This window comes from Takifugu flavidus, chromosome 17 (genome assembly GCF_003711565.1).
Source record: "Takifugu flavidus isolate HTHZ2018 chromosome 17, ASM371156v2, whole genome shotgun sequence".
Classification (NCBI taxonomy): Eukaryota; Metazoa; Chordata; class Actinopteri; order Tetraodontiformes; family Tetraodontidae; genus Takifugu; species Takifugu flavidus.
In genome coordinates this window covers 5,166,021-5,226,968 of record NC_079536.1, presented here as the reverse complement: position 1 = coordinate 5,226,968, position 60,948 = coordinate 5,166,021, and the positions used below count along the sequence as shown (strand labels likewise).

The following is a 60,948-nucleotide window of genomic DNA, read 5'->3' as shown; positions in this document are numbered from 1 at the left end:
AGGAGATCACAGATGTTTTCCTGACGGGAGGTTCCACTCTGATTGAAAGTGAGAGCTGCTGATCAAGCCCCAGTTAAGGCCAAACCTTCAGGACTGAGGTGTCACTTCAGAGCTTAGCTGAAGGTGTAAACTCCACGTTCCTCCTCGAGCGAGATGAAAGAATGTTCCGCTTGATGCAAACCCTCCTAAACTCTCTGACGGATGCGATCGACCCCTCCCCCCAGTCCCCCGACAGACGTTAATGACAACAGACGATCTGCTCAGGTAAAGCAACATCTTACCTCTCAAAGTGCTTTACTTTGCAACTCATCACGCCAGGTTGATTTCAAAGTCGGCGCTAGTCTGCATCCCGACAGATTCCCTGCCCACATGCACGCGCGGCGACGTCACGGATGTCTCGGAGGCACGGGTGATAATGGGGCCTTAATCGCACCAACTGGTTCTGCTTGTCCCTCTCAATGTCACATATCCGGATAAGTGCGGCAAACATCAGCCCGTGGATGCAGCGATGCCACCTTATCTGCTTTTGTCAGACCAAGGTCTTGGTCAAATGAAGTGGGTGAAAGATGAAAGGTGTATATAACATTTTTAAAGCCAGTGTGATGCCTAATCACCAGGTTAATGCTATTTGGATGGTGCAAGTTAGGAACTCCTGGATTAAAAATAAAGCTGAAGGAAAGCTGGAATGCATATTTTTGCATGCACGACGCAAAAGGGAACTGCGATGGGGCTGGTTAGCATTTTTATGAGAGGCAGGTGATCGGAGCAGACAAGTAGCAGAGTGTCTGTCGGTCACTGAGTACTCACTGGTGAGGCGATGTCATTGCAATGCATTTAAAATTGTTTCATTCTGCCTCAGTTTTAGTGATATCATTAAGGTTCCCCAACGTAGTGGTTTCACAAGGAAGAATACACAAAAACTGACCTCTCGACCGTACCGGCTGTACCTCATTCAGCCGTGCATTAGCAGCATCCCTGCTGTTTAATACAGTCGCATCTCTCATGTATTAAATGCAAATTTCATTGCTCCGCCCTCACATATGCTATGAAAGATGGAGTCTGCTACGGTGATGCTCAGGCTGCTGTCCAATGCTCAGCTGAGTAAACGCGGGGGCCATTTGCAGGTTGGGAGACACAGAGATGTTTGTCTTTCAAGACAGTCCACCTCCCTCCCTTTTCTCCAGTTGACCTCGCCCCTCTCAGGTGCAAAAATTGGGTGTTCGCCACCGCTACGATACGCCACCATCTCCCTGAGCCGCGGCGCCTGTCTCAGGGCCAGCAGCGTTTAGTCAAATTCGTGAAGTTTAACATTGTCAGTGGTGAAAAGATGTAAAGTGCTCATGGAGCAGAATGAAAGCAGAGCAAAGAGATGGTTCTTGATGGAGGAATGTAACAAATCCAGTCAGCAAACTGAGACAGATTAAAGTAAAAAGTAAACATTGGTACTCAGGATAATTATCGAATTACACACAATGAATCTTGATATTTGAGTTAAGGCATGTTCTCAAATGCTATAGAAGCTACAGTTGAATTTATATTACTGTTAATCAGGTTTATCATATTAATTAGGTTGAAGTTTTTTCCAATGCAAATGTTTATTGGCGGCGGCTTGCAAAGAAGACCCCCTTTCAAAAGCGGGCTTAAAATATCGACAAAGGGCCCTACAGAAGAAAAGAAATTGCCAACTGCTAATTAGCTTAGCTCGAGACACTGTTCATTCAGAAGATCAAAAACAAGTCCACATATTAAATGTTCTTTAAAACATCAGGGCACAGCAGAAGTGTGGAAATGTTTCCAGCTAGATTGCAAACAAACTGTTTCATACATCATACAAAAGTATGTTTTTGGATCTTTTCAGATGCAGGTGACTCGTGGTGATTTCAGATTTTTATAAAATGTCTTTAATTTTATTAGCTATGGAACCTGTGAGCAGTAGCCGACCATTACAATCTTGACTTAATTTTTTTTCCTAATTGTTTCTTGCAGCCAGTCAGAAATTTAGCCTTGGAATGTCACAAAAGTTGCTGTTGTGGCTGCTAAACAATTCTTATAAGGCTTCAACATTCATTAGCACTATAAAATTTACTTTTATGAAGACAAGGGTTTGTAAGCTAGTGTGTAAACTCAGCTTTGCGATGTATTTCTCTATGAAAACAATACATTTCAAGCTGCTCGAGCAATAAAATGAAGGTAAATGGAACTCATTCCAGCCTCTCAGAAAAGATGGTGAAAAGAAAAGAACATGTCCTGGAACAAATGTTTCTCGAAAGACTCTCTTTCATTGTGTATTCATGACCTGGCTCTTGTTTGGGGATGGTCTTTCACCGTGACAAAGCCACACACAGTCAGGCTGTTTCTGTCACTTTAAACAAATAATAATGCAACAGGAGTGTTTCCAGTCAATGTAAAATGCACAGCTGAATCACCAGTGGGGACACATAATGGATCGCTATGCATCACAACAGCCAGAACGGGCTCAATATTAACATTTCCTTTTGACGTGTGGCTAAAGGTTTTCTTTAACCCGCGGAGGCTTAATGGGAATCAACAGATAATAAGAAATTAAAAAGGTGAAGAGGACACAAGGGGAAAGAGTGAGAGAAAGCCAAATCCCAGCCCCAGGGCTTAATGTTGGAACACAATGGCCGCCAGGGTAGTCAAGGAGTTGACATTTCTTATTCGCCCCCTCCCCTCGCGCCACCTGCATGACAATTAACCTCGCGGCAACCTTGAGGTCTCTGATTAGTGATGGCCTATTGTCTCGACCCCATTACTGCTTGGCCCCCACTCTGCCCTCAGCGCTCCCACATCAACAAATCAAACCCGGTTTCCGGCAGCAGTGAACCGGCCTCAGATGTAGGATGGTCGACGTGTGCGGGGCTGCACCAGGTAGGTGGAGAACTGGGGAACGCTTATCAAATTGTCCTGGAAATGGCGACTTTGCCTGACAATTATCCTAACAAATTCAAGTTACAACTGCGATGCGCAAACGGAAGAAAAGACCAGAACATTTCAAGCATCCCTGGAATTAAAAGCGCACCAGATGTTGGGAAACCCTCGAGGAATAAACTGACACATTAAACATAATATCACCTCAAGCGCCGGAGCGCAATCACTAGTTCACTCTGGGGAGCTGTTATATTATGTGTTGCTGCCACAGTTTAAATCTCAAGAATTAGAGGCAAACACAGCACAAGCGTTGTGGGCCCACAGCGCTCAACACAGGGGAGCCGTGTGCACACAGCACAGGCTCTTTCTATATGTGCTTTCAAACATTCTGAGAGAGATGAATGTCAAATCTTTCAGCTCGCAGCCCCCCACGCAGGCATCCAACTGCCTCTGAACTCCAAATCTCAGGTGTAACAAGGCTAAACTTTTAATAACAAACAGAGGTGTATCGTTTACATACGGGGGGGGAATGATTCCATTTCTAATCTTTAAAACTCTGCTTGGATTTGGATGCCTGCTAATCACAAGTGGCTTCAAAACAAGATAAATCGCATTATCAAAACAAACGATGGCGGTCTAATCCATATTTATCACGTTAATGAAGAGATCCACCAAAATCTGCCTCATAGTTTAAGTCGCTGAAAGGATTTTATTGGCGGAACAATTACAATTAAAAATGACACAGTTAGAATCGCTGCTAATTACTGCACTAATTAGTGTAACTAGTAGGTCGGATGATGAACCGTGTCGTGAATGCCTTTACTAATAAACTTAGCGTGTTTAAATGTTTAATAATTGTGATTTTGGTGCAGTTTCTGGGCACACTTACCAAAACAGAAAGAGTGAAGGTGGCACGAGTGGAGGCACGTGGCACGTGTCCTCTGGACATGTCGTCTGACCATCTGCATTAGCGTGACTTTGTGTTTCTCTGCTCTTTACTGTAAAACAATGTAGAATTCATGAGCAGAAACAGTTATACAATCTGTAAAACACAAGGAAAGGAAACTTGGGAAGTGCTCCTGTTGCCAGACAAGTGAAACTGTCGCTACCTGCGTAGCATCGTCCTTCAACATCTGGTGTAAAGATGAATTAGTGATGGCTGAATTTACGGTGGACCGACCACAGCCGCAATTACAGCATGTCAGCTAAATCCGATCCTGGTTTATTAAACAATGTAGTTCAGTCTAAGAGCTACAGATTAGTAATCAAACATATGCAGGATGTGACACCAGTGAGGACCTGATGAGAGAAAAGAAGTTCTGAAACTTCTACACGCACAAGAACCCACTTTTTTCGGTCTGTAATTAGTTGTATTCGTAAATTTGCATCGGATTGCGAGGATCTCTCCCTGCATTCACGTGTTTCATGATGGCACTAATGGCCATTTGAGCTCCGCAGCTCGACTCGGGGGCGGAAAAGGGGTCAATTTATTCCAGCTTACGAGGAGATCTTGGCGTCCCTGCGAATTCCGCTCACGTCTGTCATTATTAGCTCGCGTTCCACCGCGGCTCAGTCTACATGGAGCACCGATGGATAAATAATTCAACGTCGTCTACCTTCAGATGATCGTATATTCTCACGCCAATGAGTGTGATTAGACATCCTCCAGCAGAGTGATGGAAAGAGTGATCAAAACAGAAATTATAATCAGAATAATAAGCCTCAAGTTCAGAAAGGACTGATTGTCATTGAAGTACAACTTGTGGACTCGTGGTAATTTCCTGTTGTCCTGACTGTGGTTGAAAACAAGCAAGTACCCGGGGTTTGTTTTTCTCCTGTCGAATTAGACGGACTCATTAAGAATTGACTCTAGGAGGCCCAGGTGTGTTTCTCTGTCAGAAAAGCAGCACAACAGTTAAACCATTTACCGACTGTCCAGCACACAGGTGGTAGAGGGGCTTCTGGGGCACACCTGCCAGCTGATTCGCACATTAGGCTACGCGGCGTGGCGTCTGCAGCCTCCGTTCCCACAGGACAGCCGTCTCCGTGCAGGTGCAGTGGAACTGTGATGAATCGCTGCAGATTTAACAATGGCTTCCTCTAAAGCTCCAGGAGGAGGCAGCTGGATTCGCAGTTACGCTCACTAAAGAGGCTTCGACGGTGCCCAGCCATTATTTCAGAATTCTGACTACAAAGCAGTCAAAAAAGAGAGTGGATTTCACTTTCGCTTTTATTTACTTCTTTGGCTTCGCTAAATTAATCAGCGTGAGATACAAACTTGCAGAGTCTCCAGATTGTGGAGAAGTGTGACGAATGATATCATTTTTGGTGGTTAAAAAGTGAATCTTCCGGCAAAGTAACTGCTAATTTATCACAGCAGAAAACAACTGCAGACAAAATTTATACTGTAATAGATTCTATTAATATTCTGGCGGTATCGTCGAGATGATTAATCAATGCTAGGTATTGGTCAGACCCCCCCGGGTTGTGATACTTTATCTGTGCCATCTCACTAAACTGCATCATTAATGTAGTTTTTCTGAGTTTGTACACGCGACATCTTTGCATGCTTTAGTTACAGACGCATCATGATTAAAATGTGGTGTTTAAGGCATTTTTAATTGGGCAGAACTTCATCCAAGAACAATAATTCATAAACCAGATGTTGCTCGAGACTGACGAGAGTCAAACCAGAAGAAGAGAGGAGCTTAAATACCACAAAGAACCATTTACATCAGATTTAGCTCGCATGGAAATGATCATTTTAGCACTTTACACACATTACACGCTGCAGCTTGGCATTTGTTGCTGTTGCAGACTGATTTTTTGCTCATTGTCTCAGAGTGGCACGTAAACAGAGCGATCATTAACCGGCGGTGGGGAGGAAGCGTTCTGTCCTGGTAAAATATGATTCTAGGTGAGGCCGGGTGTCCTGACAGGTCACAATTTTCCAGCCACTAATTTGGTCTCCTCATGGTGACAGCGAGTCCCAGCACAGCGGCGGGACGATTGCATCCAGGTGCAAGGATTTGATTCAACAAATTCTGGGTGGATCTTTCCAGCTCGCTCCAGCGCCATCCCCCCCCCCCCCATCCCGCACGCACGTTCCCTCCTCGCCATGTTGTGTCTCTTCGGGGCCTGGAACAGATGCCCTTGAAAGATCTACAGGCCTCACATGTGACGATGACAACTAAGAAGAAGAGGGAAAAAAAAAACTGAAGCACTTCCAGAAACTTGAAAGTCATGAACCATGTGGTATATTATAATAATTGGAATGGCAGCAACTGGAAACATTCCCCTGAATATTCCAGAGGATAATGGGACATGCTAATGAGCGTGGAATGGAGCCAATCAACAAAAAACATGAGAGGAAAGACAGAGAAAAGGTCAGAGACAACCCCCCCCCTCCTCCCAAAACAACCAAAAAGAGTGTGGGTCTTCCCGAAGACACAGCTCTGAGGCATATGGAGCTAATCTCTACACTCAAGGGGTGTAGGTTGCTCAGGAACTCTGCACCTGGCAGAGGATTCGGACCTGCCACAGCAATACCCCAACAAAATGCGCACAACCGTCCAGAAATCCCCCCCCGCACCCCCCCGCCCCAACCACATACCTCAGACTTCAGAAAAGCAGCCTGACGGAACAAGGCCGCGGAACTTAGAGTGATGATTTATCGATGTACGTCACGTCTTAAAGCGTAATTCCTGCTTAATGATAATTACGCCTCCGTGAGGAGCTTATGGAGCGGCGCCTTATTAAAAATGCTGGACCGCGTCTCCCATGTTCAGGCGAACTCTGTCATCGCTGACAGACTACATCTCAATCCTGCGGACAGCTGATTGGATTTACTCAAAACTTGGGCTGTAGAAAGTCTCATGCTGGGAGTAAAATTGACTTAGGGTCTGTATTCAGAGGGAAAGATGAAGGGCATCCAGTCTTATCGTTCTCCATCCCGCGTTTCCCCACTGCACCATGTGTTGCTCCGGTTGGCGCCTGAACATCTTTTTCCCATGTGACACGAACGCCACACCAGGGCCCTGAGTCCAGTTGGGGAAAGGGGGGGTCACATCCGAAGTGTAACCACGGTTTTTATACATATATATATATATATACAGCTTTGGGAGCCGTGTCCCGACTGATCAGTGGATGAAAGATGGAGACAGACACCAGAGGGCACGAGAGGAGCGACGTAAATAGAGACCCCGCTTGGCGTCGGTGCATGATTGATATGATTATGGGACGTGAACGCATCCTTCGACCATGCTGTGATTGTTATTTTTCCTAAATGCATCATCAGAACCCTCACATATCAGAAAATGACCATATATCACATTTTAGATTTGTTTCTTTTTTATTGGACATTTAATAATATCTTCATAATCCAGTGGAGGAAGATGCAGACAGTGGGGGCAGGTTGGGGGTTGTGGGGGAGGGGTGTAATTTAATTCCCACTGCATCCTCACCGGGGTGCTGGTTCTCAGACTTCAGCAAAACACAAGTCTTCAAGTCTTTATTTGATTTAGAGAACCCCCCCCCCCCCCCCCCCCCCCCACACACACACACACCTCTCACATGCCCCCCTGCTCATGAAGTGTCCCAGTATGGAATGTCTGCATTATTACTCCGTTGACAGAGATTGATGCCCCCCAAAAACCATCTGCACGTGCTCCTCGCAGGAACGTCATTCAGGAGGAAGCAAAGGTGGTTTGAATGAGGGTTTTAGGGTTTCGGTTTAAAAGTGGGATTTCGAAGGCTCCACGTGGCTGCGAGCCTGAGCTGAGTCGCAGAAAAGAACAAAAAAAAAGGGGGGGGGGGGGGGGGGGCAGTGTTGCAACCTTAACATTGAGCAAATTTAGGCTGGAACGTCCAAAAGAGCCCCATTTTTGTCTTTTATTCGTGATGTGTGACATCAGTGATACTTTTGTTGGTGACACTGCAACGTGTAAATGACAAAATTCAGCTAAACCACTGAAGGAAAACTGCTTAAACCTGTTGTTTAACACTAATCCTGTCCAACTCACAATACACACACACATGCACACTCACACACACGAGAGAGAGAAAGAGCGAGAGAGAGAGAGGGAGAAGGTCTTTGGTTATAATTAACTTACAGTGCTCGATGCTAACACTATTATAAAAGTTCTAATCCTGATTCAGTCTAGTGCATAAATCTCTGAGGGAAGAACAAAGTGGGCTTCAAACTTCATACTAATGTCACAGGAAGGTCATGGCTTGACCGCATAAATAAAAAGTGAGAGGCTTTTATTTTGAAGTTTGTGTTCAGCTCAAAGCAAAAATAAAAAAAAAACAGAAAAAAAATGGATTTACATCAGCACACAGACGGGCTTGTTTGCTTTAGGCGAACCATTACTTGTACAGAGAATAAATGAACATTTATTTGATTATCACTGACAGTTTACTCTGCATTTAAATGCACTTTTCCTCACATTAAAACTGCGTCAAGATGCAAACCACAAAACGTCTTTCAACGGTCGCATTTTTTTGTGTGCAAAAAACAGAAGAAAAGGCAAAAAAAAGAATAAAATAAAAAGAAGAGACAAAACAGAAACAAATGTTGGCCAGCTTTGGAACATTCCTCTCACCACTATATGATATTAAATTATTTAGAGATCTGATGATGGCAGCTGCAGCAGCATGCGAAGTGTTGACAGATAGGTACTTGCATGAGTTTGGAAAACACCCTTTGGAGAGAAACTTCTTTTTTCTTTTTTTTTTTTTTTTTTACTTGTAAAAGACATATCAACAGTTGTCTATTAGACACAAACCACTGCTGTGCGTGGGTTTTTAACCAAAGAGCTGAGGTTGGCTGCAGTGCAGGGGGCAACACTTAAACCAGTGGGGCTTTTTCGCCTCCCTTAATGGACACATCATGGGATTAAAACCATAATTGTGTTACAAAAATAAGAAGATTCTGACACAGTTTTGACAGCATTTTGCACGTGTGGCTTTCATTTCCAACCCGTGAATTCCACAAATGCCAAATCCCCCCTGCTGCATTTATTCTGAAATGCAAACACGACAGTTGGATGAGACGTTGTGTTCAACTGCATCTCCAGAAATTTTCAGCTGCCTCTCGGTTTTTGTTCCAATCCCATTTTTCGGTTCGGCTCGGGTTGTTGTTCAGTTGGAGCCAACTGTGCGTGAGTGCTTTTATTAAATAAAGTGTCTTTTATTTCACAGAAAAGCTGATTTCTAGCCAAAAAAAAACCTGGCTGCCTTATTTCAAACAAGGGAAAAAATATCAAATACACAATCAGGTATGAGAAGGGTTTATTATTCAGAACATTCCACTCTGCTGTGGCTTAAACATACAGTTGCATTTCATTTAAATGTTTAAGGTTTCCTTATACATTCAAAGATTTGGGCATTTTTCTACTATTGCAATGCATTTGTCCTTAAACCAAGAGGTGTGAGTCCACTGGCAGCTGCTGGGGTGAGATTTTTGTTCAGGTTGGAAGGGGGGAGAGATTAATTAGAAGGAATGGAAAAATAATAAACCGCAAACACCTGCAGCAAGCAAATCTAAACTAATCACTATCAATCAAGCTGTGAGTAAGCTATGGGCTGTTGGATTAATGGTATACACGCGCCTTATGTGTGGCGAATTCATGACGTTTTATTTAAAAATTGATATAAGGGAAACAAATTGAATGATTACAGCTGCATCTGTCACTCAGAACAGATGATTTCTATTCTGTGAGAGCAGCAGGCAGCACAGCGTCAGGAAAAAAAATCTAGCTTGGAGCATGTCTCACCTTTTTTTTTTTTTTTTACAGAATATGTCTTAACTCAGACTCACACATTTATGTTGACTTATCATCTATTAGTATCCCGCATGTTGATGCATGACAGAGCTGTCACCGCCTGGCAACTCCGAGGTCTCCGAATCCATCACAAACCTGTGGTACACGTTTAATATTGTTAAAGGGGTGCGTTCACAGGGGAGCGCAGAGGTCACCGCAGCTTCTGGGAGGGCCGTAACCACGTTAAGGCCCTCATTTTCACCATCGTATCACTCACTTAGCGGTGATACCGGGGAGCGTCGGAGATCCGGGGGCATCAAATTGAACTTGCGAGATGCTCTGAGGAGCAGCTGCTGCACACACCCCGAGCTGTACGTTGGGGAATTGTAGAGGATGGTTTAGAAACATCTCACTTATCTTCTATCCAGTGAAATGTGACTTCCAATTCAGGCGCCGATGTGTAGCTGCCGGTTAAACGCAGCCGCCGCTTTCACTTACAGCGCGCTGGATGTCACATGTGTTCCGCAATGACCCACAGTGCCTCTAACAGCTAAATTTGCCTTCTGCTAACGTCAGGAAGTTGATATTGTGAGATTCCTTCGCTTGGCGCTCGGCCTCCCCCAAAGATACCCTCTAGCTTCCAGGTCCTTGCTGGCTCCCATCGCCGGCGTTGCTTCATTTCCACTTGTGCCCCTGCTGGTGCAGCTGCTGAAAGACGTTCCTGTGCCAGACGCACAGCCATGATGACACCTTGCATACCAGCTTTTGTTTGCCAGATTTGGCTCTTTGATGCCAGCGCAATTAGAAATGAATGCTGCAGTGCAGAGAGGTGGAAGGTGATTGAAGTGGCACAATTCTCTGCAGATACACGCCAGTCACAAGTTGTCATGATGGCTCGAACCTAATTTGGGCTTTAGAGGAAATGCGATAATAAGGTGGAACATTTCCTCCTGATACTCGCTCTGTCCTGAGCGGATCGTAGCAACACAGTGAGGTGGGGATGATGAATGCTAGCATGGCAAACCTTCAGCTAGAGCACAGGAATACCAGGATGGAGGAAAGGATGGACGTGTTTCCATTAGCAGACGGCAAACCAAACAGCAAGCCAGGAACAATTACGGCGCCGCAACTACAGTCTTTGCAAGAAAACAGGAGGCGTGGATAGAAAACCAGCGGTGAAATAAGCTGCTGTATGCATGACATTCCAATGAACCACTCTGCTCTGCTGGCATTACTTTCCCTTCCATTCAGAAATGATTTACTCCTGAGGAGGGAAAACCAGAGAAATCCATTTCTAGATAAATAACCGGACCCAAAAACCACCTATATTTACTGCCCTTCGTCTCAGAGAAATGTTTTGTTTTCGGGGCTGTAACCCAAAGGGAACCATAAATTCCAGGCAGAGTAGAGATAAAAGGTTATGCAAGAGAGCTGGGTCTCTGTCAGCTTCATGGGACCGTCGACGGCTAACCAGAGCTTATTACAATGTTATTACCACTTCAGAGCCGCCATATGTGACTCTGGCCAACCAAGAAATGTGTAAAATGAAAGGGGGAAAAAAACAGACTTTGTGGATTTATCTTAGGAAACGTGCAGGGACAAAATCTACTCTGCGATCTTTCTGTGCGCAGACAAAAGAAAAAGCGCTGTGATGTGGAAAAATCTGGCTGTGATTATCTTTGGCTGGTCATCTTCCTTTGCGAAATAACAAGTGATAATAAGACTCATCAGAGAAGCAGATGTCGGCAAGCTGCTCCGTGAGCTGTAAGACCTCTCTATCGAAACAGTACATTAGCGCGCCATATGTGGGGGGAACGTAAAATCTAAATGTAGGGGCTGATTTACATTCTGCTTGATGAATTTATTAAAAATGGTTTATGGGGATTGCATGGCTCTGTCGCCAAAGTCAGAGATCAGTCTATGCTGTCTATCATGGGTCATTTAATAATCTGAGCAATATTTGCTATTGATTATTTTTGAGTTTTGGAAGAAATCAATGAATGGGTGAATCCTTGGGTTAATCTGCCACAGACCCAGACAGCTGCCTAATGTGGTAAAAGCAAATTATGATTAGCATGCAGCTCTGGTATTAACGCTGATGCATCTCAGTTTTCACTCAAATATTTACTTAAAACGTGACACAACACTTATGTGCATGTTTGCACACTGCAAACATGTTTTGCATCAGATATTTTAGGTATGAAGAACTGAGATTTTCGATATTTGAGTCGTTAATCATTCATTTAGGCATCTTGCAATTATGGGTTTTGATTAACTAGCAAAGCTCGCGTCATTCGAGTGCTGCGTCAGTGGGCGTGTCCCGTCACTCCACGGACAGCTCGGGTTGCAACCGGAAGCTGGATTGAAAAGCGCAACCGAGCGGGAATATAGGACCACAATCAAAACAAAACAAACTAACAAACAACAACAGCACAAAAACAACCGATCACCTTTGGCGCAAACCAGGCGCCAATCACAGCGCCGCTGACACCACATTCCTTGAATAAATGTTTCACCCCCACCCCTCCGCAGAGGTGTGCAACAGTCTCGCCCTGTCGCTATAGGAGCTAATTGAAGTGGCCTCATTTAGGAGCGCGTCAGAGGAGGACGCGACAACACCGTGTCAGCGCCTCCACAAATCTCCTGCGCCGTCTGCGCTTAATAGCGTGTCAGGGCGCACAAGTGATGCGTCGGGGGTCACTGTGAGCCCCCTAATGCTTCACTATAACGAACCCCGTGTTGGCAAAGCAGAGATGAATGTCCCAATCAGTGATGTGGTTAAATCAGAATGGCTGTGGACTGTGGCGACGGTCGAGATGATCACAAGACAACAGAACCGCTAAAAATAAATACATTTGCGGTTGTTTTTGCGTTTTAGTGATAGACTCGTGCGTTAAATCCTAGAACCAAATGCAGCAACATTCCAGCTGTATTTTAGATATAAAAAAGATATATAGACTACGTTCAAATGTAGGTAATAGTGTTTAAATTCATTTTGTGCCTCGCATTGTTTCTTAGTCTTTGCGTAAAATCGATAAAATTTCATATTTTCTGCAAAACATAAATAAACAAATAATAAAATAAAATCAATGTGTGGTTTGGCGCTCTCTGCAAACTTGACTGTGGGATAAATTGCTCCATTAGCCCGAGACTCGCACTACAGCGTTTTATGGCTCCAAAAAGGCACCGCGGCAGACTTTTCCTTGCCGTCTGGAATCGCCTGTGAAACGTAAAGTGGCCTCGACTTGGATTTGACCTTTCTCGGGATTATTTCACCACATGCAACCTTACGGTTGGCGGCCTGTGCAGCTTTTCACCTCTAGAGTTGATAAAAATAGGTCAGCCTCTCACATATCCTCGAGCGCGTAGGGACATTTAGCTGTAAAACTAATTAATCCCAACTGCAAATGTTTAACTTGGTTTCGGTTTAGTGATTGACGGCGGCTGCGCGTTGAGATCAGAGCGCTGGCACACGCACGGGCACCTCATCCATCAGGGGAGACGGATTATATTTTTATTTAAACATTGCACCATCTTCATCATGATTGTGGATGCGGAACCTGAAGAGGGCGGCGGGGGTGTTGCTGGAAGTTACATTTACGTGCACAAGAATGCTGGAAAACATGGCCGCGTTTTCAATTTAACCAAGAAATATATTTAGATATTTTTTATGTATATGTTGTAGAGGAACCACAGCTGGAAATGCAGCCGCTGAACAATTGAAAATAAGTCCGTGTCCATTTTTTGAAGATTGACATGTAGTATGTCTAATTTTTTTCTGAAAAGACAGACAAATCCGACTTTTTAAGGCGTTAAAGGCGCACGGAGGTGAAAGGCTGAGCCACCATTCTGTGGCACACTCCATGCGCAACTAAGCTGCAGAGTGTCTACCTTGGTAACACAAACGTCAGGCTCGGTTTACTGGCCACAAGTGCTACTGATAAATATTCATGAGGCCGGCGCCTGCGCCTTCCTGGTACCAGAGTGTTTGTCAATTCCAGACTTGCGCGTAAATACATTTAAAGTAGGTGTTTGTTCCGCTTTTTCTGCACTCCAATTTGACACCGGGGTCTACCGTCAAGTCCCCTTTTGACGAGCATCTTATTTTCGGTGCGTCGGTTCCGGTGCGTAAAACCACAGGAAATGAAAGCTCAATAGAGGTGCGTGCCTCGGCTCGTATGGTTCAAAGAGTCGGTTTTAAGAGGTTAAAACGTTGTCTGATTGTAGTTAAATAGCGCAGAGGGAAATAAAAATCTGGCATTTTATTGTGGGATATTATGGAAAACGGTTTTCTCAAGTTCACACGGTGAATAAACAGTTGTTGTTGGATTCAACTCATCAGATTTGTGTTAAAATATGTCGAGACACGAAACACGCTCCTTTCTCTGTATTTCCACTCACAAGTGAACATTTCTTTTCTAATACAAGCCGCGGAATGACTTCTCCAAACGAATTTACACGGTGTGCAGCGTCTTTCCTTCCCCTATAGCACTGATGCACCAGCACTGGAACCTAGATAGATAGTGTTAAATAGAGTCGAAAAAGTCATTTTATTACCATCCTTCATTTATCTCCAAATTTAATAGTCCGTGAAAAGAAAATATGAATACATTTCAATACATTTCAACAAATCATCGGAAGATGAAGGCAGTCGTGGGAGAGTGTGTGTGTGCGTGTGTGTGTGTGTTTTAGTGAGAGCACACACACACACACACACACACACACACAAACACACTTTCTATGCTGCTGTTATAAGGATTCCTTTTCAGATTAAAACAATGTTTTTCGTGTGGAGGGGTGGGGGTGGGGTGGGGTGGGGGTGGAGGTTCTGTTCTGATGCGCAGCGGTTCTGACAAAGCTGCAGACTGACAGATCGCGGGCTCGGCGCGCACTGGCAGTGTTAACCATGATCACTGGCGGCTGCTGATGTGATCTCTGCCTAATGGGGCGGTCAAGCAAGCTGCAGCCAGGAACAATGAGGGTGGGGGCAGGGGGGGGGGTGCAGCCACATTGACTCTTTTGCCCCCTCTCCCTAAATCTGCACGAAAAACCGACGGGGAAAAGGGGAAACGCAGGAAAGAAATTAAATTAGATTTGAAAATTAGATTCCCTAACAATTAAGTGACGCGAACTCTTCCGGTGTTACGTTCAGGAACAACCGCCGTGATTAATCGATTTAATTTGCGCATTTACTGCGGGGCAAAGTGTTTGGATGTTAATTTTGGATAAACAGAAGATGCGGAGTGGGGGAGGGGGAAAGGAAAGTGTGTGTATGTGTGTGTGTGTGTGTGTGGGGGGGGGGGGGGGGGGGGGTCGCTTCTACTTATTATTGACTGTCACGGAAGTTGTGACAGCGCGTTCAAAACCTAACCTTTGGCACCGAAAGGCGCGCGCAAACACACACACACACACACACACACCACACACACACACACACACACTGACTGCAAAGCTAAATTTTTCTGCTAAATTATTTATGAATTTCACACTTCATCTTAGCTGAGATTACCCCCCAAATCACCAAATGAGACCAATGACCCCCCGACGCGTTGCATTATTGTAGTTTTTAATGCTTTAATATAGTACGAAATGTATCCAAACATTTTTTTTCCTGTAAACTAAATTTTACATACGAGCGCATTTCTCCATAAATACCGATCATTTCTAACATGTCACCGGTCCTTTACATGCGGATAAATATGGAAAATTGAGCTACTTACATGTAATAATACTTCCTTTTAGACAAAGCAATTGACAGAGATTTTTTTTTATATTTATCACGTACATAAACAGATTGACACGGAATTTCAGGCTTTCACTACACGATTTATCGACATGACATTAAATAACAACAATGATACTGGTGCTACTGAAACTGGACCTCGGACGAAAAGGTTGCACTGGATAGGCTACAAAAGCACATTAATACTAAGATTCGGTTAGGTCGACGTGTAGACTGGAGTAATACTGAATAATTCACATTTGGTTCACGACTATAACATTCTTTTCAGTGAAATCTATCCATCGCGATAATCTTAAAACCATCTCCGTTTTTCCATATATCTAGGGACCACATTTTCACAAATTCCCTTAGACTGTGATAGAAGTATTTACAAAATAAAATATTACACTTTTCCCCTCCCGCCCCGGAAATCGGTGAAATCCTCATATGTACAAAAAGAAATTCAGGCCCGGAGATAAGCATGCGTTTTTTTGGAGATATCTTTCGAGAAAGTCTCTGAGTAAAAAAGGGAAATATAGAAGGGGGAGAGAAGTTAAACTCAGTGTCCTCGCTCCTTTTTCTGTCCATGCATTCGCCTTTATAATCGATCTTACGGGCCTCCTGTCTTTTTCCCAGTCCATGTTTCATGACTGACTTTAAAAAGTCCAAACAGTTCTCGCTCTTTTTTAAAATTTCAGTCTTTTTTTGGGGAGGGTGGGGGGGCGGTTGCTCGTTTAAAAGCATTTACACGTACCATTCATTGAAATTCGACGACAGCGCGCTGTGGCTGCTGGTGTGGTGCACCGCTGTGGCTGCTGGTGATATGGAGCTGCTGCTCTGGTTCTCTGTGGACGGGGAGACGATGGTGGGGGGTGTGGAGGACTCGTACCCTGAACTGGCGGCCGGGGACGGCTGCGATCCCGGATTGGTGGATTCGTGGACCTTCAATAGAGTAAAAAAAAAACCCAAAACAACATAAGTAAATAAATAAAAACAAGCGACGATGAGATTAAAACCTTGCAATTTCCGGTTCTGCAGGTTGCAAAATTCCCCAACAAAGCAGACTGAAAACATTACAATTCTCATTAAGATCTTAATCGCGTTTGCCGCTTGAAAGAAAGGAAAGAAAGAAAGTGTCAAAGCAAATTAACTTATATCTTTCTGTTTTCGGTACAAAAGATTTGTCCCAAAATCGGATTCGATTTATCAAAACAATTCTTTTAATTCTTCAATCAAATATTAAATGACCCGCATTTTTTCTCAGGATTTGATTTTTATTGTGTAATAATAGAAAGAAACAGGGAAGAAAGAGAATCAGAGAGGCGTTTTTCTTTTACCTTCATGTGTTTCCGGAGGGAGCTGGGGTGTGTGTATGACTTGTCGCACATTTTGCACAGATAGGGCTTGTCCGACGTGTGGACGTGCATGTGTTTCTTGCGGTCACTGCTGTTTGCAAACCGTCTGTCGCAGCCCTCGAACTCGCACTTAAAGGGCTTCTCACCTTAAATACAAAAACACAAAAACATGAGCTTCATTCCACCGAAAATGTCGTCATCGTTTGTAATTCTCCGTTTGGGCCTCATGATGAAAGGAAATAATTATTTGCTTTCGATTTTTATTCGGTAAATTGATTTATTTAAAAAAAAAAAGAAGAAATTTATTAAATTAAAACATCAAGGCCCCTAATTTAATTAATTAGCAGTAAAGTGGGGCGCAATAATAAAACATTTATTATAAAACAGGAACAAACTATATTCTTCTATTGGCAACTGAATCACAAGTCAGTAAATCCCTCGGCTATAAATAAACGCGCATTTCAGAGGAGGAATTATCTGCGTGGATTTGACAATAAAAGGTCTTACCGGTGTGTGTCCTTTTGTGGATTTTTAGATTTTCCGACCGCGCAAACACTTTGCCACAGCCGGGGAACGGACACGGGAAGGGCTTCTCCCCCGTGTGTACTCTGATATGATTCACAAGTTTGTATTTGGCTTTGAACGGCTTTCCTTCCCTGGAACACTCTTCCCAGAAGCAGATGTGGTTGGTCTGTTCCGGTCCCCCCACATGCTCCACGGTGAGATGGGTCACCAGCTCGTGCATGGTGCTAAAAGTTTTGTTGCACGACTTTTTGGGGTTTGACAGCTGCTCCGGCTCGACCCACTTGCAGATGAGCTCTTGTTTGATCGGCTGCCTCATGTATCGGAAGAAGGCCCCCGCACCGTGGTGCGCGGCCATATTCATGTTCATGGGGCCGTAGCCGTGTAGCTGGGTCGATGCGTAATGGTCGGACCGTGGGCTCGTAACGTGGCCGTACTGGTCTGCTCTTCCGTACATGTCCCCAGAGAAGCCCAGGCGCATTTGGCTGTTAACCACATTGGAAGACGCGTGGCTCGCCGCTTGCTCATGGAGCCCCGGGAACAGCAGGTGCCCCGCTGCATCTGAGTGTCCATGTGGCCCTGCGAAACTTCCGGACGCGAACAAACTGTGCTGCGCACCGGCGGCGTCCCCAAATCCCCGATTTCTGAAGAGAAAGTCCCTGGTGGAGTTGAAAGCCGCCGTCGAGTAAGAACCAACGTGGGTCGGGTGATGATGGTGTCCCAGGGCTGCTGCCGCTGCGTAGCCGGGCGCCTGAGAGGAAAACGCCGTCTGTCCGGAGCCAATATCGTGGGAGCTGTGGTTTATTTTGAAGGCGCCCATCCCATCTGCGAACGGATTTATCCCCAACGCCACTTCTCTCTCTGTGACTTCGCCTGTTGAGTGATGCCGTGAAGAGCCGAAAGTAGTGACTCCTATGGTGGGATACTGCGGTCCTGCGTCCAAGAGCATCTTCAGTCTAGACTCGCCGAGACGACTGAGAGCAGAAATCACAAAATCGTGCACAGATATTCTTCCTCCCCCCTCTCCCTATCTCTTAGACCTGACTCGACTGAGCAAACTCTCGAATCCAACGATTTTCTGTTTACTTTTCAACACGCGAGGAATTCCCCTATACCGCTCATCCGACGCACACGCATGTATACAAGCGATATTGCCTTTTGCGGTTTGTCTTCCTGTGGCGCAACTTTCACCTCCTCAGTCAGGCGGTGAGCTCTAGACTGATAGTCGCAATCATTCCTGCAGATAAATGAATTGAAAAGACAACACAGTCCACCCCTGATGAATGGAAGAGGAGGGGGCGGTCACGTGGCCCCGAAAGCTGCGCGCACATTGGCGGCTCCCCTCTCTGCCCAATAACATCCACTCACCAAATAACAATCCGCGGCGCAGGGCCCGCACTTTCATTGGCCTCTTTGCATCATCAATCCGATATATTGTGAGATTGCTGACTGGGAATTTGTTTAAAAGGCTGAATAAGAGCAAAACAAAAGTAAAAAAGAAACGGTAGCTTAGCGCGCTGCTGCACAACCAGAGCTCGGATCTATCTGTCCATCCGTCTATGGTCTATTTATCTATCTGTCTATCTATCTATGTGTCTATCTGTCTTTCGGTCTATCTGTCTATAGGTCTACCTCTTTATCCATCTAGTAAATCAGTTTGGTTGCAATTTAACATGGGTCACAATTACGCACTTGTATACACGTATGTGCACAGAAACAGAAACGCACGCTCTCTCAATCACGCACGCACACGAGCGCGCGCACACACGCATCTTCAGAAACAGGTTATCATGACACCATGCTCTTTATTTTGGAGGGAATTGGTGTGATGTTCAGCTCTCCAAATTCAAAAACATGTGCTTTCACCCCATTTCCCCCTTCACATCACCCACACAAACAGCAACACTCACGTTAAACCTATGAACCAGTGGTTAACATAGGGGGTATGCTGCAGCTTGTGGCCATCAACGTTTAGTTCTGCTGGCACAAGGGCGATGCGTAACCAGCGCGTAAAAACCTTGTGGGTTGTCGAATTTATCAAGTGGGATTTGCGGCCCTCTCTGCAGGAACCTCCGGCTACTGGAGTTCAAAGCCACACGCACAGACGTGCCACGCAAACCCCTTAAAATATCTTGCTGGCCACTAGTGTGTTTTCTAGAAATGCGAGGGAAGAGGGAAAGCTTGGTTGTTCTCAACTTAACAAGTAGACTTACACCGCGACAGGACGGTAGGGGAGGGGGGTCCACAGGTCCAAAATGCATAATGTTAAGGGATGCTTCAACAGGTGGAAAACGGTAAGAGTTGCCTTTGAGTTTGGTCAATTCTATCCAAGTTTGTAGAAGTCCCTTAAACTGAAAGATCTTTTATATCTAAAAGGGACATCCTAATCAAACCGTCAATCAGCGTTTATTTTCACAAACCTGACGTGTTGGAGAGTTACAGTGAACGGCACCAAGCCAGCAGCCACAGCAGTGTTTTATGAAACCTCTCTTCAATGTTCTTAAAAAAAATGGGGGGATACAACTCGCGTGCTTGCTTGTCTTGAGGAGTGTGCACAAGTTGCACCAAAAATAGCACTTCAAAGTTTTGCATTACGCTTCTGTGATGCCTCTGAAAGCTACAGCTGTGAGCCTCGTGAACCCCAAAGGCCATTTAATAAACATATTTTGGATTCGTCAAATCTCACAGTATCGACACAATTTCTAACGTGTTGCTGACAGCAGCAATGTTGACAAGTCAATTTAAAGAAATCTGGGGCTTCCTCATATTTTGTCCCTCACACAAAAACACCCAACCGAGTTAATAACTTTAGTTTATCTGAAACATCTCACTGTCGATAATTTAAAAGAAAATATTTATGTACTCAATGTTCTCTCCAAATATTTTTGGATTGGGAAAAGTATGATTACGTCCAACGTGACAAGCGCCGGTTATATTATAAAAAGCTCTTTCAATCCCCAAAATATATTTTTTAGGAAAAGACACAGCAGGAGTGAAAAATGATAATGTGCGAAATTAAAGCCAGAGCCAGGCAACGTGATCTGAGTGCAACACAGTGAGCAGAACATCACACAAAGTAATAAACTGGACAGGATTATTAGCGATTATCAGGATACTGTAAGTAAATTACAAAACAATTAATGTTGTCTGGTTATGATATTCGGTGACATTCATCAAGATTAGCATAATGAGTGAAGACACATGCGTGCACGGCAACATTCGGCCAAACACTTGCGTCACGTCTAAAATTCTGCTGCTTAAAAACGTAGAGATAAAATAAAATACTCACTTATTGACTCTATATTTAAAACACACATTGCTCTGATTCAGATTACTTTTAAAGCTGGGAAATAGGATGGAAAAAATAAACAATCATTGTGTTGAACTATTATACTTTAACACCGAAGTAACTGATACTTACAACATCGTTGTTTAAGTTTAAAGTTAAGACTGTAACGGCAGCACCGCCTCTGACCCTCATCTGCTCCCGTCCTGGGTCTAAAACAAAATTAACCCTGGTCACTACAACAGGTTCGCTCCAATGCATTTTTTCCCTTTCTCCGGGACGTGGCCGCAGCTTTTCACACTTCCTCCACACGCAGATCCTCAACCAGGCACGGAGTTAACGGGCGGGTACCGAAAGGAAATCAACGCATTATGTAAATATGAGCATTTATATCAGCGCTCAGCGGCGTGATATCTGCACTCCGGACTGTTTTCTACACCCACGCCGACTTTCCTCTCGCTTAGGCTGAAGTTTTTCTGCACGCACGTCACCACTTCCCCGTTTAAACTTGCGCGTAATGTGTGCGTAAAGCTGCCTTTCAAACGTTCAAAATTAAGATATCAGCGCGTTATTTATGATCCATATAACCTTTATAGTGAGAATATACGTTCTCTGGCGAGGCAGTCTATTGTGCAATTGCACGTTCGAAGCGAAGAAATTGCCGTTTCATCGTCGCGCTGCCTTTGTTCGACGCCACAAAAGAAAAAACGAGTGAATTTTCTCTGGATAAACTTTTGTGGAATTTTATTGCACCATAACGTTTGCATAACAACTATTTTTCTTTAGCGTTGCCAGAGGCACTGCGCCTGCGCGCTGGCCGCTTGCTGTCACTAAGACATTTTTCTTCACGTTGGAAGCTGTCACTGGTGACGTCAATCACGGAGCTCTGACCAATTAGAAAGCGGGGTGATTGTTTAGCTCCACGGGCTGCAGCGCCTACCATGAATCTCTATTCAGTATCAAAGCGTCCTGCTGCTGCCTCTCAACCGAATGGGATTCCATGTAGTCTGCAGTTAGACTTAACTTTGTAAAGACTTTTTTTTTTCATTGCGATTAAAACATATTTGTCATCATCATTATTATTTTGCCTGCTGTCAAGTTATTCTAAAATTAGGAAGTAATGAGCCTGGATGCATTGGGAAGCCCCGTGATGGACCCTACGTTCTCCAAACGGAACACGGCGCTGAGATTAGTTGACTTGGCAGGGGCTCACCACCATCACCATCATCACCACCATACCCCTCAGAGCGTGACAGGCTTCCCGGGGTTCAGCAGCCATCCACACTCAATGGCTCACTCGCACCCTGGGGAGATTACTGCGGAACCCCGCCTGGGGCCGAGTCCATTCGGGCCAGAACACATGGGGCACTCCGCGGCCCTCAAAATCAGCCCAGCCCATCATTATCCCCACCACCATCACCACCACCACAATCATCATATGGCAGGCCACAGTGAAGTGGTCTCCAGTCAAACGGGAGCTTTTGGCCCGGTTCAGGCGACGTCGGTGCCCTATTCTATGTCTCACACAGCCCAGGCTCTATCCGCAGGTAGGGATTTCCTCATCCGGAGAGATCTGACAGCTCAAACCATGCCGGTACTGACTGACCAGACTGCTGGTCCAGCCTCTCACCACGGAATGTTTGTCTCAACAACAGGTAGCTATCCCGGACACTATGGTCACCACCCTGACGCCGGGAACCATACCCTCTTCTCCGGACTCCATCACGACCAGCCTCCAAACGGATCACCGGGTGGCCAAGCGTTGAATGGACAAATAAGGTTGGGACTACCTGGAGAAATGTACGTTAGGTCTGATCACTTGAGTCAAGTGGCAAGCTCCAGGGCTGATCCGTTCTCCTCCTCGCCTTTGCATGGCTACGGTAGCCTGAATCTGAACATGAATCTCAGCGCGCACCACCACCACCACCACCACGGAGCCGGTGCCTTTTTCCGCTACATGAGGCAGCCGATAAAGCAAGAGCTCATTTGCAAGTGGCTGGAACCGGAGCACTCCCCGAAGAAACTTTGCTCCAAAACTTACAGCACCATGCACGAACTTGTAACGCATGTGACGGTGGAGCACGTCGGCGGACCGGAGCAGGCGAATCACATTTGTTTTTGGGAGGAATGTCCCAGGGAAGGCAAACCGTTTAAAGCCAAGTACAAACTTGTGAATCACATCCGTGTTCACACGGGGGAAAAACCGTTTCCCTGTCCGTTCCCCGGCTGCGGGAAAGTGTTTGCCAGATCGGAGAATTTAAAGATTCACAAAAGAACGCACACAGGTGAGTAACTGTGAACCCGTAAGAGAAAACAAAACATGCGCGAAAGCTGTAAAATATCGTCAACAGGTTGCATGAAAAAAGGCGTAGACTATTGGATAAGAGCTGTTAATTTCCTATCTTATTTCTTCATCAGTTTTTGCTACACTTTATCAACCTTTGTTTAACGTTTTTAAACCCGTCAAAGAAACAAGCTAATTAAAGCCTTTTTGCTTTTATATCAGTCCGCAGCAGCTACTGAGCCACCTGTTTGTTACGAGCTGCACTGCAAGTTCTCCTTGAAAAGATAAAAAGACAAAGACTGAGCTCAGGGAATATGCTACAACTCACTCAGGCGTCAGAATGTTCAGCCTCTTGTTTACACCACAGCACAAAGGCTGGGGCCCACGTCAGACTCAATGCGTGTCAGACATCAGCAAAGGTGGAAATGTGCATCTTCATTTCCTCACAAAGACCTCTAATGAGTTATAATTTAATTTAATTTAATACAATATAATAGAATACAATGTAATGTTATATAATATAATATAATATAAGGCAAGGTTTAGTAATTTTTATTTTGCATTTTGCATCTTTTTACATAGTTATTTAAGAAACCTGAGCGTGTTTATGGGCTGTGATAGCCTGTAGCCAAAAGCAACAAGTAGACGAGTGCAGACGGCTAAAATAATTCGCCAACAGGTTGCCAGAGCTGACTGTGTTTGTAATGGCTGACTTGTGCAGCTCCTGGGTTAAACTAAGAAGTGGAAAAAAAGAGGAGTGAAACAGTCCAAAATGGCTGCTCGCCTGTTTGGCTCGGTGACCTTCTGTGGAGGAGTGAGGAGGAGAAAATAAGGCCTTAAAATCTACGACTTGTAAATGAATACGTTCCCCTTTTTCCCCCCTCGACCAGTGGTTGCATATATGTCAGCCACCCTCCCTGCTCTATTTCTGGAGCCTATGTTTTATTCATATAATTTGCTCATATTACCTAAGTACAAATCTGTTAAATTATTTCTGCGTGTTGACTCCCGAGGGGCCTGATCTTTGGTTTCATGTTTAAAACCTATCCGAAAGTGTGGTTATGACTGGGGCTGCCCCTGGGGCCTGTTCCTCGACGGCTTCTTGTAGTACACTAATATCCTTGATTGGCTCTCTCAACCCAACAGCTGAAGGTCAAAATTGATATTCAACCCGCAAGTGTAATTAGAGTGGAGGGCAATTAGGCAACATATTCTCCAAAGCTTTAGTCAGAGGGGTAAAAAAAAAAAAAATCAGCAGTGTTTGATTTTTGTGTAATTTATTCAGATTGCTTTTTCTGGTTTGTCATAATCAGGTATATCTGTAATCACGACAGCAGTGGTGATGCGTTTGTGGGACTTTAAGAAAGAGGGGCTGCTGTGAGGCCTCCTATGTGTTTTAGCTTGTCTGTTTTGACGTATGCATTCATGTATGCAGGGGCCAGGTATAGACAGGACAGTAGGGGGTGCAGATATCCTATTTAGACAAGCCTGTGAATCATGGCAGGTCTGTCTTCAGGGAAAAAAAACCTCTTTTCTGATTCAGTATGGTGAAAATTAAAACATTTTTGCAGCATAAATGTTTTGAATGTGGGAAATAAGCCTTCCCAAGCCACGTTAAAGGAAAATGTGTTTGTGCATGGCTGATTCTGAACAGGTGAGAAGCCCTTCAAATGTGAGTTTGACGGCTGCGACAGACGCTTCGCCAACAGCAGCGACAGGAAAAAGCACTCCCACGTCCACACCAGCGACAAGCCCTACAACTGCAAAGTGCGCGGCTGTGACAAGTCCTACACGCACCCCAGCTCCCTGAGGAAGCACATGAAGGTTCACTGTAAGTCCCCACCGCCAAGTTCGGGCTACGAATCGTCCACTCCCTCGCTGGTGTCTCCCTCCTCGGACCTGGGCCGGGAGCCGGGCGGCTCCTCGGTGCTGTCGGAGCCGATGGGGGCCTCCCAGCCTGCTAATTTAAGCGAGTGGTACGTGTGCCACAGCTCAGGTGCCAGTGGCGCGCACACACCTCCCAGCGGGTCCTCTACACCGGACCCATCAGATGAGCCACCTTACAGAAACCTGGAACCGAGGGAGGCGTTTTAACCTAGAAAAGCGAATAAAGGACACGTTTTTGGAAGAGCCAAACCATTAAAAATGGTTGACAGCCTGTCCAGATGAGCCACTAAACAGACACTCAGAGATTTCTTTTAAAGAATGTGGTCATCTTAAATGTGTTGAAGAGATTATATTTTCAAACCTCAGACGTTGGAATTGTTTGGCTCCTCGCCCTGACGGCAAACTGCTCCACTCGTGGAGAGGGTCGTGTAAATCCGTGACACTATGTGATGCATTAATACAGGCCGTAGCCATGTCGGTGTCAACTTATTTTATAAATTCGACTTTGAAATCCAACCGATGTCTTTGTCGTATGAATTGTTAATTTATTTTTCAATGCGTTCACGGCGTTTTTTTGTAACTAGGAACCAAAGTTGCATGTTTCAAGACAAAAAAAAATGTACATTTGTAAATTTTGTACATGTTTCGATGTGTTGATGTTGATAGTTTTGTAAGGCTCTCTGTAAGTAAGCCATTATTTGTAAAAACGTTATATGTTTACAGTTTTTTTTTTTTGTGAAGATGGGTTAACAATGAAATTGTTTAATAATCCCGATGTATTTGATACACGCCCGTGAAAAATATATGTTGGAATATTTTTGTGGTTTTGTATTGTCGTTTTTTGTTTGTTTTTTTTATACATATTTTAAATCAACCGGCACTCAAAACGCGAACCGAACTGCCTTGTAATTTGTGAGAATTTTGAATAAATCTTGTACGAATAAATGTGAGTTTAAAAATACGTTTTTAAACATAAATGTGTTGTGTTCAAAACGAGTGTTAAGATTTTTTTTGTTAATATCATCCAGTCCTTCAGGAAAGTATAACCATTTTTAAAATCTAAATCACTGTTTTTTCCCCCTTGTGACTTTAAATGAACTCCACTGTTTTTCAAGTCTTGGTTTGACGCGCTGGAGCACCAAAATATTCCGATCCAGACTTCAAAGTAGATTTCACACAAAGAGCCATTTTTTTCCACGACGGTGAATCCTCATGGTGAATTAAGATTTCTAAAGCAATAGTCAAGTCAAACTCAAATGATATGGGGCCAAGTCCGTGGACTCAAAAGCCCACTCTAAAGAATGTAATATTTGCTTCCCATGGGGTCGGAAACGGTAATCTATGTCCTTTATGCTGCAGACGAGGCTGGTATAAAAGGAGAAAAATATATTCTTTTGCTCCGGGCCTACTTTACGGCAATCAAAGGAGACACCGCCAAAACTCAGTTGTCCCACATAATAGAATTGCAAGCAAGAGGGCCGAAGTGGTCAATGGAGACTTATATTTACGCATAATCATATTTTTAGCTCCGTGCATGAAATGTGTAAAAACGCAAGAGCTTGATTATTTAATTGACGAGTTAATTAATTTTTTTTTTCTTTTTGGGACTGAAAAAGTTCTTGAAAACAGAATGAAGACACACGTTCTGTTGTGCTGGGAAAAGTTTTTTTTTTTTTACCCCCCCCCCCCCAAAAAAAAGTTCAGCGGCACAAGTGGAATCGCGCACGGCTGTCCCAATATAGAGTTTGGTTAAGTGCGCGACAGTTTGTTCTGCAGCACAGAACCGCCTGAATGGGGTGAATAAACACTAAAGCAAGCAAACAGAAGAAGATGATGCCTCTTTTGCCACCAGCCCTCGTGCGTAAAGGCAGAAAACAAAGTAGAGGGGGGCGAAGAAAACAAGATAGTTGGATCTCAATTGAAAGCGCGAGTCTTTGAAGTGAAAGTTGATATCAGAGGGATTCTTCTAGGTCGTCTGAACGACGTTGATGACACGGAAAGCCTTTTGTTACCGATTTGTTGGGCTCCTCTCTATTGGGCTCCCTTCTATTGGGCCGTCTAAAGCTTTTAGTTCCACTAGTCAAAATGGACAAGAACTAACTGGGTCGCGTAAAAAAAAGAGAAAAAAAAGATTTTACATTCAGTGCTGAAGGTGAAGGATAGGCAACGCTTAAAGGAGCCTTTTCCGCGGAAGGAGACAGGCGGGAGTTAAAACATCAGCGGCAAATCATTTTTTTAGGCCAAAATATTTCTGAATTGGTTCTTTGCTGCAGACAGATCAAAGAGAAATGATCCTGGATTTATTTAGTGGAATAAAACTAGCGTGCGTGTGCTCTGTGCACGAGGGCCGTGACCTTTAGGGAGTAATTTATGACTGTCCAAAGACGCGGAGTCGGGGAGGCAGGCTTGTTTAAAAGAACACTCCGACAAGCCTGAAACTCCGAGGACGAGATATAAGGTTTTTGGGTTACAGGAACCTGATTGCTTTAATTTGAACAGTGAAAATCCTGCCGCGAAGATTCTGGAACGGCTGAGTTTGAACAAGTGATCCTGTTGGGTGCAATCATCAGGGCTTCCCTAACTTCGGCTGAGTGACAAGCAACAATCTGATATCATCCCCGGGGTCAAGAATCAAGAACAGGTGTGTGCCTGTTTGTGTGTCTGTGTGTGTGTGTGTGTGTACTCGTGTGTGTGTGTGCGTAAAAATGTTTTTCCCCTACTAAAACATACACCACGCCTGATTATTTTACAGATTATATTATTCGAAAAAGACGCGTCTTTCAAATTAAAATTAGAATTAAAAGAGGGGTGGCAGAAGGAGGGGTGGGGGGTGGGTACCAAAACGCAACAAAAAAGAAAATGAAACCATTTTCATGTCTTCCAGGGCCCTCTCACCGCCTCTGCTCCAGACTATAAGGCTCGCTTGAGTGTGAAATATCATTTCTTTGTAAAATAAAGGAGGCGTTAATCCTACTTCCGGAAACTGTCCGGCATTATTGAACAAAACCCTTTTAATAGGGGGATTAGCAGTCTCGGAGTAAAAGCCTCACCCCCACCCCCTCTACTTCTTGGTCTTCTTCTTCACCCAACCTCCCCCCGCTCTCCTCCACGCCCACCCCACGCTCCACCACCACCACCATCAGCACCTCAAACACCAACCAGGTCATAATTATCAGGACTGAAGTGGCCGAAGAATTGGCACTGAAAATAAAGAGGAAGACGGAGGGACAGGTGCATTGGAGCCGCCAGGACCAAACCGGAAAGGCAGAGCTGTTAATGGTGAACTGCGAACGCTGGTTTATAATGATGCATTCAGGCTGCACTAAAGTGGAAATAGCCCTCATATTAACACCCAGAAGATTAAAAGTTACAACTATTTTTCTGTTTTATTAGCGTGCCTTGCGTATTAAAGAGAACTTAAATGAACATTACACTTTTTTTCTTCTATTTTTTCAAACGAATGGCAAACTGGAGATGATTAAAACATTTAGAATTTCATCTCAGAAACCTTCAAGGTTGGAACGAAAGACTAGAGGTGTCGCGATTTATGCCAATTTAAAACTATCACCCAGTTTGATACTTGATTTGTCCTTGTCGGCAGCAAGTAGCCCCCAGAATGCGTCAATGAGACCCCCCACTCTCCACCCCAACTTGGATTTTAGGATTACCGTCATCGGCGAGAGTTCAGGAAACGAAGTTATTTCACTTCCACAGACGAGCGGACACCCTCCAACGCGAATCAGCCCCCCCGGCAGCCTATAGACCCGAACACGGTTTTCTAACAACCTCTATATTATACGACAGAATGTGTCACATACTTCACACCTGCACTCTGAATAGCAGCTCCCTTTCAGCGTGTGATACGCCTGTTGGCCTTGGGCTCAATGCAGCTGCATGAATGAATCAGGGAGCCGCTTATTTCGTCTCTTTTGATCCCAGATCTCCCTCTCTCACTTGATTTTGCAGTCTCAGCTGAAGAGCCGCAGCCGCGACGACTTTTTTCAGCGGTGATCTAGACGGGAGGACTTGTTGCTGCAAACATATGGATGAAAATATTGTTGGAATCGGATTTTGAATAGGAGGGCTCTGGGGTCAATGTTTTACGCTTCACTATAGTACAAACAGTAATTTGATGGCACGCGACTGTTCCTCCTGCCCATAGGGCAACTAGACAAAAGTAAACTGGAAGTGATTAAAGATGGCAAAACCAGTATGGATGCTTATTGAGGTCATGCGTCGTTTAAAAAACGGATCGGTTTTATGTTGTATTACCCCACAAATCTGTCTCACAAATGTTCAACTTTTGCAGGCCTTACATTTAATTTTTCTTTAAAAAAGAAAAGTTGAGATAGCCACCCCGCAAAAAAAAGAACCAAAAAGAAAATAAATTAATGAAAGAAAGAAAGAAAAGGCGAATGTGGCTCACAAACAAGCAAATGAACCGTTTAGGACAAAAAAAAAAAAAAAGAAAAAGAAAAAAAAAACCCTCCCACTGATTTAGCCAGTGTCATAATGGCAAAAGTGCGTTTATGCGCTCAATAAAAGTGACAGTATATCATCATATATCAAAATAACACAGTATTACGGGATGCAAATGCTGGCAGTCTTATGAATCATTGGTTTATCTGCACTATTTCACACGTCAGATGGGGAAATATGTTCCAAACAGACAGGCAAATGCACAGTTTGAGAAGAACCATAATGCATGGGATCATTCCAGCAAGTATCGAAGACTTTGGGTCATTTCGCCACCTCCCGCAGGAAACACATTACGCCTCTCATATTTACATACTCTTTAATATTTGTCAAACATTCATAAATTATAAACTAATGAAATGTTCGACGGTCCTTGGAGATGAAACTAATGAAGACATCGACTTTTGCTTTTGACACATCTTTGTTAGGTTTAATACCATTCTGTCTATCACGCTCTATTAACTATTATTGTACTTGTGTCAGGCCACCGCTGACACGTTACGACATCGGGATCACCTGCTGGAGGTGGGCACGCCGTGGGGTATAAATGGCCTCCATCTATAATCCAGCAGCCTGTATAAAAGTGTTAAATGCTTCTGGGTTTTTTATTTTAACGAAGAGAAATGTACAGCAGCACAAAATTGCACAAAAATAGCCCAGAAACATGCGGTAATTATCGAAAAGGAAACATTTAAATAGGAACTCTACGAATTTTACGCACATGTGTGCAACGCGTAAATGTTTTAATCGATTATATAGATTTTTGTTAGCAAAAAACTTGAGTTGCATCCAAAGAAAATAGACAAGAAAGAGAATATGGATAGCTGGAAATATTAATGGCTCGAACATTGTGTTGTGATTTCATTTGGCCGAGGTCAGCTTTTTCCCCTAATCTGTTAGTGTTGTTTATTTTTCCTTTATTTAGCCCCAAATTCTGAAAAAGGCTGCTCCACACCCCCCTCATGAAAATACAAGAGTGGAAATAACCGCGATACAGCAACTTGGAATACTTTGAAATTCAATGAACGGGATCTATTGTCGCGGCAACAATATAGATCCTTGGAGACGTGTTTATTTGACAGAGCAAATCCCCGCCGTGTCAAGGTTGTCATATTCCTCTCGATGTCCAATGCAAATGCAGCGCCATAATCAGATGCAGCAGCATGACGCATTTATTACTTTGTCAATCATTTTGATGCGGCGGTACTGAAACAAAGCGAAGCCGCGTCCGGTAATAGAATTAAAGAAAACCCTTTCAGCAGCTGGCAATTTCAGTTTGACGCGTAAACCATATGTAGGCTAAAGTCCCTCACTCTGAGGGGTCAGTGGGTCTTTATCTGTCAGAGAAATACTGTTCACGTCAGGCAGCAGCAGTGATTTACTAATAATGCATTTCAGGCAATAATTGTCGGTGAAACTTTCCAATTTGAGAGGTTATTTATAGACCAGAAATATAATAATATCGTATAATATCGTTGAACCTACAGATTCGTGTTCTTGAGTTGTCTTTTTTTTTTTTTTTTTAAAGCGGATTAACCAAGATTTTTTTCCACGGTTTTAATAATAAGTCGACTACTGTGACATTCTCTGAGCTAAGGCTATTTTCATAATACTGTAGCCTAGGAAACTGCTCACAGCACCGCAGAAGTGAGCCTTTTTTACCTGAAGCATTTCAATTAAAAACAGGATTCAATCCTCTTCAGGAGGAGCTATTTTTATTTTTTCCATATTAAGAAACAAAAGATCATTGGAGAAACAAACGAGCCAAGAACACCCCCCCCCCCAACGTTATTTCACACGGGGCTACGTGAATGATATGTGAAAGTGTGTTAAGGGCTGTCAGAACATCAACCTCCGAGTTCTTACCCGACGTTAAGGCTGTCTAATTTCTAGGTATAATTAACTTTATGCTCAAAATCAATTGTTTCCTGTACGCAGTCAGGGTCCAGGACTGCAAGCAGCGAGAGGCCTATTTGAGCATGTGAGAAAGCAGGAAGCAGCCCTACCTGCCACTCATTAAGTCCACAAAAACTCAATACAAAGAGGGGGGAAGAAGGATTAGACCTGCTCGTTATACCTGCCGCGCAATTAACACTACTTATTCTGCTAATCCTTCTGTTCTAGAAATAATTGAACTTGCAATAACAATACGGGGAAAAAACACGAAGGAACCACTGCCAAATTGTGTCCACAAAAAACATATTTTGGGAGAGTTGACAATTTATAACAATCATTTGTTTATGATATTTCTGTCATGAATTTCTGTTTGAATGAGGACGTGTGAGGGGCTTCCTTTTAGGAATCTTCAGCATCACGAAGCGGCTCCGACCACCTCCCCTGCAGGAGCGGAGGTAGCTCAGTCTTTGTGTTTTAGGTGAATCGGGGCGCACTTGAACCGAGAGAGGACTTGACCTTTGCCTTTATGTTTCCCTCCCCTCCACTCAATGTTTGTCTAAATCACAATTGTCTTTTGTGCGTGGACATGCGCTGCCGTGACACGTTCCATTCAGCGCCTGGCTGTCAGACGGATGGGAGAGGAGGCCATGGCGCATAGGTGTTTGGAAACTTTTTTTGGAGGGGGTAGCGCGGGGGAAGGGGTTTAAAGGGGGCTGGTGTGAAATGAACAGAACAGTGGACAGAAATCTTTACGAAATTGTCCGAATCTCCCTGAAACGGGTGTGAGATTCCTCGTGTGGGTCTGAGCAGATTTAAAACCGTTCCGGGATGACGCGTCGCGACGCGCAGGGATTGACTTGTCACCACTCGTGTCAGCGAGGAGATGTGCCCAAGTCTCTGCTGGGTGCACACATGAGGGTCAGCGGCGCTTGCGAAGGTGGGATTCTTTCAGGTTACTGTCATTGTTCTGGGGAGACTTGACTGCAAACAAGCGCCGCAGAGCGCAGTGATGTGACGCAAAGGACGCACGAGGCCCATTAACACAGCTAAATCACGAAAATCGATCGGATTAATAAGTAAATAAACATCATTCCACTCTATCCTGAAGTGAAAAAAGTCAACAGGGTGGCTTATAAGCGTAATGATAACAGCTGAGATACGGAAACAGCAGCAGAAAGAATGCAGTGGCTTCCCAATTACGTTAATAAATCCACATATTTGAGAGAATACTAAAGAACCGCTGGGGCTACCAAATCACAAAATAATTGATGAAGAGGAAAGGTAATGGTATTTTGAAAAAGTAACGACTGCGCACAGATATGCTTTATATTCAGGCAGTTATTTTTATCGTAGAGCGTGCTATCAGGGAAAAAACGCGCCCGAGCCGGTTGCCAACTGGCTTTTGACAGGTTATAACACTCTGGATGTCAGTTTTCACAGTGTCTTTTATTTGTGCGCCGCAGTTACGGGAGCAGCACTGGCGCACTAAACTGCGGGAAAGTTGCTTGGGAGCGATAGAAATAACTGTTAAAGAGGGAGCGCTGATTCTGACAGGGGGAGTGATTGTGGTTGCTCGCTGCTTAGCAGGGACGTCTCTGTTCATCACAAAAATGTTGATAATTACACCTGTGAGTGTTTGAGGCGTTTCTATTCAGAGGTCTCTACCTGTATTTAAATTCTAGTTGAAATGTGATGAGGTAAACACGGGTTAAATGAAATATATAACTATCAGGTGATTATTTCTAACTTTTATGCCACAAATACTTTTCGTTGTGATTGAATAACCCTAAAAAACAAAGAAAATCCCTTTAACACATGTGTCGGGAACAAGTGTCAGCCCCTAAGAGCAGCTATTGCACTCTTCGCATGGCTCACTTCTCTGGTTTCCATCAGAAGTGAAAACAAGCTTCCCGGATTATTGTAATTAATCATCTTGTGCAGATTTAAATTTTGGACTCTTGGCGGCTTTCAGGGCGCAAAGACACTGTGCGGAATTTCCAGCGCCTATCATTTAGCTCACACAACGAGCTGCAAATTGAGTCTTGGCTGACACCTTCTGAGTCATATTTTCACTTGCTATTCCCTCCTTGCTCAGTGATTACAGGATCCTTTGGGCAGACCGGCGGAAACGGCAGATGAAGTTGTTAGATCCTCTGCACAAAAAGCGTTTCTTTTTGCTCATACAGTCGAAGAATGCACAGCTCTCAGCATCTGGCCAGCTAAAATCATTATTTTCCACGGTGGATGACAGTGGATGGAGTATAATTCCTCATTTCTTGACGGGCAATCAATTACTCTGTCTCTGCTTTTAAAAAGTGAGGCTCTGGGGGCGGGAAAAAGGAGACCTTGTCATCTCTTTCTCGCCATAACTTTGTCCTTTTCTGTCTGCCGATCAAAAGGCCTCTGACATTAGTGTCCCTGAGATTTACATTGTTGGGATGATTGGGCCACAAAGCAGAAAAAAAGTGCGGTCTATCAGACATGTCAGAGGGAGAGGAGAGAGTCTGAGAGGAGGCCTGGGTGGCTATTTAATAACGCAACTTTTTACAGCTTTTTATAACTTTTTACACCTACAGAATTTTACAGCTTTCAACTGTGGCCAACTCCGTTTTGTCAAGTCATTATAACATTTCTGTGATGAGTGTCTATATTTGCAAAAAGAAAATTAAAAAAAGAAAATCCATTTCCACAAACTATTCTTTGACAAAGGGAGTCTAAGTGCAATTCTTTCCCCCTGAGTTCTGCAAGATCTGAGCGCCTCGACCGCTGCAACCTGCTGCTCCAACAAAGACTGTCCTAGTGGTAAAGCATCTGATGTGGCTGGAGCTCCGACCTCGGCAGAATAAATATTGGTATTCATCTGAGAAATGAGGATTTGAACACGGAGACAAAACCCGACGGAGGAACACACACACCAAAAAAACGCACAATAGGAGCATTGTCCCCGCGCTTTGAAATTCTGATTCACCATATCATAACCCCCGCGAGGAAAAAAACATCAATATCTCCGCGGAGAGGACAGGTTTCTATGGAAAAGCAAGGAATTTTAGCCCATAACAGATCTGTCTGATGAGACGGAGGGTGGGTCAAAGGGATCAAAGGCTCGGTTTAAGAAGCCTTTTTTTTTGCGTAAAGGAAGAAAAAAAGTTGTTGACTTGTGAGTGTTGGGGAACCATGTGTCCGCAGGCTGTCTCTTTCTCTGAAGGTGCAGGGCCGTAGCGAACTCAACCATTTCGTGCACCACTAAATCTCCTCACGCTCAAAGGGAATTCTTTAATGTTCATTGTGCGGCGTTACGGGATCAGCAGGCAAAGATCTCTGGCATCTTTAATGAAGACGCGTCGTTGCTTGATTTACAAGCACCATCAGCCACGAGCAATATAATTAAAGTCATATTAAACCTTTTTCACGAGCTGGTTATGGCTGAAACGTCTCAATTCGGAGGCCTTATGCGCATTTACGCCCTTCCCTGTCACACAGGCGTCCGAGAAACAAGACCAAAGTAAACAGGAGACTAGTCCCTTTGTTGTGCCAAAGGCAGCTGCCCGGCCCCTCTTTTATCCCGGAGCAGACTGACCGCATCCTTCCCCGCTGCCCCCTCACCAACCCACTGCACAAAAAGAGAGGGATGTTCTGCTTGCATGGGTAACACTGTCGCTGCAGCCCTGAGCAGTCCTCCAGCTCACCATTGAAAGGAGTGGGAGTAGTGGACACAGTCTGATCTGAGGAGCACAAAGGCTCTCCGTAGAGTCCCATTGGAGTGAAAGGAATGAAGGGGCTGGACATCCCTGAAAGAGGTTCGGGAGCTTTAGGGAGAGAACGGAAGTTTTGTTGTTGTGCTTGATTTCCTCTGGAGTGGATGGACAAGTAAAGTCACGCAAGCTCAATCTAAACTGCAGCAAAAGACAGTGCCCTTAATTCTAGTCGGTGTCGTTTTAAGACTTGGAAGCTGCTGATTGGTGGAATATCAGCTTTTTAAAGTGTTGCATTCATGTTTCATTTTTTTTTTTCAATTCAATTTTATTTTGGGCATTTAGGAAACCCAGTTTTTGACTGGGAGGGTCTTCCAAGGTTTTACATTTATTAATGTGTAACTGTCTTGAAGCCTAATGGTTTAACCAGAAAATAAATGAATAAAAATAACAATGATCAACATTTCTGTTGTCGGTTGCACAAATAAAAATATTTGTTGTAGTAGTTGATTACTGTCATTAGATTTCACCATTTTCCAATCGCTAATAATTTGTTCTAACTGAGAAATTTGTGCAAATTGCTGATTTGGAATTTAAGTAAAAATAAAATGATGTTCAAATTCATATTCATGCAGAAATGTATAAAAAATTAAATGTGCAAATTAAGCCTTTAAAATAAAATCACCCATTAAAAATTCAGCACAAAACAACAGTCAAATAGAACATTTGAACCTAATTTAAAGCCAATTGTTTGTTTATGGCCGACAATGAGACGAATCAGATATGAAACTGTTGCCAGGCAGACATGGGAACGGCAGGCCGGTCTGCCCTCGGGGAAGTCCCATGCTGGCAGGGTTTATGTGGAAATACACACACTTTCAACGGGGATTGAATATGACCTACGCGTTTCAAAATGGCCTCCTGATTTATACCCATCGAGGTTTAAAGGGTCTGTGGCGTCTGCTGAAATAGAGGTGTTGACAGGCGCACTTGACAGCTTCTCCCTCATACTGTTTTAATGTTGCTCCTGCCGTCTTATGTGCTCTAACCTGGCATTCTGGGCTCATGTTGCTTCCACTTCCTGTCCGGATCGTCACGTGTGAACGCATCTTGCATTTTACAGAAAATGTCTCTGCTGGTTGTTGAGTTGCAGGCGTTGCGGTGGGACAGGAAGTGCAGATCGGGCTTATTGCTCCACTAGAACCGGCAATGTGGTGCTGCAGAGAAATTCACTCCGCCTGAGAATCCCCTTTGAAGGCGCATTCCAAAGGTCACAGTGCAGCCACCATGTAGTCACAGCATTTCATCCCTGTGAACATTTGCGTTGGCACCGCCCCGAGGCCTAAAGCAACACACTCGGGATTTCTCAGGCTATAGTTAGCGAACGGCCGGCTCCACCGACCGAGAACGCCGCTGATGTCAGTGCAGCCAAGTCTCTGATTGTGGAACATTGAAATCAGGCGGATTTGTCACCTGATTGTGTTTCCAGCTCGTCCTAAGTGCGCGTGATCGACATTCACTGTGAGTGTGCTCACACTCCAGGCACAGCAGGCCTCGCACACATTGTGTAAATAAAAGGGGAGCCTATATTTTGCTGCCAGGTTATTCTTGATTTAACCGTGGGCTATTTTAAATCAGTGCACACGCTGTGAGGGTTCACACACTTTTAAAGTCTCTTGTTTTATAATGACATCATATTCAGGCTTGTCATTCAGACGCTTTAGCATGGGAAACATGTAAACCCCAATGTTGGCTATATATCAGCACGCTCGGTTTGACATTTACAGTCGACCACCATCTTGTGTAAATATGAGATTACTGTTGTCAAATATTTAAAGCCTTGTAAAACAGCGAGCTATTTATAATGTGCCCTCATCGCCGCCGCGCTATCTGTGCGATAGGAAGAGTTAAGAGCCTGACACGTGCACAGTAAACACGGATAGAGTTGTAAATGTGTGCAGCGTTGAGATGCCAACAGAACCTAGTTATGGCAGGAAACCAGGAGAAATGTCAGTGGAGAACACGTCACACATTTCATAAATTTGAATCAAAGGTCTTGAATATATTTAGATTACCAGCTGTTATTTGCACAATGTTCCTTTATAAAGAGGCCAGCTGGGTAATCAACCCATCTATGCTCCGATGTTCCACGCTTGTTTCCCATGAAACACAAACTTTCGATATTTTCCCTCAGTCAAAATGCTGTTTACTATTTTGTTCATAAATTTTAACTATAAAATACCTGCACATGTGTCTCATATTCAAAGTCCTCCCTTTTGTTCCATTGCTATTTTATTTTGAATTGTATTGTGTTGACCAATATGGGGAAATGATTTGGATATTTTACTGAATGTACCAGCAGCACTGAAAGATTTGTTGCACGGGAAATAACTGAAAAACCTCCAAAACCAGCGACTGTGTGATCAGACACACACACACACACACACACACACACACACACACACACACACACACACACACACACACAGTAATGCTGAACACATGGTGGCTGGACATGAAGACTGAAAGCAGTGTCCTGCTCAACTTCTGTTTCCCACCACAGGGAACTTGACATGTGGGACTGGAGGCTCCATGCATGGCTGCCATGCATTGGCCCTTACATTTTGCACATGTAGGTAAACAATCCTGCCTTGTCTGCCAAGAGGCCGGCGTTTATACATGGGTGCAAAACATGTGTTGCGGCCAAAGTCTCCACAAAGGTCACCAAGCCACGCTTTGAACACTTCAAAGACGGGAGATGAGACTGTTGCTTTTAAGTTTTATGGCAGGTGTAAGCAGGGGTTGCTGACCAGCCCAGGGTGGTCTGCTCCCTGGTCTGCTGGTGGCTAGCATGACAGAGACGGTGGTGGTGTGCAGAGGGCCAAGACGTTGGGGGCAGGGGTGCAACCAACTGACCAGCTTGCTGAACCTTCTTCAAGCAGCCGGCCACCTTTGGAGTCCAAGGATCTGAAAAGGTTTCTGGGAGCAGACTGGACACCAGCAGACGTCCACTTCAAGGGTCTCTGGTTACAGAGGACCTCAGCAGGGTGTGTCTGAGGCCTGTGTCAGTCCCATTTGGAAACAGATACATTGGCAGCAAGGCTGCCGGGGCCTGATGACCATACCATGGAGTGACCACAACACCGCACCCTCCCCTGACCGAGCAGAAACAGACTCCGGAGCAAGTTCAAAGGATCGGAAGAGGTCTTGCCAAAGTTCATTTGCTGGAGTTCATTCATCTCCACACCTGATGCGGTTCACTGCAATGAGCTTCATGTGTGGACTCTTCTCAGTTCAAAATGTGAGGCTTCAAAGAGTCTGCAAAATGAGTCATTCTCGCGTCCCTGAAGCGCTGTCCACTTCATTTATTAATGCGCCGCCATCTGCTTCCCTTAATAGTTTCTTTTATTACTTTATTAACAGTGAATATAGTTTCACCAAGTCTGGGTTTTTTGTGAGAAACGCTATTGATTTTGTCCCTGTCCCGATAAAACAAATGACTTCGCTAACAAACATGCTTCTGCCCCACTCTGCAAAAATCTGGGTTCTGAGCTCCAAATTTGCGCAGTTGGATGTGCTTTGGAACACCGCATTATGAACATTGAACCCAACACAAAGTGGCTTAACAGCTCCTCTGGCGACAGATGCGGCTAAATAGATCATTTCGCATGCTTTACAATATCCATAATTATCTGAACTCGGTACAAGGTGCGGCGCGTTTAGTTGATGATCGCTGAATGACAGATCTTTAACGGCCCCCTTCCCTTCTCCTTCAGATAGATGGAGACCCACGTGCACATTGAGAAAAGCCATTACGGGCCCAGGGTGAGGCAGGTGTGTTTGCAGCACTTCACAGATGGCTGGGAGCCTTGTTAATGGGAGAACAGTAAACACCAGAAAAGTTTTAGCTCTGAGCCGGATTACCGGCGCAGCTGACTTGCCGAGGCCGTTCGAGGTGAGTTCAGTTCACCCACAGGACTGTAGTGATACCTCAGATATTCAGCACATAGTTTACAGGCATACTGAGGGCATTTACAGTTTTACTTCTGTCCCTCCTCCAGTTACCTCTTGCCCATCCAGCATGGTGTTGCTGGATGGGCAACACCCTCATTCCCTGTTTTCGACTAGATTGAAATCTGTATTACTGGTTAATAATTGCTAACACGGAGAAGGGATATGCATGCTACAGTGCAGAAGGCAATCTCTTCAACGTACGAGTGTCCAAAACCCTTTGGTCTCTGCTTCCAACCATCAAGACGGCATGAGGAAAAAGTGCAAAAACTGGGATCATGGCAAAGCACTTTGACTGCACCCTCGTTCTCCATAACAAATATAAACAGCTCATTCCAGACTGAAGATGGGAGACATCTTATCAGCTCAATATTAATTGTTTCCTATTAAAATGGAACATTTTGCAACACCCAGAGAAACATTATCCTCCTGGAGAGTGAGGCTTCTTCCCATTTCACTACGGCGCTCAGACGCTGCGGCGAGATGATTAAAAGAGCATTACCTGAGCTGGGTGATTCCCTGAATGAGCTATGCTAAATTGGTTGTTTTCTGCGTCGTGATTAATCGATCTTCCAGGACCACATTTCAACACGCTTTGTTTTTCTGTCCCCAGTCATCACCTATTATTAAAGACAAATTCCCAATATCTCTCTGGGAGTCCAATTAAGGATTTACATTGTGACAGTATTTTTCACTTTAATTACTATACATATTGCACGCTTGATGTATTTCCTTATTTATCAAACAATGCAAAGGGATGGAATTCATCAAGTAAACAGATAGTTAGATTCTCTAATTGCAGCTTCCAGTTTGGCTGTGCAAGAAAAAAAACATCGGCTGAACAACTGAATCATTTCTTCTCTGTAAAACGACGATGCTGCACATCCTTAGCAAAAAAAAAAAACCTTGAAAAGAAGAAAGCGTTGGCAAAATCCTGCTGACTGTGTCAGAACCAGATTTTTATACTTTTACTTTAAATGCTTATCGGTAACCGTTACTATTAGGACACTGGTGCCGGACTCACATTGACCTGAGGCCGGTCCACCTGTTTTCACTACCAATGTAGCTAACATACTCGTCAGCATTCACCAAGCCCATAAAAACCTTCTGTCCCCAAATAACTGCTCTCTTTTCTCTCTTGTCTGTCTGCGGGGAGAAGGAGGAAGGCTGAAAAATGCAGATATTCTGAATAATCATCACATATTTGGAAGCAAATGTAATAATAAAACTTCCAGGCCTGTGACGCTGATTGGTGCCCTGGAAGCAAAGCCTGCAGTAGTTTAAATCTACCCATGGCATTAATGCCCAATTTTCATGCATCTATACCGGCTCCTTCGTGCGACCCTGCAAATATCCTCTGGGCCTTTTCATTAGTCTACGAGGCCTTAGTGCGAAGGCTCTCCAGTTAATTTGCCCCGGCAGGACCGTTTCCCCTGCTGGAGATCAGTGGGGAAAATGCTCCCTCAAGTCACTTGAATACTCAGCGAGGCACGCTTGATGCAAATATATATAGCAGGTGTTTGTTTCTGCAATTTTTCACTATTTAAGTGCTTGAGCGAATCCCCGGCGCCACTCATCACTGAGCTTGTCATGCGCCGGTGATGTGAGCATGGCGGTGGATCGTGGTTGCAGCCATTTTCCCCCTATCTTTCTTTCTGCATTGTTTGGCCCGACCGCTTGCTGCTACAATTGACCCACAAGTGGAGCTGATGACCAAGCTGACTAACCCCTGGGGAGTCCGAGTCAGGGAAATCAAGCGAAAGATGGAGTGAAAGAGACCGAGACCGGCGCACTGTATGCCGAGTTCCCCCCGTCCGTTGTGGAAGGTTCTGCACACCATGCAGAGATGCCACATTTATGCAGTACGAGGCCTTTTTTTCAGGGGGGTGATCCAGGAGGTCCTAGCGAGACCCTGGCATGGAGCGAGAGGCGCTGACAGGTGATGCTGCCCCAACAGCGCAGCTCGGCCACCGACCAGACAAGAGCTGTCTGCTCGAGCAGCAGAAGACCCGGGACCGTGCAGAGAGCATGAACCCGTGTTGGCACTGACCACAGCGCCAATCACTGGAGCTGAGCTAATTGTGGCACTCGTGAGGCGGGTTGGGGAGGTGGGACCAGAAGTGAAAGAGCATGAAGACAGTATTTATTGTGCCTGCTTCAGTCCAAGACAAAAATCTATCCTGGGCCTCCAGTAGGGATTTTTTTTTTCACCTTTTCTCAAACTGTCATGGTGGGGTGCGCAGCCCAAAACATGTAATGTTGTCTCTTATCAGGGGCAGACGTGAAAACCAAGTGAGGGGACTGCTTTTATAGGAGATGAACTCTCACCATGGAACATTTGGAAACATGTCCTCCTCCACTGCAGGGCTGCGGGTTAGCACATGGAAAGCATTAAGCTCTTTACAGATTGAATAAGGATGGACCAATAAATGTCAGGAATTTCAGAGGGGGGGAAGGGGGGCACAATCACACAAACCTATCACCGATCCCAGTTTGCATTCATTATGGGGACAAGCGTTCCCCGCCACGTCCCACCTTGCTGGTCGGTATCTGCTCTGTAATTAGCTGGAGAAAGCTTTGGTTTCCATGACAGCAAAAGCTCGAGGTGGACAAAATCGAGACGGAGAACAAGGCAAAAAAATTCAAACCAGATGATTTGGATGCGTGTCGGACAGTAATGGGATGTTCACATGTCACCTGGCAGGTATTCAGCACTGCTCAGTCCATTTGGAGGGAACGACAGCCACGGAATAAAAGTCAGATTATTAAGGGGAGGATCACATGACAGTGTGAGAAAGGGGTTTCAAATCCCATGCTGATGAGATTGAATGTGTCAGATTTAATTTTGGGGAACTGATGCGGCCCATACTTCTGCTGGACATCACCCAAATCCGTCTCCTTGGAAGAGTTACTGGGCTACGGGACTGGAAGTGGTGGGGGTGGGTGGGTGTAGGCCACAGTGCTTCAGATGGGCTCAATTTGGATTGGTCGCTGCGAGCGCAGAAGAGCCGCATATTTGTTTTATGATCAAAAGTGAAATATCTGGAGGGAATTGTCTTGTTTTGTTAAATTCATCACATGCAGACGTTTGTTGGCCACGTTGGTTCTTCACCAGCCTTGTCGACCTTTTGATCTGCAGATCGGCCGGCCATTTTCTTTCTGGTTTAAGTTTACACAGTTCTTGTTCTGATGATTCTAAACTCAGTTATGCGTTGTCAGGCACGATACCAAAGATAAATATTGTTTTAAAATGGAACATCCCGTTTCCTTCCTCATTCCTGTCCTGTTTGATTAATGACACAAACTTTTCTTCTAATAGTTTGAACGCTGCAGATCATCAAGTCGCACTTACCAAGTGACCGTTTTTCCCGCTCATCCCTCAGCTTCCAGATTTACGGGGGGTAGAACCGTCAGAGTGGAATCATAGGTCTACAGATGTTTGCAAGATGTTTTTTTTTTCTTTGTCAGTTGCAGATTATCCCCTGTAGCAAAATCTCATTAAAGTGCAATTTACAGAGCTGCACTGATGTTGCCATCAACCAAAATTAAAGGCATTAATTTTTCAAAGAAGTTCACCGAAGTCCTGGCAATAAATGATGTGGCACTTCGTGAGAATGATTCGCCAAAGTGTTATTTTTGGAGGAAGGAATTAACTCACGTTAATGGATTGAGGGGATTGGACATGGGCGGCAAGGAACGATGTGCAAATGTGGCCATTTAGTCAAAGCGTGTCGGTATAGAGACATGCATATTAGGGCTACCACGCTGGGACGGATGAGGGGAGAGGAAAATATGATACCCTCATGAAGGTTATATGACAGAGACGTGTGCAGCGAGGGCTGAGGCGCCCATTCTGCTGTGGAGCTGCTGCTGTCGCCGGCAAAATCCTGCCCAATAATTGCATGTGTGCCTTGTCAAAAGTGTCAAAAGTAAAGGTCAACTTGCGATAAACATTTTCCTCTTATTTGGGAGCTTTAATATTTTTGCAACAGAAGTTAATTTGTAGAAAAAGGCGTCCGGCACACGACAAAAAGGTTTACTGGCTGCCAATGTTGTTTTAATGCCAGAATTTCCACCTCATCCACTTCTTATATTACTATTTATACACATCACATTTGACATTCAATACAGTCCTGAGAAAACATACACTATATAGAAAATATATATTAATAATAAATATTGATTAATTAATAATAATGCAAAAATCTAATAATTTTCTGTCGTTAAATGTATATATATTGTATATTTATAAACATTACATGTACTTATATTTATAAATAAGCTATATTTATAGATGTTTTTAGATTAAATAAAATTATAGTAAGTAATAATAATTAAAAAAATAATAAGAAGAAGAATTCATTGTCTTTTGTAAGTCTAAGAGACCATTACAGAAATAATAGTTTCAATAGCCGAATTTTAATATACTCTGCAGCACACAAGGATTAATCATGAATGATTACTAAACGGAAATCGACAATGGAAGCGTGGCTCCCTATTATTTTAAGTACATTAAAATTAATATCAAAAAATGGTCTCTGAGCTGCGGAAGGTGCCCGTTCAGCGTCCCTGTAAGTCCTGGAAACTGCAGGGATGTGATTTATAGTGATGAGGGAAGTACTCCTGCAGACCACGTAGGAGACATAAAAAAAAGGTAGAACATAATATTGTATAGTCCCGTGATTTATGTCAGCATTTATGATCTGAAAACGGTGCAATTAACATTCACAGACTTGCAGTCTGAATAAATGCAGCCTTGCATGAAGCCCAGGTCTGCGTGGCTCAGCAAAAAGGGGAGACACTTTAATGAAGCTGTTTAAATTATTATTATTATTTTTGTTGGTTTTGTATGTATTGTTATTAGGATTATTATATTTCTTTCCGAAAAGCCAACTTTTCTCTCCGACGCACCATGGCCGGACCGTTATTCAAAGTTAAAGGTCCGTCTGGGTGATGTACGTTTAATTAAGTTAAGTCGTGGAAAAGATGCCCCAGCGTGCAGCAGCCACCTCGCCTGGTGCACGTAATGCGGCCGAGAGTCCAAAAGCAAAGGCTTTCGCAGAACAGGACGCAATCGGAGGCACTTGTTTTTGTCCCCAGCTCGCACCGTCGGGGCGTCATGCCAAATCCCGTCAGCCGAGCATCAAAAGGTGCAGAGTGTCGGGTCCCCCCGCTCTGCATATTCGCCTCAATTCTGTCGAATCCCACCTGCTGGTGCGGGTTAAGTTGTGTAAAGGCGGCTTGCCTCGTGGAGGCTGCACACGCACGCAAGTTCAAAAATACCATTGTCTTTCTCTCCCCCTCTTCCCTTTTCATCCTCAAATACAGAAATCATCTGCAAGGAAATTATAGGCCTCGCGAGGGCAGGTCTTTTGCATACTAATTTTGTTAGACTTACCTCCCGTGGTCAATGTTCTGTGTGACCATTAGCGGGGAGCACCAGAATGTATTTTATTCGATTGAAAAGACAATGTTTGGAGTAATGCGGCGGAGGCACCTGGAAGATAAATGGCTGAGCGAGCGTTGCCTTTGTCTGGTTTCGAACCCGGGCCTGCAGGAGTGAGCGGAGACCTGAAGTAAAACACGTGGCTTTTGTGCAGCAGCAGCAATGAGCTTCTCTTAAGGTGCCCCGCATTTTTTTTTTTAACTACAACAATTAACTTTGGGCAACGTAAAGCAGTTAAAAACCTCTGCATCCCCGTCCTGTCTGAGCTCATATCTGTGCGTGATAGAATTACACAGGCCCATATTCCGCCTCGGGTCCTGCTTGTAGAGCAGACAGGTTTTTAAAGGTGAAAGGAAATATTTTTACAGGCTGAAAAATAAACACTTCTGCAGCTTTGGGGTGTGTTAAAAAAGAAGAAAAAGAAGCTGGGGTATGAGATATTTTTTTTTTTTTTTTTTTTTTTTACTGTTGGTTGTATTTTGGGAGGGTGCAGGGGAGCTTGAATGGCAGAGGGGGGGAAGGGGGGAGGCTTCAAAAGCTGCTTGCCAGCAGGTGGCGGCAGTATAACGTTTGAGCAGCCCCACCCCTCCAGCACGGGGCCCTGGACTCTGCTAATATTGACAGGTGTTTTATCCTGCAGCTCAGAAGAAATTAAAACTGTCAATGTGTCAGCAAATGTGATGCTATTGATCACAGATGAGTGAAATGCAACAGCATCTTTTTGAAGGGCTCAATTATTCAGAACTTTAAAAGCGTCCTCTTGGCCAGTGCTGATATTTATCTGACCTGTGCAGTTTGACAGTATTTTGAATAAAACATTAAAAAAAACCAACCAAAGCCGCAGCATCACATGGCTGACACCTGGACCATCCAGAGTATCCATCAGGCTCCTTTGTGAAGGCTTATCCCCAGTGGTCGGGGTCCTAATGTGCTGGGAATCATTCAGAAGATGAATCGCATGATGCATTTTTAATTTCCCCGCAGTGGCACCGGTCCAGGACTCGGTGGGTCAGATGGAAATGAGCGCCGGACGGGCCGGCGACATCATCCTGATGAGGGCCGCGGCACTTAAGGCGTGATGTACGATGGTCATTACCGAAGGCTGGTCAGGAGGGAGCAGGGTCATTGCTGCCACCAAAGAGCTACAGCAGAGGGGGGACAGAAGTGTCTGGCCAGTTTAGAAAATGCCACATCCCTTCCGACCTTCTCCAGGAATGCACGCCAGGCCCCCTGCTGGGCGAGTGGTCCCTGAAGACAGCGCGGGATTATTACCCATCCTCACCTCTGCTCTTTGTTCTCGTACAGTGTGCGGCAGCGGCACTTGGCATGTTCTCTCTCTCGGTTGCATCACAAATAATGGCCTGACATATGTGCCACTTATCAACACGTCTGCAGACAAGTTGGCAAGTCACACGTCTATTTTAGTTTGGGGTCGGCTGATTAGTGGCGCACACACAGCTTCGAGCACATGTGTAACTCGTGCTGTTCATTGCTGGTGCAACTGCAGCACAGTGGAAGGGCCAGGTAATTACCAGAAGTCCGACAGTCTTTTCCATCCGCCACCTCTGATCCAAACGGTGACCTTTGTATCGGTAGAGACACGGGCGAGTTGCTAGGTGCACCATCCAGCAACTCGCCCTTCGGGACTACAGGCAAGAGCGGGTCCTGCGTCACCACATTTTGGGTGTCGGAGAAGCCACCAGGGCGAGTTGAACGTGGATGAATATTGCCACGTGAATTTCAGTGCTCGTTCAGAATTCAACAAAGGTGTCTGAAGAGTAGAACCTTAACTACGCTGAAAACGGGTTCCAGCCTCACCTTCATAATGCCAGGAGAGGGACCGCACATCAATGACATTAAAAAGTGAAGAGAAAAAAGAGGGAGTGTGTGGGTGGGGGGGATGAAAGGAAATAACCAAAATGAAATAATGTGGTGGACCACCTCTGGAGCGAGTACAAGCACGGCATCTGTGTCAGATGTTGTTAATTAATGTCAGTATGCTCCTCGCTGGCACTCGGCTCCCTGTCCTTCATATGGGGCAGAACCTGGAGTAGGAGAGCTTCTGGGGACTGCGTGTGTGTATGTGTGTGTGTGGAGTGAGGGGTGGGTAGGTGGGCTGAGGGGTTAGAGAGAGCGGTAGTAGGGGGTGTTAATCCTACTCATTATAATTCCAGTCTGCGGCCTATCTTAGGAAAGGGACTACAGGGGCCTACTGCTGCATCTTATCAATATGTATTTCCCCTTTTTCACCTCTCTCCGAGTGCCCCATGACAGCAGCTACGCTAACTAGCCTTCCCTGCTCTCATTCTCCACGTCTCTTTGTCAGCGTATGGTCCAATTATTGCAGGAACATGATGCATACGCGTGGGGGGAAAAGTATGATGTCAAGCACCAAAAATATTAAGCGTGGGATTCATTTTCACAGAGAAACAGATGATCACAGCTGTTTTATAAGCAGATGAGTAGTATTTGATACACAGTATTTGGAGGTGTTTATTTTTGTTTTTACTGTCGTGCTGTGAGTAAAATTGCAATACAAGAAGCATTGCTCCTTTAATATAATATGCAAATCCAAGTTTAACTCTAAAATCTTGCAGTATCTGTGCGCTTGTGTGAACCTCAGACGCCACACGGCAGCTTTGCTCCTTTTTCTGCAACGCGGAAACATCACACTGCACATTTTTTCATGTCTTTTGGGAAATCAAAGGCTTTAAGGACAGTAAATTATTTTTAATGCCTGCACAAAAATAATGGGCCATTTTCTAAATGATGTGCCATGCTGGTGCCGGGGATCATCAGGATGCTAGTTCTGCCTCCCTGTTGATCGGCTAATTTGAGACCTAGCGCACCTGGTGTGTCTTATTGCATGCACAAGTGCCGAGAATTGGCACTCCGTCTGCCGGGTTTGGTTATTTCCGTGCACAGCAAAGGTACTGATGGTGTTAGCATTAACAGGCCATTAAAATAAAGGAGGGCGAAGTCATCGGACCCGGAAAGTTACGACGTCTTGCTACATTTGACAGAGCAGAATGGGACAAGATAAAGAGGAAGCGGCCCTTTCCAACATGGCCACTGTGTCCGGTATTAACCAGAGGCTTCTGCTTTTGTAAGACTTCTGCTATGCAGGGGTTTTAAATTGATGTCAACAGCCGAGGGTTGTATTGACTTCTGCAGGGACCCTTTTAGGGCTTGTCTGAGACAGCCGATGCCTGCTGGTGAAAGGGAAACACTCACGACATGCAGATGTTGGACGAAGCTTTAATCGCCTTGCATCCGTGAAAAAAATTAAACCTTTCAAGCTTTTAACCAGACTACGGCACTCGAGGGTTACGGGTATAACTATTACTGGGTATCTTCTGTTCATCACTTCCATCTGACTTGCCCAGCGGTACAGAGAGGTCTAGCCGGCGTCTGTTTCCAAGGGAGCTTATCTTTTGCCCTGCTTTTTGGGCTCTTTCGGAGAGCAAATCACGAGGCTCTGCAAAGGAGTAAGGCACAGTTTGGGGTGGCGCCACACCTCTGCACTAATTTCAGGGTTAGCAGAACGCCCAACAGGAGTACAGCATTGCCATGGCAACGGTTAACAGCTAAAAGCACTGTCTTCCATCTGATAGGGCCCCAAATAATCAGTCATCTCTACACACAGCCGATTATAGCCGTCTTTTTTCAACATGGAACATTCGGGCGGGAGCTGAATGTGTGCTTTTGACCTGTTAAACATCCGACTTTATTTATACAGCGCCGCGGAAATGCAGTGGCATCTGTTCAGCATTATATGTCCCAAGAGCAGCGCGTTTAATATGTTTTTAATCCCTGATTTGCTCAGCTGTAGTTTTGTCTCCATCTTCGGATCTCCTAATATTTAGCATCCGCGCGTTTCCGCGGTAATAAGGCCGACACAAAGGCTTTATCCATTTGGCGCTCCTCATTTATCTTTTAGCAGATGCACTCTGTAATAAAATCACCGTTATTTTGGATTTCCAAAGCAAGCAAACAAATTTACTCTCTCTTTCTGCATCTGTGTTTGATATTAAAATGTTTTTTCTCCCCCCCATGCATAAAATACAGGAGAGTACATAACCATTCAGAAAGCGGCAGTGATAGTCAGTCAGGGGCAACCATGATGTACTTTCCATCAGGATCTAGTCAATTTATCAGAGGAGAGATGCTATTAGCGTCCAGATAGCTGCAGCAAAAGCATGTAGGTATTTTCCTCCCCATCAGCCCCCTTTATATTTTTAGATTTTTTTTTATATGCGTACAATGGCCTCAATATCAAACATTTTAAATGATGCTTGAAATACCAGTCACTTGACTTTGATGTCACAGGCAATTAAATCCAACCTTACCCCTTTTCCACCGTTAATAACAGCAATCTCGCCCAGCCTAGTGCCTAATTAATATGTGCTATTTGTCACTTCGCCTTGACACATGCATATCAAAGTGGGGGTGGGGAGAGCGGCTGCGGCGGCGAGGATGTGGTTGCCGGCAGCGGGGGCGAGGCGGACGGCAGCGATGTGAGTGTGCTGGGCTTTCATTAGGCGGCAAAGGTGGAGCGCTCCTCCATGCTCCGCAGCGTTCAAGTGAACAGTGGGTGTAATGCCTTTGGATTTCCTGTGGGGGCACTGTACAAAACAACGCCAGGTCGTGTTAATAAGCGCGCCGAACTGTCATTTTCATATTTGGAAATTCCAAGCAGCGATGATCTAATTACTCTGGGATTACGTTTATTTGAATTTTCAAACATTAAGCCGTGTGAAAATATGCCATTCCGGGCGAAAATAATCGTCGGGAAAAAAAATTATGTTTGTCTGTAATTTTTGCGCCTTTTGAGGAAATCATCATCCTTCACTGGAGTTTGACTGTGGCAAAGTCGTGCTTGTAATTAGGCACGTTTGTTTGTGTGCGGCCATGCATGCATGGGCATGGCACATTTGACTTGATGCCTTCTCATTGGCAGTTTCCCCCTGGCTCGGCGGGTGGCAGGGCAGCGCCGCAACACTGCGATGAAAGCAATGATCCGTGGTTCTTTAGATGTGACCAACAAACAAAGTTGTCATCTCTCTCTGAGACAAAAGAAGTGACGAGGGGAAAAAGGGCTGTTGAAGCCACCGAGGTTACGCGACGGGCTAGCGGCGTTTTGTGTCAGCGCAGCTCTCAGCGGGGTCGAGCATTAATACATACATCCCTGCTATACATTCCTCCCTGAGACGCCCCCCTCCTCGTCCTCTCGGTTTCCTCCCCGAACCTTCTGCCAAATGCTGCCAGACACACATCTGTGCTGAGAATGAATGGTATCCCAGAGCCCTCTGAGTCAAGGATTCACTTGTAAAGAATGCAGTTTTATTGGATGAACAGACTAATGTACCATGCAATGTAGTTGCACTAGCATTTTATGCCACATTGAAAGAGTCAATTAATTTGCATAATTCAAGTGAGCATGTTCTTCCACTTTAAAGGCATGGATGGGCATGTTGGCTGGCCATGTCAGCTTCTGTATTTCTGATAAATTAATCATTTTCCCGCGTACAATTAATTACATTTGTGACAATTTGAACCTCTGTCCCACCCACCGCCAGCCACTTTGCAAAACCAGAGCATCCTGATGAACACCCGGCGCTTCAACCGACACCTAAACAGGGCGCCCGAGCCTAGGGCTGAATAAAATTAATATTTTGTTTCCCATCTGGCGGAATCAGCAGAATTAATGAGGGAAGGAGGCCTGTAGCTACACAGAACCCAAGGATCAATCTGCCTCTCTCCGCTGGTTGCTACTTTTTGCTGGAGGTGTGTGGGACGCGGGGGTGGGGAAGACACTGGCTCCTACACTTGTACAGCATGGGCATCCATCACCCACAATGCACTCTGGTGATCACTACTGCAAATGAGCGGTGCCAGTCACTCCTCGCTGCCCTGACAGTTCCCTCACCACACACCAGCGTACTGACTAGTTTCTAAGACACAAAGTCTTGTCTTGTCTTGTCTTGTCTGTCTGTCTGTCCATTGTGGCACAGGAGTGCAATCAGCTCAGCATCTGGGCCACATGTGGTTCTCGTTGGTACGGGGATGGGCGGGGGGGGGGGCTTTTTTGATGTTGTGGAAACAAGGAGATGTGCTTTTCCTGCATTGCTGCCCCCCCTCACCATAAGGGTTTTTCTGGGTCACTTTTCCTCTGCGACTTGGATGTGACGGCAGGTTTGCATCAAGGTTTTTCTGCAACATTGCGAGTTTTATTGTTGTGAGCCGGGTAATCCTGGATTCTGTCACTTCAGGACCAGGGTGGGGCATGTTTGCATCCACGTTTACACATCACCGATACTGGTGAGATCTCCTGTTTTAGGGCCTCCCTACTGATGAAGCAATGCTTGCAGAGTCACAGTTTATTATTTTATTTTTGCTTCAAATCAACAGGGCGAAGACAATTCAGCATCATTTCACGTTAATCTGAAATAATGAATGATACGTTAGAGTTACCTGTGTGACCCCATTTGCCATTGGAAACAAATAGTCATTAATACTAAATGCTCCCCTCCATTATCAATGTCCTTAAAGATTCTTATGGAAGTACTTTTTCCCAGACAGAAAATTGCTTATTTTAAGACTTTACCCACAAGTACAGTGTGACTTTGGTGAGTGACAACCCACAGTTGGAGCCATTTATTTACAAGACTATTTTAGCAATCTAAAAGAAAAGAGAGCATCTGTATGACAGAATAGGGGCACTCGTACTTCATCCAACCTCCATCTTCCTCCCCATATATATATATATACCATGTCCCCCCACCCCTTCATGTCTGTCCTGCTTGCTCCACGCAGTGTTTCACCATTTGGAGAAGGTGCCAGTCGGCCCTTTGAAGTATCACTTCAATTACAGGGTTTAACCCTGCAGGTCAGCCCTTGATTATTTACCCAAAAGTGAGCGTCATTCAGCAGGAGAGGCTTTTTCCATAAATTTCGATCTAAAAACGGGTCATTTGGGTGCTCCTGTTGATGGGGAAGGGGCCACAATCAGCTCAATGCTGTGAAACATCCAGTAGCTGATCTAGTTCAGATATTGTCATGACTTGAGTAGTATCAGGTCTATTGGGGTTTCTAATGACAAAAAACATGTCGGACTCTTTTTTAATCACGCTGAAAGCTAGATCTTTCTCTTTTATCCACTTGGCTCGTTTGATAAATTGGGACTGTGTAAGCAGAGATCCAACCAAACACGGCATTTAATAATACATTATTTCCCTGATCAGGTTGCTGTTTACTTACCCCTTTAAATCCCCACTCCCTCTCCTCTCAGCTGGTGGCCTTCTATTGACTTGTTGTTATTTTTTCATGAAGGGAAGTGGAGGTGGCGACGGCGGGGGGGCCGTGCCGAGTGAAGTTATCACTCCTTAAATAATATAAACAAGAGAACAACACAGAAGGTAAGGTCTAAGTCATCTTCCCTGTTAGTTCATTTCGGTCTAGATGGCCCCCGTTCGCTGGAGCATGATGCGTGCAATGAAAATACGAGGGTCCTCCTCTCGCCGCGGCCCCCACCTCTATAAAAGTTGCAACTGCCAGCTCAGGTGGAAAAATGTTGCCGGGTAAAAGATGTATTCAATAAATAGAGAGGGACAGCATGGGGCCTGGGGAAAGAGTGCATGAGACGGAGGGCTGGAGGGTGGAGTAATGGAAGTAAAGGCAGATGGGACATGAGTGTACATTAAACAGAAGTGCTTGACGCCTGCGAGAGGAAGCGCACCGCTGGGAATAGAACTCCTAACTAGCATTGTCTTCTTTCAATTTAAGGGGGAAAAAAACAACACTGTCATTGGTGGAACTCTGAATGAGGGGGTTTAGCTGACTTTAGATGTACAGTCTGTGTCAGGCCTGCCTCCCCTGATAGGTTTCAGTCCGTTCTCACCCCAAACTCAACAAATTGCCCCAGGGCATTACATACAGGGTCTGTGGCTCCTGCCATCGCTGACTTAAACAGAAACCACAACAACACGTTTGCAATAAATCTGCAATTGTAGTGCAGGCCCTCTTTAGGAGTGTTTACAGTAATGGTCGCCAGCGTCGGTCTGTCCGCTATTCCCTGAGCCTGTTTGGATTTCTGTGGTCGGGAGATATTTGTCTTGTGCGGGTTGCTTCTAAACTGGGCTGTGGGGGTGACCTGCATGAAGACTAGGATGGTGATCGAGTTCAGTCCAATTAAATCTCGTAGACATCTATGAATAAATGAATTGATCATCTGTGATCGAAGACTATTAATTGTATTGTGTTTAAGAGTTATTTTGGTCATTAAAATGAATAGAAACTCAAATAAAAACTTGGAATTTAAGATTTTTATTAATTTGTTTGTACTGAACTGACTGAACTAGCTACAAAATTGATGTGTTTTATCATTGTTGAAAATAAGAAAACATGAATTGAGTTACATTGAATTTAATGGTTATATATAAAAGGCTTTAACACTTCAAATAAGTGGATAAATGGAGAGAATCTAGTTTAATGTAATAGAGAGTTATGAGATGAATATGGAAAGCAGTTAAATGTTAAGTTGGTTGAGTTGATTTGAGCGTTTTCTATTGACTGAAATGATTGTAATATTTGTCTTTTCTGCTTCTATCATGTGGTCGCTCAGAGTAAATGGGCCGTTCTTGCAACAGGAAGAAAAAACAAGGTATTTGACAAAAACAAGGGTCAAAAGAAACTGAAAATACAAAATCTCAGACTTCAGGAAGTGAGTGAGGCGTCCTTGGTTCCCCATCACCAGGAACAAGAGCGTGCGCGTGCCTTTGTGTGTCACAATGACGATGATTACAGAGGATATTTGGGTCTTGATGAAAGACTTTCTGTGATGCCAATCGATCAAGCTGATACATACCTGTCAGAAAATCGAGCCGAAACGTGCCATTGTAGTTGTGCGGTTCCCCGGCTTTGGCGTGCTGCGGCTGGTGATGGGGTTATGAATGACAGCTGGTCCCTTGATTGTCAGCTCAGCACTCCTTCGACCTCCCATGAGTCAATCTGAACGCCGCACGTACAGTAACACGGACTCCCACCAGCCGAAGATTGCACATAAAGGACAAATGACTCGGTTGATGCATGGAGATGACAGCGTGAATACTCCAGAAAATGAAAATCATTTTAATCTTTTCAGCTGGGAAAAAAAGAAAGAAGAAAGAAAAATCAAGCAGTGTCACGGACAATAGTTTTCATAGCAGCAATAGCATAAGGAGCTGTTTGCGTCTGCAGACTGTTATTCCGAGGCCGCACACCTTCTCTACATTTGAATAACATAAACAACCTTCCGTGCTTTAAAAAGCAAACCAGCCGCTGCTGAGCAGAGATCCCCCGACGTCCCGACATTGTGTCTTTGTGTCACCGGAGCACATTCATTACGCCTCCTTCTGACTATTTCAGACAAGGCATCAATTTGAAGATATAAAGGTATCACGGAGCAGAAAATATCCCGTTTTCCCCATCGGCCGTACCAGAGTTCTCTCCTTCTGTGGCACGGAGGAAAAACTAGGAGTGGCCCCGGCATGTGTCTCGGCCATTTTCCCATTCCCCCACAGAGATATCTGAGTGCAAGATGAGCCTACTTCCATGCTGCGGACACGAAGAAAATAGAGGATTGGCGCCAGCGAGTACATACGTATGAAGAACAGCAAGTTTTTCCTTGGATGGCAAAGTATTACATTTCCCGCATCTGCTTGGCTTCAATAATTCATTGTGTTTGAATGTTTTATAAGTAAACTGTGCAATTTTTAGAAGGACGGATGTGACGCTTCACCGGGAGCTGTTGTAACTTTTCTGTTTTTAATAAATGAGATATGGGACGGCGATATCTGTCAGCAACACTAGCTAGCAAAACAGCGCTAGCTTTCCTCCCCATTATTTAGAATTGAGCGATGTCGGCCTGGGCGATACGGCATGGTGACCCTCCCTCCACACACTACACTTGTTGTTCTTGCCGCCTGGATCACTGGGATCAAAAATAAGGCATCGGTGATTCCAGCCATCGCGAACCAGCTGTATTAACACCTCCTTATCTCTGCTATCATCAAAAGGCCATCATCAACTAAAAGTTAGCAGCACAAACCCTGAGCTCCTCGATCTCCTGAATGCGACATACCATCATTTGCCGGGGTTTTTTTTTCTCCCCGCCGCCGTGACTGATTATCATTACCTTTTCTTGCAAATACCATGCTCATTACGTTAGTGTACAGCCAAAACATTAGTAGAGGGAGCCTATCTCTCTCCCATGAAGGGAGAGGGGAGGAGAAGAGCTATGGAGGCAGATTTTCCCCTAGCCTCAGCAGCCAGCCCTGGCGCGCTTGGCTATTAACCACAATGAACATGGGCTTTGTTATTAACATCTGTTCATCAGGGATCGGGCCCAGGCCTAATCACCCCTCACACCTTCTGTTTCTGCACAAGAAGAGAGGCAATCAAGGGCATCATTTGGCAGCTGGCTGGAACTACTAATGCTTTTCTCTTGCTCTACTCCCCCCCCAACCCCCTTCATCGCCTGCTCTCTCCTCGCTGCCATCTTTCTTCCTCTATTTTCTCCTCTTATCCTCAGAAAAATGTCTTTTCTCACCCTCTTATGGGATTATGTTATTTGAGAAGAAAACACACATACAGCCAGATATGGATGTGCGCACACACACATACACACACGCACACACACTCACACACAGAGGCATCACGAACCTTTGATAGCAGCGAGATGGTAGATTTACTGATGGCCGTAACAGTCCGGCGCCGCGGGTGGTTCATATGAACTCAACCTCATCTCGGTCTCTGCGGCGCGTTCACGCAAGCAGATGTTCACAGGTTCGGATCGGCTCCCTAAACGATGTGAGAGGGAAGGGGAGAAAAAGACAGGAAGAAAGAGGGCGAGATGTGAAAACCAACAATGGTGAGGAAACAGAGGATAATTGTGAGATTGACAGGTTGCCAGCAGGAGATACTGAACAGGAAGTAGGGGTAAAAAAGGTGTATTCCTGGAGTTAAAGGGAAGTAATTCAAACCCTACTCTAGTGATTTCATTCTTTGCATATGTATTTTCCGACCATATGATGATGTTTTTTTCCTCCCTCCTGCCAAGGCTCGTGCCAGGGATTGTGGCATTTGTCGTCATCGGATTAATCCCTTTGTCAGCTCCGGCCTCTTGAACACATTGTGTCTCCTTCTGTTCCCCAACAGGAAGGAAGGACTGGGGCATCTGTGTTTGGGTTGGCTATGTCTAAATCAGCACTCCTTGTCCCGATGCAGGATGGATGTACACGTCTCTCCCTCTCTCTCTCTCCCTCTCTCTATCTCTCTCCCCCTGAGAATAGCATGGCCTCGTCTCCTCTCAGTTCAGGGACTGCTTCAGAACACAGAACCTTTCATGTGTGGATGTGGGTCCATGATGGCTGTCACTCTTCTGCAGTTCTCCAGAGCTGTCAGCCTGAGATGATGTTTACCAGGATACTGCTGTCACTCAGAGTTGCTGTTATTGATATTAATACAAAATATGTCTTGGCTGTGTGCTTGGAAACTTCAGGAATCTTCAGAACTTCATTGAAAATGAAATGGTTCTTGTGTGCTTCAGTTGGGATTATGAGTTAAAACTTAATAAATAGATAACATTTCACTTTTTTAGTGCCGGTGTCACGTTCGGGTTCATTTTCAGTGTTTATTCACAAATGCTAGTTCTTTATTTTCGGATAAAGAACGAAGCAGGGATGCTAATTAAGCTATGCAGCCGCACATCTGTAACACAATCGTGTGAAAATAGAGGTCAAAGCTGGTCCCTGCACCAACCAGAATAGACCTGAATGCTCAATAATTCACCATGTGACAGTAATTACAGCGTACTCTCAGGCAGGCTATCAGGTCAGTTATTTCAAAACCCCAGCTGACGTTGACGCCATTATGGCACCGAGGTTATCACGCTAACGAGGCTAAAAGGATGCCTTGAAGTACAGACACCTGACAGATGTGCCGTAAAGCTTTGTTTTAATAACTTTTTTGTATAATTAGTAATAGATTATTGGTGACAGTAAACATTATAGAATCCATCCTCAAGTGGTAAATGGGGAAAGCAAAAAGGATGAAGAGGTGAGGAAGAGTAATGAGAGGAACAGAAAGTGTCTGAGGTCACAATCGCTGACAGAATTCTATAATTAAAAGACACCATAACTCTGACAAAGCAGAAGCCGACGACCAGAAGAACTAATAATAAAACTTCTGCAATGGTTCAACGGTTGTTCCTTTCTTCAGGAAAGAACTGCCAAACTGTAGAAATTCAATTAAAAAGCTGGTGCTTGGAGTAAAATAATGGAAGTTCGGCTGGAAAACATCCCCAAGAACTGAGAAAAGCATTACAGTCATTTGCCTGCATGCAACAATGACTCTCAATTTAACAGACAGATCTAAAATTAAGCCTGTAAACTAAAACATTTGCACGGTGTAAAATATTGTGTGCGATTAATAGTGTCATCAGGACATGCGGAGGGTGATAAATGAGGCCAAATTAAACAACGTGGTTAAGTAGCTTCCCAAATTAGGCCGTAATGTGGTGAGGTTTCCGATACATTTGTGGTTTTTTTGTATGGTCTCTCCCATCTAGAGGGAACAAATCCACAATCAAATTTCTGAACCCGTGGAACCTCCTTGAATTACAGGAATCTGATTAATGAATTCCAGTAATAGTATGCACGCGTTCTTAGACTTAATAAAGTCTCGTGAAGCTTTGGTGGAAGGGTAATTTTGTAGGGAGGCAAAAAAAGGGCCTGATATTTCATATATATAGTATATACAGTAGCTTGATTTGTTGATTGGATAGTTACAGATGTTACGGGGAGGATGGAACAACACCAAAACCCAGTTGTATTTTCGTTTGTCAATCATCTCAGGTAAAGTGCCCTCTGGGATCTGAAATCAATAACCAAATTTAAATTAGGTCAAACAACGCATCAAGTGGAATTATTAGTGGGGGATTTTTTTAGGGTAGACACGCATATTACAATCACACACACACACAGACACCATGTGTAGTGCTGCTAAGTGCGAGCAGGATTTCTTTAGGGTAGACACGCATATTACAATCACTCAAGAAGGTGGTGTAAAGGATGCATCCAAGCACCCATTTAAAGACCATTCTCTTTCAATGAGACGTTAGCATAAGGAAACGTATAAAACAGTTCTAAGGCTTATTTTGGAGCATTGTCTGGGCTAAAACCACGCTCAGAAACACGTATGCTGACCCCTTAACATATAGAGATGCAGATCAGATAAGGTTTAGTGTTCCATACACAGTTTCTCTTTCACCAAACTAACATTATTATGCTAAGATCACAGAAAAATCACTGTCTTACATTCTTCCCAGACATGATATGATCTCTTAACCCCCCCGACACACACACACACACACACAGACACCATGTGTAGTGCTGCTAAGTGCGAGCAGGATTTTTTTTTAATTAGCCCGTTTACAGGCTTAGAGCATCACTTTTAATGAGGTATCAGCTCCTCGAGGTCATTTCCTTGTTGTTTTCTTGTTTTTTTCTCACAGCTCGTACGCCTTTTATGTGCGCGCGCGTGTTTCCTCTCCCCTTCTGTTTGTTTGTGTTGTCTTTTTTTTTAATTGAAAAATGTTTACTCATGCCGTCTCCATCTGTTAAGTGAGGAGCAGCATGACCACAAATAATTATGACCTTTGCAGTCTGTTTTCTCCCAGAATGCCATTCTGTCACGGAGAACACTGCTTGTAAAAAAAAAAGAAAAGGAAAAAAAGGAAGTGTAGCTACACTTTCTTACGAATCCAAATGTATTACCTGAAAATGCTGCGCTATCATTTATGGAATTGACTCTGAATGTGTAAGGACTCATTTCTTCTTCACATATTTTCCGTCCGCCCTTCCCTCTCTTTTCCCATTTCCAGCCGCAGGGGTCAAAGATAACGCATTTGCTTGACATTAGTCAACAATAGCTTTTTGGTCATGGCTCACGGGGTCCACACCTTCCCTCCACAGACAAGGGTCGTCAATTTTATTGTTTAAAAGTCATTCTGCCTAACCTTTATTGACTCCATTTTCTTTCATTTCTTGACCTAACTACCCGTTCAGGTCTCGCCTCCTTCCCACTCAATGGCTTCGGTGCATATGTATTCACCACGCAAGACCTCTCCCACTTCCAGTGTTGCCTCCATTGTCATCTCATTCTTCACAGACGGTCCTATTTCTGTAATGGTGCACGGCCAGCCATTATCTCTCGATCACGCATTCGTCTGTCTAAGGCATTTGGCCGAGGACAGATTGAGCTTTTCACCTTGGCGTCACCCAAGTTTTCTTTGTCCTGATCGTTTTTTTATCAGACTCGAATCCTGCCCAGCGATTGGCTGTCAGCTGGCTGGGCTAAACTGCCACCCACATAAATACAATGTGATTCTATGGGAGGAATCATGCCCACGGTGGAAATGATACGAGTGAAACTGGTCTCGGTCCGCATAGCCAACAGGATGCTAGCATCCCACCTCTGTCAAAGTAAAAACAGTGAGGTGCTAAACACCTTCCATCCTGAGAGTGGTGGGGGGGCTCGCAGTGCCATTAGAAAAAGAGCGGAGGGAGAGTCGCTGTGTCGATTCCTCAGGCTGGTTGTGCTCCAAGTTGAGGTGTCCAAGGATGCTGTTGTCATGGCAGTATGACAGGAAGCCAGGGGTCGGTGCTCTAGGAATTATATACCGCGGATCAAGGAGAGCTGGGGGGGGGTTGAGGTGGAAGGATATGAAGGATGCACTGTGCTGCCGTATATGTGGTCTGACCCCGGGATGGTGATTTAAGCACTTACTGGCAGGCGTGGTGCAGCGAAACCACCAACAAACAAGAAAAAAATGAAGCCTGGCAATAATGAGAGTGCATGCATTAGCATATGCATACTCTGCTGTGGATGTACACAAAGTTGCACCTGAGAGCAAAGAAAAGTAGACCGGACCCTGATGGGTTAAATGGCCTTGTCCCCCCTGTGTTGAGGGGGTATGTGCTCCTGTGCTGTGAGCAATTGCTTCCTCTCTCCAGGGCTCCAGCATGGGGCCAGACTGGTGGCTGTTAGTCGGAGATGGATGACTCCTTATCCTGCCCCTTCCGACAAGGACAGTGCACAGGCAAAAAGCAGCGCAAGAATCCCAGACGCGCCGGTACGAGTCACACTTTTACCCCGGTGTACAGAGTAGAAGTGGGAATGACACGAGGATGACATGCATGATTAACTAAAACCTTAAATAATCATAATTTACAGGTAGATCTAACATGATGTGACAGTGGGCTCATGGGAAAGCTCCAACAGTAACACAGCAATGCCCCAACCTAACCCACCATGTTTATCTACACTGGAGAATATCCTGTTTTCATATCCATGCTTTTCTAAGGGTGGGGGTTACTGGTATACTCTTATCAAGCTATGCTATGTAGTGTGGTAATGTTGGAGGAATTACAGATGAAAACACGCTTTAAGGGGAAAATAACCCAGGAGAATATCAGATTTATTTGATTTCTCATCATGTTGGCATTGAACTCAAAGTTATGACTGTCGAAGTGTTGCTTTCTTATCAGAGTCATCTGAAAAGATGTTTGTGACACTTGTGATTTTGGATTTAAAGCAAAGGCGAACAAGAAACAATATTAATGTCTATGTAAAGTGGCGATAAGCTAACAGCTAAACTGTTTCGTCTAAACTGTTGACTGTGCAATACCCATCAAAAGGTCCAGTAATCTTGAAGGTGGACGCAAAATGTGCTACCTTCTGTTCCGTCCATGTGTCTAACCATATGAATTAGCAGTTCCTCTCCATTCGGCATGGTCTAGGAATCGAGGTCACCCTCAAAACTTGGCACAAAAAAGTCTGATCTGTTGACTTAAACGTAACGTCCCTCCTCCTCTCTGCAATGTTTAGAAAGGCCTGAACAATGTATCTAAAGTGAAGTTCTCCCAGCAGGTGGAGGTTCAAAAGGGGTCCCAGACCATCACCTCCCTCTGGGGGGGGATCGGATGGCGGCCGCCTTCAGGCCTGGCCAAAGTTTGACCCTGACTAAAAACAGGCCTGTTCCAGACCATTGCTGCACCCCCTCCTTTAAAGAAAAACAGGGAAAGTGTGCGTCACCAGGGGTACAGTCCCCAAACTCAATGATGTGTGAGCACGTGTGTGTTTGTTTGAGTGGTGAAAGGGCACGTAAAGGTGTATAAGCACCTGAAAACACTGACCCAAACCTGGGTAAACACTCAGAAGACCACCTCGAGGGTTTTAGCCTTTGAAACGCGCAGCTGAACGTGTCAGTGCCCAAACATGTGACCCACGGCCGTATAAAGCATTCTTCATGTCAGGTCAAAGGTTTCCTACATGAACTTCTTAGAAATCCTCTTTGTTATACAAGTGATCGCTCTGCATTTATTTTGGATATTTTATCAAGACTTCTGAGGCAGGAACACCAGACAGGGCAAACAGGTCATGAGGTCAGAAGCTGAAGATCATGCTGGCAGCTGATGGCCACCAGCTGCGAGGCCCCGCCCTTTGGTCAGTGACTGATGGACCAAACTTGACCTTCTCTTAAAGCAACAACGGGGTACAGGAGCTGGGTGGGTGTGGGTGCCGGACAGCATCCCTCTGAAATGATGGCTGTTTCAGGGGTTGGAGACACAAAGTTGGAGGTTTTCTGGACATTTTCCTTCAAGCTTGTGTCTTGAGAT

The 60,948-nt window shown here is 44.6% G+C and overlaps 2 protein-coding genes and 3 long non-coding RNA genes across 7 annotated transcripts; 2 read left to right on the top strand and 3 right to left on the bottom strand.

Annotated features, from left to right (window-relative positions):
* Positions 1-3,778: 3,778 nt before the first annotated feature.
* On the bottom strand, positions 3,779-20,791 carry LOC130514087 (uncharacterized). Its single transcript, XR_008946907.1, has 2 exons — positions 20,674-20,791; positions 3,779-3,887 (listed from the first exon to the last, which is right to left on the bottom strand). It is a non-coding gene; the product is annotated as an uncharacterized LOC130514087 (long non-coding RNA).
* Positions 15,199-18,469, bottom strand: zic1 (zic family member 1 (odd-paired homolog, Drosophila)). The gene is made up of 3 exons (XM_057013443.1): positions 17,238-18,469; positions 16,713-16,876; positions 15,199-16,317 (listed from the first exon to the last, which is right to left on the bottom strand). Exons 1-3 carry the CDS (start codon positions 18,199-18,201, stop codon positions 16,120-16,122), a joined length of 1,326 nt encoding a protein of 441 aa, XP_056869423.1. The 5' UTR covers positions 18,202-18,469; the 3' UTR covers positions 15,199-16,119.
* zic4 (zic family member 4) lies at positions 19,279-25,670 on the top strand. Of its 3 annotated transcripts, none has more exons than XM_057013442.1 (3): positions 19,279-19,546; positions 22,194-22,823; positions 24,477-25,670. In XM_057013442.1, the coding sequence occupies exons 1-3, from the start codon at positions 19,525-19,527 to the stop codon at positions 24,914-24,916; spliced, it is 1,092 nt and encodes a 363-aa protein (XP_056869422.1). In that variant the 5' UTR covers positions 19,279-19,524; the 3' UTR covers positions 24,917-25,670. The 3 variants fall into 3 exon arrangements, with proteins under 3 accessions (XP_056869422.1, XP_056869421.1, XP_056869420.1); XM_057013441.1 differs by lacking the exon at positions 19,279-19,546 and adding an exon at positions 21,506-22,085; XM_057013440.1 differs by lacking the exon at positions 19,279-19,546 and having other exon boundaries at positions 21,506-22,823.
* A 792-nt stretch (positions 25,671-26,462) lies between these two features.
* Positions 26,463-28,135, top strand: LOC130514162 (uncharacterized). Its single transcript, XR_008946941.1, has 2 exons — positions 26,463-27,350; positions 27,594-28,135. It is a non-coding gene; the product is annotated as an uncharacterized LOC130514162 (long non-coding RNA).
* Positions 28,136-51,037: 22,902 nt separating this feature from the next.
* On the bottom strand, positions 51,038-55,626 carry LOC130513932 (uncharacterized). Its single transcript, XR_008946867.1, has 3 exons — positions 54,932-55,626; positions 53,097-53,372; positions 51,038-51,614 (listed from the first exon to the last, which is right to left on the bottom strand). It is a non-coding gene; the product is annotated as an uncharacterized LOC130513932 (long non-coding RNA).
* Between the last annotated feature and the right edge of the window lie 5,322 nt (positions 55,627-60,948).

What these genes read in the sequence shown, in the direction of transcription:
- zic1 (XM_057013443.1), bottom strand. Translation starts at nt 18,201, where the DNA reads ATGCTCTTGGACGCAGGACCGCAGTATCCCACCATAGGAGTCACTACT. An exon ending in CCACAAAAGGACACACACCG is followed by an intron (nt 16,877 to 17,237) that starts GTAAGACCTTTT and finishes TTTGTATTTAAG; the next exon opens with GTGAGAAGCCCTTTAAGTGC. An exon ending in CCCTCCGGAAACACATGAAG is followed by an intron (nt 16,318 to 16,712) that starts GTAAAAGAAAAA and finishes ACTCTATTGAAG; the next exon opens with GTCCACGAATCCACCAATCC.
- zic4 (XM_057013440.1), top strand. Translation starts at nt 21,659, where the DNA reads ATGAGCCTGGATGCATTGGGAAGCCCCGTGATGGACCCTACGTTCTCC. An exon ending in TCACAAAAGAACGCACACAG is followed by an intron (nt 22,824 to 24,476) that starts GTGAGTAACTGT and finishes GATTCTGAACAG; the next exon opens with GTGAGAAGCCCTTCAAATGT.